At 32.6% G+C, this 72,089-nt stretch overlaps 6 protein-coding genes, 1 long non-coding RNA gene, 1 other non-coding gene and 2 pseudogenes across 14 annotated transcripts in view; 5 read left to right on the forward strand and 5 right to left on the reverse strand.

The window, feature by feature from the left end:
* The window catches only part of LOC124819431 (S-adenosyl-L-methionine-dependent methyltransferases superfamily protein), a 15,389-nt gene extending 15,362 nt beyond the window's left edge, over positions 1–27 (reverse strand). For 2 of the 3 annotated variants that reach the window (XM_088109225.1, XM_088109223.1), the window contains exon 1: positions 1–27. This exon is cut by the window's left edge and continues 197 nt beyond it. The gene's annotated coding sequence lies outside the window, so the exon portion shown is untranslated. The other variant, XM_047290952.2, reaches the window with a different exon arrangement.
* Positions 28–20,351: 20,324 nt separating this feature from the next.
* On the forward strand, positions 20,352–22,617 carry LOC124833044 (uncharacterized). Its single transcript, XM_088110369.1, has 2 exons — positions 20,352–21,798; positions 21,894–22,617. Exon 1 carries the CDS (start codon positions 20,490–20,492, stop codon positions 21,747–21,749), a length of 1,260 nt encoding a protein of 419 aa, XP_087966495.1. The 5' UTR covers positions 20,352–20,489; the 3' UTR covers positions 21,750–21,798; positions 21,894–22,617.
* On the forward strand, positions 22,259–22,337 carry LOC124833049 (small nucleolar RNA Z122). Its single transcript, XR_007028395.1, has one exon. It is a non-coding gene; the product is annotated as a small nucleolar RNA Z122 (small nucleolar RNA).
* A 3,709-nt stretch (positions 22,618–26,326) lies between the features above and the next one.
* Positions 26,327–32,189, reverse strand: LOC124833045 (SNARE-associated protein-like protein). 2 transcript variants are annotated; one of them, XM_088110924.1, is made up of 4 exons: positions 31,871–32,189; positions 27,977–28,141; positions 26,657–26,734; positions 26,327–26,567 (listed from the first exon to the last, which is right to left on the reverse strand). In XM_088110924.1, exons 1-3 carry the CDS (start codon positions 32,085–32,087, stop codon positions 26,682–26,684), a joined length of 435 nt encoding a protein of 144 aa, XP_087967050.1. In that variant the 5' UTR covers positions 32,088–32,189; the 3' UTR covers positions 26,327–26,567; positions 26,657–26,681. The 2 variants fall into 2 exon arrangements, with proteins under 2 accessions (XP_087967050.1, XP_047163372.1); XM_047307416.2 differs by lacking the exon at positions 26,657–26,734 and having other exon boundaries at positions 31,871–32,123.
* A 2,744-nt stretch (positions 32,190–34,933) lies between these two features.
* Positions 34,934–35,414, reverse strand: SMP1 (seed maturation protein). The gene has a single exon (XM_047307413.2). The coding sequence runs from the start codon at positions 35,389–35,391 to the stop codon at positions 35,122–35,124; it is 270 nt and encodes an 89-aa protein (XP_047163369.1). The 5' UTR covers positions 35,392–35,414; the 3' UTR covers positions 34,934–35,121.
* A 2,813-nt stretch (positions 35,415–38,227) lies between these two features.
* Positions 38,228–40,675, reverse strand: LOC124833046 (pentatricopeptide repeat-containing protein At1g20230 pseudogene; annotated as a pseudogene).
* Positions 40,676–42,026: 1,351 nt separating this feature from the next.
* Positions 42,027–44,324, forward strand: LOC124844970 (Pentatricopeptide repeat (PPR) superfamily protein). Its single transcript, XM_088108363.1, has one exon. It carries the CDS (start codon positions 42,299–42,301, stop codon positions 44,012–44,014), a length of 1,716 nt encoding a protein of 571 aa, XP_087964489.1. The 5' UTR covers positions 42,027–42,298; the 3' UTR covers positions 44,015–44,324.
* A 5,616-nt stretch (positions 44,325–49,940) lies between these two features.
* On the reverse strand, positions 49,941–52,202 carry LOC124844968 (uncharacterized). The gene is made up of 2 exons (XR_007029413.2): positions 51,703–52,202; positions 49,941–50,260 (listed from the first exon to the last, which is right to left on the reverse strand). It is a non-coding gene; the product is annotated as an uncharacterized LOC124844968 (long non-coding RNA).
* A 727-nt stretch (positions 52,203–52,929) lies between these two features.
* LOC148201399 (uncharacterized) lies at positions 52,930–56,325 on the forward strand (annotated as a pseudogene).
* Positions 56,326–62,642: 6,317 nt separating this feature from the next.
* Positions 62,643–71,175, forward strand: LOC124829988 (BTB/POZ domain-containing protein). Of its 4 annotated transcripts, XM_047303575.2 has the most exons (11): positions 62,643–62,884; positions 63,050–63,188; positions 63,782–64,289; positions 64,386–64,519; positions 64,600–65,042; positions 65,237–65,878; positions 66,080–66,364; positions 66,774–66,926; positions 68,385–68,917; positions 69,818–69,887; positions 70,341–71,175. In XM_047303575.2, the coding sequence occupies exons 1-9, from the start codon at positions 62,781–62,783 to the stop codon at positions 68,803–68,805; spliced, it is 2,829 nt and encodes a 942-aa protein (XP_047159531.2). In that variant the 5' UTR covers positions 62,643–62,780; the 3' UTR covers positions 68,806–68,917; positions 69,818–69,887; positions 70,341–71,175. The 4 variants fall into 4 exon arrangements, with proteins under 4 accessions (XP_047159531.2, XP_047159529.2, XP_047159530.2 ...); XM_047303573.2 differs by having other exon boundaries at positions 65,237–66,364; XM_047303574.2 differs by having other exon boundaries at positions 65,237–66,364; positions 68,385–68,912.
* The last annotated feature ends 914 nt before the right edge of the window (positions 71,176–72,089 follow it).

Genomic DNA, 72,089 nt, shown 5'->3' on the forward strand with positions numbered 1-72,089 from the left:
GCACAGTCGGATCGGATGAAATGGTATTTGAAAACAGTAACTTTATTCCACTGTAATTCACTAGTTAATTATTTTATTATTACTATTTGAACTTAATATTTTATTAACATTTTAATTTATAAACTTAATTATTTATAAGTAATTGAGTTTAAAAATAATCGTTTAAATAAGTTGCACTCAAGTTATAACAGTGGTTAAATTACTCCCGAGATTACACGTTTACATTGTGTTTATATAAAAAAATAGAATATAATTTATTTTTATGACAATTTTGAAATGTTCTATGATAAACTTCATTAACATTATTGTATGGGTATTAGTCCAAATTCTTGTTTCGATATGATACGTTGGTTATAAGGTGTGTGTGAATCATTAATACAAAAATTCAATAAAAGTACTCACAATTTAAGTGAAACGTATGGAAATACTATTTGTAGTAATTTACACAAACAAGTTAGAGAAGAACAAATGATATTTTTAAGATCTCGATATAACAAAGAGAAATATAATCCGTGTACGTCCCAATTAATTATTTTTTGTAATTAATAAATTACATTAATTTTAATTTGATTATAAGTACATTTTTAAAAAAATTGTTTCTAATAAAATTTCTAAAAACAACTGTATACTCTAAACAAAATTATAATTATGTATAACTCAGTCAACTTCCCCAATAAATATTTAATCTTAATAGATAAATAGTAAATTGACTTTATTAGTCTACCCACAATAATTTATACAGAATCAAAAAAATTAGGTTTAATTTCAAGCGAGACATCGAAAGCCTTTCAAATAAGCCACCAAAAGTCCTCCAAGCAAAGCACCACAAGCCCTCCAAGCAAGACACCATGATAGTCAATAGAAAACCAAGTTACTTCATCAAATAACCAACTAAAAGCCTTCCAGACCAGGCGAGGCATTAAGTCACTCAAACAAAATAGAAGGAGAAACACAGGTCGAGCACAAAAAACAATTCAGTGTTTAGTGACCAAGTACGGGAGCAACTTGACGTTCTAGTATATGGGTAACTTGACCGGAGTACAAGAGCATATAACAACTCGGTGTGACAATACCTAAGTACATAAGCAAGAACATATCAACATTCCAATGATAGAGTATATGAGTTGTCCACTACCCCAAGTCCAAACAGGGACTGAAGAAGGCGGCCCACCTCTTTCTCAAAGCTCTCAACATAGGTTGTTAGCTCGTTAATCATAAAGTTGGTACTCTCCTCATCTAGACCAACAATATCAGCCTCAAAACTCACAAACCTTTTTATTCAGGTAGATCACCAACACTCATCTCATCCATCTCAGCCTTTGTTATCAATGTCGTTTTCTCGTCCCTTGGTTGCTTGAAGTCCAGAGGTCAACTAAACGGCACGATTGGAACTTTGTACTAACTCTATGTCTCTATTCATTATCTCTCGACCGACCTTAATACACAAACCACCCAAGAAGTCTCACTCGGTGGTCACCTTCACTTCCTTAGATAATAAGCGAATTTGAAAGAAAACACAATAAATGTTAGGACAAGCATAGAGAGAACTCAAATAGCAATGAAGATTTCTTAAAATGAAGTATCGATAAAGAAATCCAGTATAGAAGCAAGTCAGCTCCACCAAACATGCCTTAAATCGACGACCTGCCTAAACTTAGTCACATCAAAAGTGAAAGACGTCTCAAGTCGACCACATAAAAGTGAAGCTCGTCTCAAGTCAGTAGCATCTAAGCAGAGTCTGCTTAAAGTTGACAATACTAAACAAAATCTATTTAAAGTTGACAACACCTAACAAAAACTACCCAAATTGGTAGCTTAGCATAAAACATTTCTAAAATATGCAACACAAGTTGAAAAAATTATTCTTCCGTAACTTTCAAAACAACAAGTTTGACCAGAGAGGACCAATCCATATAATGTAAAATTATTTTCCCGGATCAAAATGAAATATAATGTAAAATTAAAAGTTAAACTTAAATACTGAATTCTATATCAATTCTAGAATTAAGATTATAAAAGATAATAATAAGTCCCAAAATTACAATTTAACTTATAAATTGGAAAAAGTATTCCTTATGTGTTAGTTATGTTCACCAACATGATGATGTAGTGGATTGTCATAACCTAACTCAGGTCTATCTCTTACCTTTCATTGCATGTCCCTGAATTTTTTCATATGCGTGTTCTTTAATGAACAGTAGTCATGCCTGTCTTCAAACTCTTTCCAACTCAAACTTTTTGCCATCAACCATATCCATAAATAATAATAATTTTTTATTAAGTACAAAAGTTACTTTTTTTTTTCATTTCAAAGTACAAAAGTTAGTTCCATCAACCCACACTTGACTGGTCAACAAAAGGTTTCATCTTCTGAATGAAGCTTTTTTGATATGCAGAAATGGTGGCTAGGTCTTCGCATGCAAACTAAACATAATCATGGACCAAACCAAACAAACACATGTTTCACTATCTCTCATCGCTTCTTTACAAAACACAATCAATTACATACTTTACTAAGTTATTGATTTATATCCAGTATTGGATTTAATTATCTTAAGTAAAACGTTAAATTAAGTGTTGAGGATGAAAAAATTAAAGATATTTAACAAGTCAAATCATCATGTAACTCTGTTTAACTTAACAAAATTAGACTTGATTTTTTATGATTGAATCAAATTTAACTATCTCGTCTCAAAGTGAGTTAATCTTTTATAAATGATGTGATAGTTTACGTCACTTGAATTTGGGATTCAATTTAAGGTTGGATTATATTTGGATCAGGTTTAAAAGGAAAGTAAATTTTCTCAATACAATCTAAGATTTTTTTTATTGAATTGGATGATGGATTTTTCAAAATTCAACCTAACTCACATTTTCACTTTAAACTATATTAGAAACAGGTAATTAAGTTTTTCAACATAGTAACCATTCACAAAGTGAATGCATATTTTATATCAAATAAAAATAAATATGAATTTTGGTTATTTTCTCATTCTTTCCAATAATGCTAGCAAGAAAAAGGAAAATAATAATAATAATTTGAAAGAAAAAATAGTTTATGCATTAACTAGAGATAGATATATTATTCAATCATACGTTATATTGTAATTTTGTTAAACTTGTTAACAATTATTTAAAAATTATAGTGACCATGATTTCTAATTAGTTCTTAATTAATGTACACAAATTACAAAATGCACAGAAATTAGGGTGAGGTGAAACGATTGCGTAAATTAAATTATTCCAATAATCCATTATGCATAATCAATCATGTTATAATTAATTATAATTCAAATAGTGATTTGTTTAGATAAGTTTATTGAAAAATGGTTTCTAGATAATTAATTTAGTTAAAATATAATAAAAAGAAAATCAGTCTTTTGTATAAAAACTATCAAAAATATTATAAAGATTTGTTTTCCTAAACATGATGTTATAAACTTAATTAAAGAAAAATAGAATTTAATAATGTTGTATTTTTTCTCTGCCACTTATTATGAGTCTCGAAACATCTTTTTCTTCGTTATCTTAAACAAGTAGTATCTTTTACAATAAGTCCAACTATTACAACAGAAGACAAAATAATGCAAAGTCACAAATGCTACATCGAAAAGACTTAAGAGACTCCAAAACAACGTATTTTAAAGTCATTCAATTAACGAATTGCTTACCACTTTCAAGACTTGTCACGTTCTTCTGTTCTCCACTCTCTAATCATCCATCAGTCGTAGCTCTCTATTTTCCATTCGGATTTTAAAATCTCTCAAAGACAACCATATTCAACTTTTCTTCCATGAAGCTTTTATATATATATATATATATATATATATATATATATATATATATATATATATATATATTATCATTGTAATAAAAGTAATATGTCTAATTTAATTTTAAAAAATTAAATTTATGAAGTAAAATTTGTAATTATTTATTATAATTTAATCATATTTACTTATGGTTAGAAATTCAAGTGTGAGTCCAAGTTTAATAAAAAAAGTAAAGTATTGTATAAAGGTGAAAGATCTATTAATCCATTGTCTTAAAATTTTGAATAAGGAAAGTGATATCAATCTCTTATGTTGTTCAGATTTTATTGATGTTTCCTCATAATTCATATTAATAATATATGATACAATAGATTTAACAAACATCAAAAATAATTTTTTAATTATTTTAATATCATATTCAAGAAATAAAATTTTAAATCTAAATTAATTTCACAAAACCAATAATTTGAACTCACCGTAATGTTATCATTTAGTTTTAGTCTTAATTATAGTTGAGAAGAAATTTCAACCTATCTCTTACATTGAAAACATTAAACAAGAGAATGGCAAAATCCAATACTAAACAACATAATAAATCCTTCATTTATTTTTGTTAAAATATTATTCGGTCTACTCAACTAAAAATCAAAATCTCAAACTCTTAAATTATAATTTCATTATCGTTATATGTTTACATAAAATTAAAATAATCCATATTTAATGATTAAATATAGAATTCAATAAAAATGCTTATATATAATCGGTACATTATAATTTTCGATTATTTTTTTACTATAGTTAATGGGTTGTTAAAAGAATAAATTGATATTGAGTCACGTTAAAAAATAACTTACTCTTAAAAAACAATTGAATTGTTATTTTAGTTTAAATTTAAAAAAGTATTTGTTTCTGAATAAATTCATCTAAACTAAATCGAACTTACAGTTTATAAAAAAAAATATTTAAAATAATGTCCAATAACAATAATAATAGTTTCATAGTTGATATATATATATATATATATTTAAACTCAAATTTCAACTACAAACTCCTAAATATAACTCGAATTATTCTAATTTATTCTTCTATCTCTTTCTTTATTGGCACTGAATTAGATGACATTCCTCCATTTGCTCCCGTATAACGAATTATACGATCATCGCACATACACAAACACAAACAAGTAGGGTGAACTAACATGCAACCAATCATTTATAAAACATGCATAATTACTTTGATACACTCAACAAACCTCATATAATAATTATGTCAGACACCCTCGTACCATCATACATCAATCGCATCGCATCATAGATACTCATCCCACAATACCACAATTACTAATAGACACTCATCTCACAATACTTAATAGACATTCGTTCCACAATACTTAATAGACACTCATTCCACAATACCCAATAGACACTCATTCCACAATATCCAATAGACATTCATTCCGATGATATGTTGATGGGCGGTCACGAGAGGTTATGAACTTGTGATAACTTCTACTTCCTCTTACAAATACACTTCCAAAATACTCCATATCATCCACAAGGTTAGTCCTCAACACTATGTCCAAAACCGGCACATAGACCAGGACCTCCTGCCCCTCTCACCACATAATTCATCCTTCTCTACATGAGACTGGATGATTATTAGAGTATCAGGATAACCTCCAACTACAGGACCCTCAACATCAACATATACACACATACATTACTGAATCTCTCCACGAGACTCATACCGTGCTCATATTCCTCAACTCACATTATACCCTTAAAAAATCTCCCCATAATACTCATATAATGTCCAGATGCATAAATTCAAATCCAATATAATAAAATACAATCATCACAGAAATCATACAAAATGAATATATCACAAAATAAATTAACAATACTAAAATATCACCACAAATGTCACCAGAGAAGAATCAAATGTTTGACGAATCAAACTCACCATAAACGCCAGTACCTATGACTAGTCACAACTTACTGGATTTGACCAGGGTTGCTCTATGATCAGGGATGTACCAACTCCGATTTTTAAGATTCCTCTATCCTACCATCACAATTATAATTCATAATTTCATATCTACCACAATAACATGAATTCATCAGACATTTTCATTCCAACGAGATATATTGCACAATAATTTAACAGGTCATAATCTGTTCAACAAGATTTAAGTTAAAAACTTGTCGAGTAGACTTCCAGGAAAGAGAGGTGCGTCACAATAGACAACTTAAGTACCAAGTCTTTCCTTAGCCAAAGTGTTCCTCAACTAGTTTTAACAAATTTCTTATTTACAGATTCAAAACAACAACATATAATATTAACACAGAAATTCAATATAGATAGATATACAGTAAGCACATATGTTTTTTCATTAACAGTATTCACACAGAATTTCAAGACATGAATAGTAATAAAACAATACTAAATCATAATATAAAAACTTAGAAAGTTTAGCTCCTCTACCTCTATTTCAAACTTAATCTCTTGCTCAGACAGAAAGCTTAAATTTTTTTTTAAACAAAAAGGTAGAAAAAAGTTTGAACCCATGTTCTTGAAATCACCATAATTTTCTACCAATTAAGCTACCAAAATTTCTTATTTAGCTTTCCACATTTTATTTTTACATAAACTTATTATATTTTTCATTCACAAATAAATTTATTACTGCTAGTAATAAAATTGTTACTATTAAGGTAAATATTTTTAATAGATTTTACGTAAACTGATGTGTGAGTAAATGTAATTGCATTCATGTCTTAGTTTAGGTCATTTGCATGCATAATTGCATTCATTGAAGGATTTAGTCATGGATTATCTTTGTTTCGGATCATACATTGGCATTTTGTGTTTTTATTGTAGATTGATGATTCTAAGTGCCAAAATCACAATTTGGGAAGAATTGATGTACCAGATACCAAGATGAATCCAGAAAGTTCAACAACCAAGCTGTAAACAGTCTCACAACCTGTGGAGTTACATGTGGATGTTGCTTCTAAATGGAGTTGCAAAACAGAAAGTTCAACAACTGTGCTGTGAAAGTTCCCACAACCTGTGGAGTAATCTGTGGATTCACGTAAGAAAACAGAATTAAAGCAGAGAAGAACACAGGCAGAGTGGGGAATTTTCCATGGGCTGTGAAAGTTTCCAGGAGCAGTTATTGAGCAGTTAGTGATCTCTTTTATGACTGATTTAAAGAGATTAAATTAAAGGAAAATTGGAGGAAGTTAGGGAAAAGGAAAACCACTCTCCTAAAAAGGAGGAAATTGTGGAAATGATGGGAGAGAGGGAAAACACGTGGAAGGGGGAGACAAAAAGGATTCACGCACAACAAAGGGGCTTCTTCTTCTTCATCTTCTTCTTCTGTAGCTTTTTCAGACTTTTGCTTTAGGACTTCTCTTACATTATGCAGAACTAAATTTCCTTTTGTTAGTGGATTGATGTAGTACTTTGGATTATATTTTCTGAACCTTTTTCAATTGATGTTAAGTTCATTTTAATTATCCCAGTGTTCTATTTATGTTTTAATGTCTATTCTATGAGCAGTTTCACAGTTGGGAGATTGGGAATTGCTTGCGTTTATAAATAGAACAGATTAGATGTTGTCACAATTGGGAAATTGGGCAGGACTAGTTAGTTTGAATTGAGATATGATTGTTCTTCATGATCTTGTTGAATTTGTAATTGGCCTAAGGGATTGGGGATTCAAATTCAAGGGATATGTTTGCCTACTAAGGGATTAGGGGTAAACAAGCTCTAAATAAACTCAAGTGGATAATTATAATTTACACATTGATTGAAAGGGGAGGAAATTATATGAAAAGGTATGAAATCAATTCTCTAACATTGTTTATATCATTTGAATTTCCATCACTTGTTTATGTTCATCATTTCACTGGATAAATTTCATCACTCAAAATTAAGTAAGTTAGTAAACTGGTACTCAACTCATTCAATCCCAGAGGACGATATTTTGTTACTACAATTACGATTGGTACACTTGCCAAACGTACATCATAAACCATTAATAGTAATTTAAATTATAATATAATTCTATCCATCTCCTTGTCTAAAACTTCTGAAATTTATTTTAATTTTGTTATAACCTGCTTCAATTGGTGATTTAATTACAAGTATAACTGATTCACATGAATTGATTATTACAGTTGATTTAAAAATAAATGAACTTAATCTAATTCATTTTATGATACAAAAATTTTGTATTTATACTCGATCTACTACAGATTGATAAGTCGATCTAGGAATGTCTCATGCTTTTAAATAATTTTACATATTTATTATTGTACCATCAAAATGGATTAGCTCAACTTATTATTTTATAATAGTTTAATTAAAATTAAAATGTTCACTATTATCAAAAACTATTACAAAGATACTAATTGAGAATTAACATATCAATTTACATAACTTACAAACTATTCAAACATCATTATCCACTTACATAATTAGAAATAGTAAATAACTATAACAAATAATTTATAAAAAATATAAACAAAGAACTCTAATTATTAATAATAGATTATAAATTAATTCATTTTCAATTCAACTTAAACTTATTTTATTCACAAGTTAAATAAATCAGATCCAATCTAATCCATATTTAAAAAGTTAAATTTTTTCTAACCCAACTAACTCGAATCTATAATAAGTGGATTTGGTTTACATATTAAAACTTATATATATATATATATATATATATATATATATATATATATATATATAAAAGCTTAATCATAATTTTTTTTATTTCAATTAACCGAAAATGAGAGACTGAATTCAACTTATTACTTAGAAATTTCTTGCATAAAATAAAAATAGAATGAAAATTTTCGAAAACCATGAAATAGAAAAGTTGTAGAAGTAGGTTCTTGTTAAACCAAAGAATTAAAGAATTATAAAGTGAAAAAATGTGAGAAGAAAATGAAATAAAAAATAAAAAAGGAGCTTTAGGTATGCATAAATGTCGGAATATTGTCTTGTAAAAGTTGATTAAAAGACATCACTATTTTTTCATTATTACTGTTCCCTTTGTCGGGTTCACTTTTGCATCATTATTTTCACTTCTTGTCTCTCAAAATCACCATCATATGTTATGCAATGAATTGTGATCATCTTCATTTTCATCACAACTTTCTTAAGTCTTTAATTTATGCTCTCTCAATTGTCACTTCGTCACAACAAAAAAACTGTTTTCTATTTTTGGAGGGTGCTGGTTTATGATTTAATGTCTCCAGGTGTTAATTATATGATATTTATAAATAAAAAACTTTATGCATGCAACACAACTTTGAACGCGGAAATAGAGTTAATATGCAAACACAATTTAAAATCAATTTCTGAAAATATGACAGAAAAGTTTATTTAAAAGTTTTTAAAATTGAAGCCCAATTTTATACACACAAACCTATATCTTTCTTCCTAACTCTTTTATAAATTTTTAGGCTTAATACTAATTTTGGTCTCTAGTTTTATTAGGTATGTTCACAATGTTCGTACCTTTTTTGAGATATTCACAATTATACCATATTTTATAAAAACAGTTCAAATAGGTCATTTTTACTTATGGTGTTAAAAACGTTAACGATGTTCAAAGTTGTCTCATATTTTGAATGTTTATTTTAGTCTCTCTTTGGTTAAAATATTTGACAACTTGAACCGTTAATATTTTTAACGCCGTAAGTAAAAATGACTAATTTGAACTATTTTTTTTAAATACAAAACAACTGTGAATATTTCAAAAAATGTATGACCACTTTAAATATACTTAACAAAACTAAGTTTTGGTATTAAGCCAAATTTTTAAAACCGATTTATATATATATATATATATATATACTAAAAAATGTTAAACAAGCAACATGAGACATGTTTGAAAAACCCAAAAAATTCGTTGTAGCAACCTGAACAAAGAAACAGGATGCACCAAATTTTTGATTATTGTGTTAAGTTGGTGAGAATAAGATGAGCATGAAGATAGAATAGAGCAAAATCCATTAACTTATTTACCTGGGTGTTCTGCCATGGCTACAACCAAAGAGACATGAGACACGACACTGACATTCACTATCTTGTGTTATTTTGCTCATTCCGATAATCAGAACTGAATCATATGCCCAATTTTGCGTTGTGAATGATAAAAAACAAAGATGGGTTAAAAGTGTTTCTAACTGACAAATGAAGACAAATGCATGGTACCATCAACAACCTTTCAAACAAAACATGTATAGTCGGTGATATTCACTTGTCTAAACCATTTCTCAACCATGCTTAACAAAATCTTTGTTTTAAAATCTTCTTCTTGTGAAAAAACACGTGATGTGCTAGTTATTTTAATGCATAAGATTCTCTTAACGTTGGTTTGTAAAAAATTATTCCTATTTCGATTCCAAGTTATTAAAATAACATTATCAGAGTGAATCTCTTCATTTTAAGACATTGTCATTTTTAGTTTCTTCACCATTTTATTTTTAAAAAATATCTTAAAAAATTAACATAAAAGGAAAATTTAATTTAAATTGTAAAGGTATATATGGAACAAGTTTAAACTATTTTTTCGTTTTCTTAATAAAAAACTAAGGAAATGAAGGTTCATTTTTTATATCACTTTTCTCTTATAGTTAAAATTAATATATTATTATTATTTATAATTAAGTTTAAACTATTCTTTTTAACGAGGTTAGCTTAGTACTTGGGACTATCACAACTTTTGAAATAATAGTCATGTTGAATGGATTTTTGAATTGATTAGAAGCTAGTCCAATTGATTCATAATTATAAATTATTAATTGAGATAATTTGAGAATTACTTGGTTATTTTTTTTTTGCGAAAGAGTTTTTAGTCTTGTGAGTTTTGAATATAATTGTGATGGATGGATCACCGTGTGTTATTCTTATTTTTCTTGAGTAACTTTCTCATTTTTTGTTTATACTCTAATACTTAGCTTGCAAAATCTTGAAAAGAAAAAGACTATATTATCCCATATCTTAGGATGAAAGAAGAAGCTAATGGATTATGTTAGGAATGAGTGATGAATAAAGTTTGTGGGTGAGTACCTCACCCACAAAATAATAAAAATGGTGAAAGGAAAAAAAAGTTTCATGGAAAAAAAAGTTTCATGGAAAAAAAGAAGGTGAAAGAAAAAAAAAGAGAACAGAAAAAGTAAAAGTGAGAAACAAAATATAGAAAAAGAAGGATAATTGTTTTTTCAAAAAGTGAAGAAAGAAAATAATATATTTGTTTTCCAAAATCTTTGCTCTTTAATTCTTTCTTTTCAAATTTTTAAAGCTTCTATATCCTAAATTTTTTCTACCTTTGCCTTGGCCACATTACAACATTTGAAAGTCCACATGATCTTTGAATGCATGTTTTTTCAAAAGTATGTGAATATTAGAATCTTGATAAGTTATGATATTGTTTACATACATGAGTATTTTGAGTACAAACACAAGCCTAAACACTTAAGAGAGCATTGGTGATTGAATATGTAAGACCCATGAAAAATATTTACCTTAATTGTAACAATTTTATTATTAGTAGTAATAAATTTCTTTGTGAATGGAAAATATAATTAATAAGTTAAATATAGAAATTTTGGTAGCTTAAATGGTAGAAAATTGTGGTGATTTCAAGAACATGGGTTCAAGCTCTTTTCTACCTTTTTGTTTAAAAAAATAAAATAAAAATTAAAAAATTTATAGTTGATGAGCACTCCACGTTTGAAGGCATTATTGAGGGATCAAATAGGCCAAGTGGTGATTAAAATATTAATATAATAAGATAATATTAAAATAATAAATAATATTAAAAAATTGTTAAATAGTAATTTGGACTATAAATAGCCATGAGAGGGGAGGTTATTCTGCACAAAGAGGGGAAGAATCAAGTGAGAGCTTGAGAAATAGAGAAGATAGAGTTAGGAAGAAATTTTTAGTTGCAAGAAGAGTAGAGGTTCTTGAGGGTTTTCGGGGAAACAAATTCGGAGCAAGAGAAGTCTGGAATAGAGGTAGGGGAGCTAACCTTTCTAAGCTTTTATATTATGATTTAGTATTGTTTTATTACTATTCATGTCTTGAAATTCTGTGTGAATACTGTTAATACTTACTGTATATCTATATTGAATTTCTGTGTTAATATTATATGCTGTTGTTTTGAATCTGTAAATAAGAAATTTGTTAAAACTAGTTGAGGAACACTTTGGCTAAGGAAAGACTTGGTACTTAAGTTGTCCATTGTGACACACCTCTCTTTCCTGGAAGTCTACTCGACAAGTTTTTAACTTAAATCTTGTTGAACAGATTATGTACTGTTAAACTATTGTGCAATATATCTCGTTGGAATGAAAATGTCTGATGAATTCATGTTATTGTGGTAGATATGAAATTATGAATTATAATTGTGATGGTAGGATAGAGAAATCTTAAAAACCGGAGTTGGTACATCCCTGATCATAGAGCACCCCTGGTCAAATCCAGTAAGTTGTGACTAGTCATATGTACTGGCGTTTATGGTGAGTTTGATTCGTCAAACATTTGATTATTCTCCGGTGACCATTTATAGTGATATTTTAGTATTGTTAATTTATTTATATATTCATTTTGAATGATTTTTGTGATGATTGTATTTATTATATTGCATTTGAATTTATGCATCCGAACATGATATGAGTATTATGGGGAGATTTTGTAATGATATAATGTGAGTTGAGGAATATGAGCATGGTATGAGTCTCGTGGAGAGATTCAGTAATGATATGGTATTTGTGTATATGTTGATGTTGAGGGTCCTGTAGTTAGAGGTTATCCTGATACTCTAATAATCATCCAGTCTCAAGTAGAGAAGGATGAATTATGTTGTGAGAGGAGCAGGAGGTCCTGGTCTATGTGCCGATTTTGGACATAGTGTTGAGGACTAACCTTGTGGATGGTATGTAGTATTTTGGAAGTGTATTTGTAAGGAGAAGTAGAAGTCATCACAAGTTCATAACCTCCCGTGACCGCTCATCAACGTATCATCGGGATGAGTGTCTATTGTGGTATTGTGGGATGAGTATCTATGATGCGATTGTTGTATGATGGTATGAGGGTTTCTGACATAATTATATGAGGTTTGTTGCGTGTATCAAAGTAATTATGCATGTTTTATAAATGATTGATTGCATGTTAGCTCACCCTACTTGTTTGTGTTTGTGTATGTGCGATGATCGTATAATTTATTATACGGGAGCAGATGAAGGAATGTCGTCTGATTCAGTGCCAATGAAGAGAGAGATAGAAGAATAAAGTAGAAGAATAAAGTAGAAGAATTCAAGTTATATTTATGATTTTGTAGTTGAAATCTGAGTTTAAAACATGTATAGATATATATCAACTATGAATTTTAAATTACGAGATTACGGGATGTTACAGAATATACCTTTTAACTTGAGTGATCTCTTTCATACTTGATTTCCTGATAAATTCAAAAGATTAACTCATGTGTTTAAAATAGAGTTCTCCCATTCGCATGATTCATGGCAACTTGATTTAGAAATTTGATTAGTTTTTAGTGAAGTTATTTTCCTTTGGTTTAAAGTTGATATGAATATTGATCCGGAATAAAGTTTTGAAATTACTAAGTTTTGCCCAGGAGTGCAAAAGGATAAGTGTGAAAGTGTGATGAGTGCATATTCATGCCCTCATTTAGCCTTTAACATTGGATTCTTAATTGGTTTTTGTACTTTAATAGAATATTTTAATTAGGATTTGTTATAAATGAGTTTATTTAGCATGAGATACAAAAACATGTTACAAATAGTTTTTTAATTGCATAAATGTTCTTTAGATATTTTGAGGTGTGTTAGTGTAGTTGCAGCTAAGTTGAGCTCATCGAGGTGTGAAAAAAAATTGGGTAAAGTGTCATGACACCTTAAAGATAAATTCAAGAATATCAAATAATGAAGACCACAAGAAGTCAATCCAAGTATATCATGAAAAAGTGAAGAAATTTGGCTAAGACAAGAAGAGGGAATAAGCAACAAAAATTGGATCTTGCGATTTTCTCTGTTTTTTTTTCTACCTTGCCTTGATAATTGATAAATGTTTATGATTAAAGACAATTTGGGAAAAATATATCTTAAGATATTTTATTTAATATTATTAAATAATTAACTAATTTAACTATATCAATAAATATCAAAAGATAATATTTACCAAATCTTTTTTTAATCTAGCATATATCTTCTCAAATATTTTTAGATTTTCCAAAAATCAAATATATTTTGAAGATATTGCATTATTTAGAAGATAATTGGAGGAGATTACATTATCATAAAGAATATTACAGTAACAGAAAAGCCTGAAACAAAACCCAATCCAATTTCTATACAAGAGACTTGGGGAAACACATTAGGAAGTTTAGGAACCCTTTGGCAGGTTCTATTATTCTATTTTCATGTTATTTCAAAATTTCATGAATGTTAAGCCTTTTAAAGTTGATTGTGCTATAATTTCTTAAATGGATCGAATTTTGCTAATAATTGATAATGTACTTTGATTAGAGGTAAAATTTTTAACAATAATTAATCAAGAATGTACTTTGATTAATTAGTTTTTTAGTTGATATAAGAGGTAAAATAATAGACATGATTAACAATAGTAATATTTAATTGAGAATGTACTTTGCTTAAATTTACAATGATTAATATACAAAGTTCTTGCTTTTAATTGAGAATGTACTTTGGTTAAGAGTGACAACAAATTAATCAAGAATTTATATTGACTAATTTGAAAATCTAATATAATAATTAATTGAACAATAATCTTTAGATAAACAATGATGAATCCTATTTTGAAAATCAACCTTTTTTTCTTTATCATTGTTTTTTTTTATCTGTTTAAATCTCTTTATAAATTTCTTTCTTTCTATCTTTTGTTACTTCGCTCTTTAATCTTTCCTTTATCTTCTTTATTATTTTACTAACCCTTTTGTATAGTTTAGTAGTATTAAATGAGATCGCAACCATGCTGTGAAAAAATTATTGAAAAGTGTTTGAATTCTTATGTTTTTCTTCAAAATACAACTTTGGCTCTTTAAATTCATTTATTTATGCAAAACAAGTAAAATTGGGGTAGTTATCATGGATTTTACATAATTAAAGCAAGATAAGCATTAATTTATTAATGAAATCTACTAAATTATCATCTCCTTCTCATGTAACTCCAATTATTCAATCAACTCACTAAAATCGATTTTTTATTGTGTTGCACCACGAAAGCTACACCACGGCTCGTGGAGTAATTCAATGGTGATTCTTACTCCATTTCTTCCACAATTGTATAAAAAAATCACTCGAACCAAAACAAAAGATGTATATAGTTAGACAAGCTCAAAAATCCAAGACCAAACAAGCACCAATATAGCACCCTCAAAGTGTTTGGGGTTATTCACACATTGTTGGCTGCAAAACCAACGGTAAGTGCACCGGTCGCAGCGTAGGAAGTGATAAATATCGTTCTCTCCCAAGGGACTTGTGCAACACATGACAATTCTTTCTTTTATAACTCAATTAGACATCAAAGTGTACAAAAAAACACAAGAAACTCTTTTTGGTATTTTATCAAACAGTTGGTGTGCAAGGAATTTAACATAGAATATTTACAATTTGTTAAGACTAGAATTCATCATTTCATTCTCATGCATTCACAAACATCTTAACTCCATCCAATAGCTGTTCAATTTCAGTTCTAGGTTCAATTCATATTTCTCAATACATCAAGAACCAAAATTCATGCATGGGTGATCAATCCAAAGCAAGCATTAAGCATAGAAATTGAATACTAACATGAATTGGAACAACATATATCATTAACATCACAAAATACATAAGAATTTCATGTTTTACAACTAATCTCAACAAATAGGAAAAACCCTCCATGGTGGAGAACTTAGGGTTCTACAAAATTAAAGAGATAAGGAAGAAATTGAAACCATAGAAGTGTGCATAGTCTTTCCCAAGGTTCTTTGCAGCTGCTCCATGCTCCAATTGCGCTTCCTCTTCGCATCTCCATCTCCAATTCGTGACCCATTTTCTTCCTCAACCCAAAAGGGGCAAAATCACCATTGATGAAGCTTAAAGACCCAAGGAGGAGTGGGAGAGCTTCCCAGCACGCCAAACACCCTCCAAGGGCCTCTCCCAATCTCTCTAGGTGAAGAATGAAGTATAGGAGGAAAATTCTCCCTCAAAATCGCGAGACCCATGTTTAAATAACCCACTTTGACACATCAACACCGTCCGCGCTTAGCCCCCTTCCTGGGGCGCCCGGGCGCGACCGGTGCGCAGAAACTGGCGCCCGGCTCGAGCACACCAGAAATCAGCTTCTGTGCAGGTGGCGCTCAGCCCCCCTGAACCAGGGGGCCCGGCCTGATTTTTCAGCACTGCATCGTTTTTACTTTTTCTGCATATCTACTTGCTCCAAAGGCGTCCAACATGGGTATTTGCTTCAAATTGATCTTTTATTGTCCCAAAACATGTTCCCTTGATTTATTGCTTGTCTTCCTCCACTAGAATTGCTTCCTATTCATTTATTTCACACACTCAAACAAAAATATTAGAGGTAAAAACAAACATATACTAAATAAAACATAAGAAACTAGAAAACGCACTAAAATTAAAGATAACAAGGTAAAAACTATGAAGGGGTTGATTTATTCATAAAATATATACACAAAAACATATAAAATCAACCGTTATCACACATGCACAAAGGCTAGGCTGTCACTTATGCTCTTCTAAAAGAGTGTAAACTTTTCCAGGTCCTAATATTTCAAGAGAAAGCAACACAAAGGATTGATGCCACAAAAAAACACACTAAGACAGTAAAGAAAAGAAAACATTCAAATGACAAAACTAGGAAATATAATGACATGCAAGAAAATAACTAAAACAATAAAGGTTAAAATGTAAAACATATTATTACTATTTGCATCTTAAACCACTAAAACTTTTAGTATTAGTATTTATCATACGGCTTAATTACCTATTTAGTCCCCATGTTCGGAGGTAATTTGCTGTTTAGTACCCGGTTTTAAAAATGTAGGCATTTGATACCTATGTTTTGAAATTTGTATCAATTGAATCCTACCCACTTAACGCCGTTATAAATCTAACGTTTTTCTGACTGTGTATGTGATTTGTGGACGAGCGTTTGTGGACGAGCGACGAGGACGCTCGTCCAGCGAAGAGGACGCTCGTCCAGCGAGGCAGAAGAGGACGCTCGTCCAGCGAGGCAGAAGAGGACGCTCGTCCAGCGAAGCGAACGCCCAGTCAGGCAGAAGAGGACGCTCGTCCAGCGAAGCGAACGCCCAGTCAGGCAGAAGAGGACGCTCGTCCAACGAAGCGAACGCTCGTCCATAACCGCTCGTCCACAAATCACATACACAGTCAGAAAAAAGTTAGATTTATAACGGCGTTAAGTGGGTAGGATTCAATTGATACAAATTTCAAAACATAGGTATCAAATGCCTACATTTTTAAAACCGGATACTAAACAACAAATTACCTCTGAACATGGAGACTAAGTAGGTAATTAAGCCTTATCATACCAACAACATCTTTTTTTTTAACTAGCTGAGTGATCTCAAAATTAAGGATAACAATTGGCTAGAGGGGATATGTTTCATTATTCTATCTTTATCCTAAAAAGTAAAATTGAATACTTATCCCCATTCTCATACTTAATATATATACTTTTTTTGTCTGATTCCAATAATCATTTATATCCATATTCAGTATCAATTAATTATTTTTTTTAGAAAAATTAAAAATCACTTAAAAGGAAACATTATATTATCAAAAAGTTAAATATCAAAAGAACATATTTAGTGTCAAATATTTTTAAAAAAATAATGGTATAAATTTTAAATCAAAATACCAAATAAAAATTGGATAAAAGTGAAAGAATTATATAAAATAAAACACAATTATACAAATCAAATTTCATGGCAACCAAAACATCCATTAATTTTGAAAATGTTAAAAAAAATATCAATAAGGTTAAAAAATAATTTTTTAAAATTAAAAAGAGAAAATAAATATTCAAGTTTAAAAATATTTCAAGTATCTGTTTACTTTCTTTCTCTAAATTATAATGAAGTATCTTTTTTATACATTAATAACGATTATAATACACAAATGAAATTACACATAAAAGCAATAACTGATTATAATACAATACTTGTATGAAAAGCAAAGATTAAACTAATAATAATTCAAACTTAGACATAGTTTTTTTATATTTTAAATTTCATGACAAAGACATTAAATTATTATACTATAGTTAATGAAATATCTTTATACAATTGTGGTGATAGGATTACATTTATGAAAATGAGTAGAAAAATAGATATAATTATATAAAAAATCACTAAAATAATGTTCTACATGATAAAAAAAATAAATTAAAATATTAAAAAGAAGTAAAAATAATAAAAAAAATGTTTCTTAGAAACGATTTTTTATATCACTAAACGAAATTGCACAAAGTAAATAATACATAAGTAAGGATATGATTAGAAATAAAACATCTTGAGAGATTTGATAAAACTTTTCAAATATAGAACTAGTCAAACTATTGAAATCTAAGAAAAATTGTTTGAGCGAAACAAAAAATTATGAAACAAAAATTAAAATAAAAAAGTAAAAAAGATAAGTTTGTTTTATACAATTTAGTAAATGAAAGGTTTACACCATTAAACTCTTGAACTTCAAAGAGTAAAAGATTCTCATGTAAAAGAAATAAATAATAAAGAAAATTACTAAAGAAGAATGAAAATAATCTAATGTGAGACTTAAAATTGATGATACCTCATCATGTAATCAAGATTATGATAAGAGAGAAAATACTTTGAAAATATGAATGAATTTTATAAATATAGAACAATTCAAATAATTAAATGTGAATATTATGATAAGAGGACCCATAACTAAGTAATGAGATTCTCCATCAAAGCAAACACTAATTTGAGAAATATCTACAGAAATGATTTTGTTTACTATATATCCTTATTCAAAAGCTACACTAATATAGTAAAAACTTTTTATGATGATCAAAATAGACTTTTTAGACGCTTATACAGAAAACATAAAAACTCTGAATATTTTATAACAAATAAAAAAACTTATTCTAACAACATAGCAGTTCAATGCATCTACATCTAAGTGAAATTTTGTAACCTAACTTGAAAATTAATTTTCTCCATTTTATCGTCATTAAAATAATATATTGCAGGATGTCAAATTAAAGGCCTGGATCGTATATTTCCAATGCTACTGGAATGTCCAAAATCATCAATCCACAATTCTAGATATCGACAAAATAATATAGATAGATAGATAATTAGGCTTAAAATTAGACATCAGTTATAACTAAAGTCCAAATAAACTTGATGTAGACCTTAGTTTGTTATAATATTAATATATACATACATACATACATATATATATATATATATATATATATATATATATATATATATATATATATATTAAAAAATTATATTAAAATACAAGTAATTAATATTATTAACGTAACTTTAAATTAATGATGATATATCTATTTTGTATAATAAATATTATATCTAGTTATCAATAATAAATTACATTTAATTATAACAATATATTTATAATGTTATACCATATTTATCCATATATTTATAATACTATTTATAAATTTAATATACATTGAATATTTTTAAATACTATTTCTCTAATTAATACTAGATTTATAATTTTATTAAAAATAATAAAGTTTTTTTTAATAATAATAGTTAATCACACATTTTTTTCAATTAATAATAATTAAATTATTATTTTTAACATACCATAATAATAACAGTATTAAATTCGATATTAATAATCCATATTGAAAATAATTTATATTCACCCTAAATATTATTGTTCATTATTTTGTTATAGTTATGCTACGATCATGTTGAAATAATTATTATTATTATTATTGGTCATAAATATATATGCTGTAACATTTATAATAATACTAAAAAGTTGAAATTAAATATTAATCAAAACCTTTAGTATCTTAAATATTTGAATTAATTTTAAATTAACATGACTTCTAGATAATTGTAAATTATTAATATTATTTATACATGTTTTTCTAATTATAAAAAAATATATTAGATATAAGTTTGAATATTATATTGTATGAATTGATTAGATAAAAAAAAAAAAGCGACAGAATAACAATTTTTACATACAACATGCAGTACAAAAGTAAAATAATGATAAAAAAATAAACTTTTATATTTGTCAAGAAAAGAATAGAATAAAAAGTAAAAAAAAAAAACTAATTAAATACAAAAAAATAATGTGTGTCTAATATATTTAAAAAAAAAAAAATGGGCTTAAGAGGATAAGAGCAATGGGACAGGGTTTGGAAATGAAAATTGACTCATGAAAAAAAACATGAGATAAGCTTGAACCTCGACATAATTTCTACAAATAAATAATAAAAAAATAGGTTTATTTATGCATTGAATTTCATATAATATTGTAATAATATAAAAGGACAGACTTTAGTATTAATGATGAAGTGAATATTTTAATTTTGTGGAGAAAGGGGAGAGAGAGAAAAGAGGGAGACACGTGGCCCTAGTTTCCATGTAGGCTGAGAGAACTGTTATATATGCGTCTCCTTCTGCCACCCACCATTGTTAACGTTAACCTTAACCTCTTCATCTTCTTCTTCGCTTCTTTCTTCATTCATTCTGCAACTTCTCACAAAACAAACACACTGTTGCATGATCCTCTCACAATGGCTTCTGCTTGCGTCAACAACATCGCAATCTCGCCGGAAACAACCTTCCTCGACCTCCCTCCCTGGCTCTCACCTCGCGGATCCGAACCCGAACCGGACTTCGAGTTCCCCCTCGATTCCCCCGCCACCATGCTCCCCGCCGACCAGCTCTTCTCCGACGGCAAACTTGTCCCTCTCCACCTCAAAACCCCAACCATCACAACAACCACCACAACCACCACCTTCCAAACCCTAACCCTAACCAACGCCGCAACGGCAACAATCTCCCCTCAAACTCCCAAATCCCCTTCAGCCACTGCTGCCACTACGGCTACCGACCCATATGTCTTCTCCCCCAAAGCTCCACGCTGTTCCTCCCGCTGGAAAGACCTCCTCGGCCTAAAAAAACTCTACCACACCACCACCCCTACCAAACCCTCCCCTTCCACCACCTCCAAATCCCTAAAAAACCTCCTACACCGCAAAACGGTGTCGTCTTCTACCAGCTCCGAAAACGCCCCACTTCTCACTAACTCCTGTGACGCCGAATCCCTATCGATCTCCTCTCGTCTATCTCTCTCATCCTCCTCGTCCAGCCACGACCACGACGACCTCCCTCGCCTCTCGCTCGATTCTGAAAAATCAAACCCTAACACCAATATGACCTCAAACGTAAACCCTAACCTCAGCCAGATCTCGATCCACCGAAACCCTAACCCTAGAATCCGATTAGTCAAACCTCGCGCTGGGTCCTTTGACTCGAACAAAACCGTTTTGGATCAGCCTTCCCGCCCTGGGAGGAGTCCGATCCGAAGAGAATCGGAAACGGTTGGGTGCAGGGGCGTTTCTGTGGACAGCCCTAGAATGAACTCTTCGGGCAAAATCGTGTTCCAGAGCTTGGAACGAAGCTCGAGTTCTCCCAGCACGTTCAACGGTGGGCCCCGCTTCAAGCACCGTGGCATGGAACGTTCTTATTCCGCTAACGTCAGAGTCACGCCCGTTCTCAACGTCCCCGTTTGCTCCCTCCGCGGCGCGTCCAAATCCGGTTCTGTTTTTGGGTTCGGGCAACTGTTTTCTTCGCCGCAGAAGAAAGAAACGACGGGGAGTAACAGGGGGCATCACCAAAGTGGTAGGACTAATCGGAATTGACGTAAATACCCTTCTTTAGAGGAAGAAAAAGGGTAACATTATTGACTAGGTTGTTTTTTGGTCTTTTTTTCATCTTTTTGCCACTTGATCAATCCATCTCTCTCTGTTTTGTTTTTATCTAATCCCTAAATGGAAATATTGCAGGAAGAGGACGGTGTTGATTTGGGGGTTTGGTTGGTTGGTTCATTTAATTTGATTTTGTTAAAGTTTTAGGATGATTAATGTAAATACGCGAGGTGGGGTTCGATGGATTTTTAGATGCCCTTTGTTGTTTTCTCAGCAAGATGATAATTGATAAAAGATCCCGTTACTGTGTTTGAAACAGTGAGCTCTTTGGTTTTTTACGGCGCTGTTATTTTTTTTAAATTGATAGTGGGAAAGTAAAAAGTGATTTTTTTTATTAGTATTAATTAAAATGTTTCGAGATCTGTGGGGGTAACATGTTGAGTTTATCTCGTGTCTGTTTGTGGTTTTTGTTTTGTGGTTTTTTTTTCTATGTTGTGAAGGGTTTTGGGAAATGATGCCAAAAATTCAAACAGAGGCGCCAGCTCTGCTGAATTATTATTTGCACGTCAGTCTGATCCCAAACCTATTACAATGAAGTTTTAATTAAATCTAAGTGATCAATTATGGTCTATTTTTAAATCTATGATGTGTGGTGTACGGATATATTGTGTTTTATTTTCTTGGGTGGAATTAGTTTGGGGGTGGTCCACACCTGAAGCTGAGTGTGTGACCTTTATGGAAGATTCAATAGGGTGGGGGCAGTGTTGTTCTCACTCTCTTTTTTTAATTCTTTTAATCAAGATGTGTGTACTTTGATCTTGGAGATGAAATGAGTTTCCCAGAAGGGATTATGATGGTTGAACGAATAATCTAACATGATTTCACTATAAATTTGCCCTTTGTGTGTGTCCGAGATATTGATGGAGGGGTGGAACAGAACACCCTCAAATTGGGTGATCTATGTTTGTTGTCCGTCAGGGTTTTATGGTTTGTTGGATGAAGTTTTTTGGTCACTTGATGATTGATCTCCATTGGATGAAAAGATCTGAGTCATGGATGTGATGGGGTCCGTTGGTAATTAGATATGGTAGGACCATTTCCTGTTTGCTAGAAGCAATTTGATATTTGGTATAAGCAAAGTGCATAATTGAGGGAAGGGATATGTTGAAAAGTTGAATGGCTTTGGACCCCTTCGCCTTTTCCATCCATCCTTTATGGTGATAGTAAATGGTTCTAGTTCCGTGGTACTATCACGGGTCTTAGTCACATTCAAATTATATTCTTGGGGATTAAACTCCTAATTAGATTGGACCCTCTGTCGGTTTAGTTGCCTCGGTTCATGATCCATTTATTCACATTTCCGAATCCCAAACTTCATCCATATTTATATATATTATATATCTGTATCTTTACACACGCATCTTGTACTCCACTAGTACCAAGCTGCGATCAAACAAACAACACTTCAGCAACGGCAACGAAAAAGGCACCAACCAAGGAGATATAAAATAATGGTTCTTCCATTTTTGTTTAGTTTTTTTAGTAGTTAGGAATAGTCTATAATCACGTGGCCAACATGTTGTCATACTCTCAGGCTATATTAGCCACCATAAAAGCCAAAACCCATGTGAAGAGAGCGTGGTCATTTTTAATTCTCTAAATAAATAAGTAAAATCAATCTTGTATCGTCTGCATCACTGTCTTTTATTTGTTAAACTCGATATACAACTTCTTTTGTCCTTTTAACGAAATAATACCGAGACCTCTTACGTTCAACTAGGAATGAGTAAAGCGATGAAGGAAACAAAAGATGGGTGAGAGTTAGATGTTTTCCTTTCAAAATTGAAAGAAAAAGAATTGATGATGTCATAATTCGTAATTGGGTAAACGATAGACTTGAGTTGGTTTTTTCACAAAAATTCAGTTGTGGTTGTTGTGGAAGTGGTGTTCCATCTTTTACATGAGCGCATGGTCTGGGGTTTGGAGTTCTGCATACTGTGAACTATTTATTCGACACTTTCCCATTCAAGCCGTTGCAGATCATGCTATATCTATTCCACCCCTTATAACACAGTGCTCCGAGAATATTCTTCGTCCATATCCATATAAATAATTAATTCTCATAAACAAATAAATGAAACAAAAATGAAGTATGATAATATATGTATACTGCTATTTTTAATATTCTCAGTGGTTATAACTTATAAGGTCTGATACTAAATATTGCTTTTGATGTTCATGAAAATAAATATCTTTATTTATCGATAATTATTAAAAAAATTAAAATCTAATTTTGAAGGTAATGATAAAAATGGTATATGAGAAAGTTGAGACATAAAAGTAATGTGACAAGTAGAGGGTGCATGGCATGAAATACTGGACACTGGAGCAATTTATTGCACCCGATAGTGTGTAGAAATGAAGAAAAGCGTGAAAACCTGAAAACCCTACCTAGGCAGTATTGCAGGCATGATGAGCCGTCTTGCTCACCTTTTCTTTTTCTTTTTATATATTTATAGGCTTTTTCGTCCATACTCGGATTTTGATGCATCTGATATGATATGATATGGGTGAGCTGTGTTGACCAGTCCTAAGGGAGTAGTCCCCATTATAATACCACATTTGTTCCCATTAGAGTTTGGGCTTTGTGACAACGTGAAAATGGATGCACCTACCAACACTTCTTTTTATAGTCATGCTGCCGGTGTCTGTTTACTGTGTCCCAATGCAGCATCGCAAGGCTACTTGTGTCTTTTCTCATGTGGAGGAGGAAAGTGCATGTGGTTGTAATTTTTTTAGTAGTATTCCCTAAAGCCAAATAACCCCTAGATTCTTGCCATATTTTGCTAGTTTATTCGTATTCTTAATTAATTTCATCACGAAAGCCAGCAAGCCAGCCAGCGAGGTCAGGATTGTGTGACGTGACTTATAATAGTTTGGTTGTTTTGTTAGTGAGCTCAACTTTGTCATTACTTTCGCTCTTTTGCTTTATATGGAGATGAGGATGGATAGGTGCAATGATTTCTATCTTGCGAGCTAAATCAGCTGAAAAGCAACCTCTGGTTAATTAATGAAAGCCCTCCCATTAAATAAATTAATTAAATACTACTAGACCTAGTAGTATTATTTAATAGGAGGGAGGGAGGGAGGGAGTGTATTTAAAGCATGATCTCCTTGCTCTGATTTTCTGTGTCTCATAAAGAAAACAATATGTTTGTTGAATAATAAGGGAGCCTGCAAAAGGCTGATGGGAGAGTTTTGGGGCATCAAAGAGAGAACGTGCTTATGTACAGTTGGGTCTCTGCACAGATTCCCCCTCATCCAATCCCTTTTACCCTATCATATGCTTCACTGCCAACCCCAACCCCCTCCCCCGTCCCTCCCCTCTCTCTTGCATAGGGAGTGGGTCACTGGGTCAGTGCACAAAAGGGATGAGAAAAGGAGGGTGCTGTTGCTAAAATGCTAACGGCTAAAAAGGGTGAGAATCTAAAGATGAGGAGGGCAGACAGACACAAATAACAAATAATTTCTGTATAGTGAAAGATAAAACAGTTAAAAAAGAGGGAAGATATGATTAAATTAATCACTCCATTCATCACTTCATTTCAATTATTAGTCCTTCTACTTTTTGACATGAAAGAAATTTGAAGGAAGAGATGACTGACTTGGGAACATATCTCTGTCCTCATCTTCATCAACATTGCAGGTCCCCCTTGTAAGATTGAAGAGCAGGTGAGAGGATGGATGTTTTAGAAATAGAATAATGCTACCACCACCTGTGAAGTCCGTACTACAGTGTGGGGGCATGTGAACTACTGGAGTTACATCACAGTATCTTCATGAGCTGGACTGTCAAGGATAATTTGTTGTTGTTATGTTAGCGCATGTCATAAAAACTGCAATGGGCTTGGGTCCCTTTGGAATTTAGTACTGCATGCATTGGACAACTTTTTACGGTTTTACTGTACCTCAATCAGAAGAACCTTTGGTTGGAGCTGAGATGTTATGTTATTTCCTTTCTTTCCTTTTCTTCTTCACTCAGTGGTGCAGCAAAACGACAACAGCAAACAAAGGCATGATTCTGGCCACTTACTTCGGGAAATAAGATCTGGTAATGCTAGGCAAATTTTGCATGTGTCACCATATCGTTCCAATCTTCAGTATTTATATATAAACAATGCACGTCATGAATATATTACGACTATATATCACTTTCTAGGCATCTAGATGGTCTAGAAGGTACCAATAGTTCAATGGAATTGGGTTGCATTTGCAGACTCTGTCTCACACGTTCAATGAATCAAACGGCCCGATTTATTACCAACAAACAACGTATGCTAATTTAGATGAGGAACCTGTTAAGTAGCCCCACCATGCTATGGCTTCCTGCTTTCCTCATTTTCCCCCCATTTCCTTAAAGCAGGGAATGGGATAGGTATAGAGAAGCATAAAATTGAAATAGAATGACTACTTGTAAATACTATCGAAGGTAATAGAATTTTCCAATTCTTATATTTGTTAATATAAAATTTATCATTTAAGACAGGTTTTCAGTTTAAAATAAGAATTCCTTAATGAATGAAATGAATTTTTACTTGAGACTTTGAACACGAAGTGTCAAAAGTAACCCAAATACAGCTTGTTACTGGATTCCTATTCTAAAATCCTTACTCCTTAACTGGCACTAAGCTGGTATGTGCTTGACAATAAGAATTCAATTGAAGGATACATTACATATTAAGTACATGAGGGAAGAATGGAAGCTGCTTATTCTGTCGACATTTCACCTATAACTTCATTGGTTGTTTTTCTCTGCAAAATTGCACACAAAATAAGTTGGTATAAGAAAAGGGATTCAAAGAAGGTTGAAGTATGCATATTATTAATTAAGTCAAGGCTACCTAATGGAGTACAAATCATTCATCCTCATTTTAGTCTTCGAAGTTCTTTGACAAAACTATTTATCCAAGAACTAGTCACTGTAAATAAAAAAAAAAATCACTATCTTGTCTGCTTGTTGCGAAAAATCTTATGCAAAATGCAAGCTCGACCTTCCTGTCAACTAAAAAGGCACAGCGTTCACTTTGGCAAGTTATCAATTCAGATTGTCACATGCTAGGACTTCTGGTCATTTGTCTAGTAGTCAATCCTAATCAGCTCAAGCTACAGTAGATATCATCACTAATAGGGTTGTCAAAATCTTCAGTGGCCCTAGAAGCAGATTTAAGCATACAGTGGATACTGACCACTTTCCTTATCAGGCCAGAACAGCCGTGATCCTTGTGGTCTACCCGATAAGATAACTATCACAATGACTCCATGATTGATCTGGAAAATGCCAGCTAGAGTGATTGATTCCAGTTCTCTCATGGCAAGTGTATGTTGATTCAACAGTTCCTCTTAAAGCCTAAAGGATAAAACTCGATTGTAAAGTAAAGAAAAAGTTGTCAGGGAGCTTTCTCCAACTAAGAGGAAACCAGGTCAGAGCTATGAGCTAGGCTAAGAAGAGGAATCCTTAAGTCGTACACAGTGATGTAAACTGATGTAGTTCAGCTTATAACTTGTTTGCATGAAAGTGGTGAAAGACACGAACTATTAACTTCAAATATATATAGCACAAAGTATTAGTTTTCGATGGTGTTTACGTGGAAGAGAGCTTTTACTAATTCATTTAATAGAGGAAAAATTTGCAGCCAAGGTTTAAATATAGCCGAGAAGATTACACTTTGACAGTTGACAAGCTGAACCTGGACTCTCGGACAACTTAACACAAGCACAGAAGCACAAGCTATTTGAGATGATAAAAGCAAATATAACAATTATATTAATCACAATAATAAGGAAATTTAAATAAAGCAAAACAAAATTCCTACCGTACAATAGCACATATTTGAAATCATTTGACCAGAGTCACTTGCCCCTACTAAGGAAGAAAATTATAATCTCACATGCTTCAATTTTTTATTTTGTCATGATGAAATATGTAACAATGACTGGTAAATTCATCTAGAACCTTTCGGGTATAGTTTGTTGACAAAAATGGTCAAAAAGTTTGAGTGCAAATTTTATCTAAACTTTGCACAGAGAGATAAAACTGTAAACTGACTAAAGGGAGAGCATACACAGGGGCGGAGACCAGCAAAAGCAAAAAAAATCCAATACTCAGTTAGTAATTATTAGAAAACAACCATGAAATAAAGTCTCTGGAGACATGTCTATACCATGAGCAGTACCAAAAGATATCATGCGATCTATATTATCAATCCGCCCTTGTATGGACTTTAGAAGTGAATTCAGGGATGAAACTCTTTTCCTAACACTAGAAATCTTGGCAGCATGCTGCATTATGAATGGCAAAGGTGCATCTTCAAGCAACTGATCAAGTTCTGCCAAAGAAAAAGATGAATTTCAGGTCAGCAAACTGGACACCTAGAGTAATAAGAAATTAAGACATCTTAAAGTAATAGGAGAATCTTTAGTAGAGGCATTGAGATTAAGCATGACTGAAGGACTGAACAGAAATCACAGCATGTTAGCAAAGGAAAAACTAGTATACCATAGCCAAAAGTTTGACATGCTAATGAAGACAACATGGAGGGAGACTACAAGAGCACTAAAATTTTGCCATAATGCAGACAAGTATATAGGTTAGTTATCTTAGGAGGAGTGTAATTTATTTTACATTTTAAAGTCAGTGGAATATCTAATTGGCTTTATACACATAACTTTCACGCTCTGTTTTCAACACTTGACAGTAAAACACTCTTTTATGGAGGTTAAGCAAAGCATCTTTCAAAAAATATGCTACACTATACCATAGATGTTTTCACTGACATGGAATGAAGTCTTCTCTAGAGTTTTAAAATAAATGTTCAAACCAAGGCATTAATTCAAATAGATATTAACTTTTCTGAGTAAAATGTTCCCCACCGGCAGGCTATGAAATCAACCCTCTACAGAATTTTGCCCATATGGACCACATAGTTCATTGGCATAACTGTTTCCAACATAAGAATTTTATAAGAGGGTTAAACCAAAGGTATCAAACCCGATTAACAACAGAATTGTCAGTTGCAAACAGTAATTTAAGAAAGAAAAAACCGGAAACAATTAGCCCATCAGGAGCATATAACTTTCCGGCTTAACTTGCTTATTTCAGTATATGCGTCATGCTAAATTAATAACAGAATCGTAATGCAAACATTATTCGAGAGTGTCCAATAATTGTATCTAGCAGCGCCATCAGATAAATTCTTCTTCCAATAGCAACTAAAGCAAGCAAATGCATAAAATTAGACTATAACTACTGTGCAACTTTAGATACTATGTGACGAACAAAAACTAAGTCGAACCACAGAAATCAAAATCCCGTGCACCTCCAGTACACTAGACAATGCATCTTCATGAATTGCACATTTTTCCATCTTCCAGTATACTTAAATAACAAGCAATACTTTCTTCTCTTCAAGGCTTTTCCAAGTTTCCAAAATATAAAGGTTAGAGAGATTGGGGCTAAAAGTTATGATCAAGTATTAAAGGTGCCTACTTTTCTCGCTCAAGACTCAGTTTAAGTTGTTTCCAACGTTTCCAAAGCATTTGGAGAGACAAACCTAAGAACCACAAGAAAAATTGTGTGATTAACTGTTCTCTCTCTTGACCGTATAGCAAAGTAGTAGTCAGTAGTTCACTACAGTGGCCATGGAGCAGCCTTGGTCACTACAGAATTAAAATAGTGGAGCAGTTCACCGTAGTGGCTGTAAGAGCTGAAACTGATGACAGAATTGCATTATTTCACTGTGCGTCAGGGATGGTATTCAGAAACCTTGTTCAAAGCTTCATTCATGCAGCATGAATTGCTTTCTTGCCTGTTTTGACACAAACCAACAAGTGCTTGCCGGATTTAGTGGGGTCATTCATGGTTTGGTTTTTAGACAAAAAATTATTTGAACCAAACATAAAAGTATATAGGGTTCAATATGGTTCGATTTGAAGGCAGTTTTGAATCCATACTAAAACAAACCGATCTCTTGCTGTTCAAATAGGTACAAATTGACTTTTGAAATATCTTCAATATAACAACTAACAAATTAGTGTGGAATCTGATAACTAATTGAATCATGATTAACCCTTGAACATTTTATTTACATAACCATAAGTAATAGAGAAGTAGAAGGCAACATATGATAATAATTGCTTCACAAACCTATTCTTAAAAGTGGACTTTAAGCTTAATTCAACTTCTCAAAATTGTTTGAAAGGTGAGATTTGCACCTCACTTGTATATTATAATTTGACCATATTTCCGGACAATGTAAGATCCCCAACACCCATTATAAAAATAAAGAAGTATGTAATGAACCATTCACAATCAATTAGTCATATATAGTCAATGTTATTCTCCAACCCACATAGAATCACATATTATCATTCATAATTTCAAAATACCATTACATAATGCTACAAATAATATAAGCACATTATTGGAGTGGTTTGGTTTGGTTTAGTTTTAACAGCAAGTGAAAAAACCAATCTAAACCACAATAAAAGTTGTTCTTTTTACGGTTTTGGTTTGATCAAGTTCTAACTTTTTTTTGGTTCAGTTTTGATGTTTAAAATCTGTTTGGCTCCAATTTTTACATCCCTAATTTCAGGCCAAGCATTTTTCAGCACAGCCTAGGCTTACCCACTTTTCTGTTTTGTACATACTCTGTTTCATCAATTGCGTGCACTTCCTTTATTGCTTTCATTTCTCACAAAAGTCTTAAGGTTCTTGCCCTTCCCAGCTTCTGTTCTGTCACTCAACCCTGTTTATTTTTTCTCTCGTGTCCTCCTCCTAAGTACTCCTTAGTCTAATGATCACCCCTTCTGTTCTATCTGTGTTTTGTGCCTAATTATTCTGTTTTTTAAAACTTCAATTTCACCCTGAGGCAATCATAGTATCATCTGCTTAGAAAATCACACTTAATTTCTTGATTTTTGTTCTGATTGACTAATGTGCTTAGCTTAAGAATGTGATTTTCGATTATTAAATATAAATATCTTTTAATTTTTAATCTTTTGGTTTTTAGTATTAATATATGTGTGGTATAAATTATTTACCTTGTATTGATATTGGGATCCTGCAATCCACTATTTCATTTTAGTGTTTGTGAGGATGGTTGCTATGTGCTGCTATTTGATATCGATAACAATGATAAAAACCTCACCTGTGTTTGTTGTACATCCACAAAAGTGTATATTCCGGTATTAGTTCCATCCATACAATAATGAGCTTCTTTGGGACACAACACAATAGTGTTATAGTTTAGTACTAGAGTTACTACTTCACAATTTCATATAGTAAGTAGAACACAAGGAATTTCTTCGCATGATCAATTCACATTATCAGCTCACTCACAATATACATGCAATTTGACATGGAGCTCAAATCCCCAAGTAAGCTGACTTAACGTTTGCATTAAATTAGCTTATTTTATGGTCTGCCTGAACCCTAAAGAACCTGTTACCAAACATGCTCTAGGCCTATGTCCACAACCCCAAACAAAGTTTGTTAAATTTCCAAAAGCCATAACAGAACTCACTCTCAAACTAATATCGTTAACCGTCAAAAGACAGTAAAAAAAAATAATAATCAGAAAAGCAATAGCAATATCATAAAAGTATTATGAATTGAAAAGATAAAGAAAACTACAATTACACAGAAGAGCCTTATATGATAATTTTGTTTGGGTGAACCAGGGTATCCTCGTGCAGGGGGCTAAGGACTAATCTCTGGAAAAACTGAGATCACTTTAAGAGGTTGACCATTTTGTATAACAAATATATTTCAAATGTGCATACCATACCTTACGTCTTTAAGGGACAAGGCTATTTGCCAACAACGTAAGATTCTGTTGGTACACAAGAGCCTCATATTCAACTAACTAACCAACCATAGAACTAAATCCAATTTTCAACCAATTCAACACATAACTATAGCAATAATAACATAAAGGGAAAAAATAACATAAAAACTACTTGCAATGCACTGCTTGTAAATTGAATCGCTGACAAAGACAAATAGCAACGGAAAACCTGGCACAATGTTGTAAAAAAAAGAAGAAACAAAGATAAACCTCGCGTGAGACGATCGAGGACGGAAGAGAGGTGGTCCTGGCTTCGGAGAGTTTGGTTAGCTCTGCAATCGAAATCGGTAATCACCGAAGAGAGCATGGAAGACAAGCCTCTCGCCAACACTTCGGAGCTCTGACAGAGGGGATCGTCGCCGTCGGGAGCGTGGGAAGTGGAAGGCTCCGCCTCGACGACGACGCTGTCGTTTTCCTGGGTTTCCATAATGGTTCGATTGAGTTGGGTTCACGGAGGTAAGTGATGGTGTGACGGAGAGGGAGGAGTGAGAAAAACCTGTATCTGATTATTCTCCTTTTTCATGTCTTGGGGTGTGCATTAATTAAAGAGAAAATAAAGAAGGTTTTGGAGTAAACCAAAATAAATTTATATATTTATTATCTATAATATATATTTATCAACAAAAATTATTGATTTATTAATAGTTTTATTTTATTTTTGTTTTTTTATTCACTGATTTTTTTATTACTATAAAATTTTTATTATCTTATCTTTATATATTTTTATGGCTTAATATCCCATTTTGTCCCCAATTTCGCTCGAAAATGTTAAATTAGTCCATCCTTTAAAAAATGCGTCAATTACGTCCTCACTTGCATCAATGAAATCTCTCCCGTTAAATCCGTACAAACTACGTTACTTAATAAGAGAGAAAAATAATTAACGCCTACGGATTTAACGGAAGGATTTCATTGATGCAAATTTTATTAAGTGAGGACGTAATTGACGCATTTTTTAAAGGATGGACTAATTTGACATTTTCGAACGAAACTTGGGACAAAATAGGGTATTAAGCCTATTTTTATAAATTCAAGTTTATTATCTATAACAAAAAAACTATAATAAAATTATAATAATTATTTACTTTAGATCTCATTTTTTAATAATTGTGACAAAAATCAATTTTTATTATTATAATAAAAGAAATATACAGTTGCCGTGGTAAGTCGTATTACATAAATTTGGAACCATAGTCCATCTGTACCCACTCAACTAACTCCAATCAACACACTATTCTTCCTTGTTTCTCTTTCTATTTTTGCAAAGCCAGTGTTACGCATTATTTTTTCACCATTTAATAGTCTATCTCGATTTTGTATCTCTAGTATTTTATTCTTGATAATTTTGTAGAGAATATATATTTACATTCTCTGTTATGGAAAGCGAGATTTGGGTAAACATATAAGAAGGTTATTTCAAATAAGATTTGATTCATCTGTATATTTCTTTTTTATTTTTATTTTTTAAAATGAATTCATGTGGTTTTTTGTATGATACATGTGTAGAGATACTTCTTTACCATCTAAATGAATTTGTAAAGAAAGATGTATCTTTTATTTGGGGGTGAAAAACAACTTTTAAGACATTGAAAACTATATTTGGGGTGAAAAACTTTATCTTTTATTAAGATTTTGAAAACTAAGTTAACTTATACACCTAACTAAGTTAACTATTTTAGTTTCTTCCAAAGATTTGAACTACAGTGTGATGCATCCTGTAGCATACTTTAGCAAAAATCATACACCTATTTTAGTTTTGTCTGATTTTTCCAAAGATTTAAACTAGCAAACCTACCTTGAACTATCTACTTATAATAATGAATTAGTTATAACAATGAATTATATGTTCTCATTAGCTTTTACTAGTACAAAAATCGTTTACAACATCGAATATTTTGGACTTTTAACGGTAAATTCACAAACAACGTCATATTATAAGACATTAAATTGACGTTGAATTTAAAAAATTTAACCTTAAACTAACGTCGAATTTTGTCAATATATAATTAACTTAACGTCGAATTTTTTCAAATATATTGTCGAATTTTGTTAATATATACCTTTTTTTATTTTTATAATTAATTGTGATTCTTTTTTACAACTCTACGAGACCTGAAAAGTAGAAAAACAAGCTTGTGATATTTTATAAAACAATAACTACGAGCGTAGTATCAACAATAATCAACAACAAACAAATTCAACCAAACAACAACAACAAACAAATTCAACCAAACAAGTTCAACAAATAAGTTCTTCAAATCAAAAACTAATCTTCAAAAGGTAGGTTCGTTAGAATAAAGTGTCGTCATCAGTGATCATAAAGAAAGCAGAATACATCTATAAAAGACAAAGCGCGAAATAATCGGTCAAAACAAACAAAAATCATACATAAAATACATTTGTATTAAATGAAAAAAAATTTATATGTGATGGTAGTCAAATTTTGTTTTCAATCTATATTTTTTATTGAATTTACAATCATTGGGACATTTTACGTTTTATATACTGAAATAAAATTCTAAACGTTCAATAATTATATTTGATCATTTTTAACGTTATTCATTTGTTAGGTGGAATATCTGGAACAGTTTGCTTTGATGATATAATGAAATTATGTTTGCTTTGATATAATTATATGAAAATGATGAAATATTTACATCGATATATTACTTTTGAAGGATTCTATTTTTTTTTAACAAAGGAAGACTTTGCATTATTAAAAGATTCATTAGAAAACTTCTTATTCTAAAAGAAAGTTATGCCACGTATGAAAATTATGATGCATATAGTAGCTAGTACCCTTGGGAGACTAAAGAGCATTACTTATGGAAAGATTTCCATTCAATAGGAATCCTAAACAACTTTGAACTATCACACATCAGCTTTTGAAACCCAAAAGAAAATTCAAAGAACAAAAAATACCAAGATAAATTACACGTGGTCGTCTTACAGTGATGTTAAAGTCAAAATAATAAAATTTAAAGAATATTGATAAACTCCATAAATATTACGAAAAATGTTAATTAAGCCAATACTTTTAAGTGATTATTTATTTAAAAATTTTAATTATTGTAAAAAATATTATTTTTAATTAGTATTGGTAGAGTGTAGAAACATTGAGAGAGGTATATGTAAAAAATTTCTTTTTAATTACTCCATCCCTTAAATTCACCATATATGTGATGTGATGACTTTTCATCTTCCTTGAATATTTAGAAACCTATCAAACAAGCATGCCAAAACATCATATGAAAAGAAAAAAATGGAATAGTCTGAACAAAACCTCTAATTTATTAGAAAAACATAGGAATTAGTGATCACATTCTTTGTTGATAACATGCCATGCACGTCACAGGGAAAAATAAAAACAAAAAAGAAACAAAACAAAGGTTCAAGAAAGACTACAAAACCACACACGCATAAAGTTTTAAGGTTGTTGTGTCGTTGATGGCGTTCAGAGTTTATCCATCCCCGGTGAATTCTGCAGAAGAAGCTTCTTCTGGTCTGTGACTTTTCTGCATCTGAGATTGATTATTATCGGCGTTTGAATCTTTTGGTGCAGCATTGTTTGCAACATTGCGTGCACTTTCAAACATATCAACTGGTTGAGAATGAGATATCATTCCCCCTTCAAGGGGAGTGCCATTGACATACGCCACTCTTACTGCTTCATCTTCTGAAAGTCTTGCCTGTGCTGTTCCATACTTTATGTCATCTTTGCTCTTCGCCATGATTGCTTTACTCAACTCTGCTGTTATTCAGTTGAAGATTTGCATGATGAGAGATGATGGGTGGCTTTATTGCCCTAATTGCTGTGATACGTGGCTTGCTCTTTGCATGGTTATGCGACAAGTGTGTGTGACAAAGGTTGAGGATGTAGTGAATGGTGACATGTGGTGGATGAAGGACAGAACTAGAATGTAACTGAGTTTTTTCTCGAACTAGAGGTTAACCTTGTTTAGGAAAACTTTAGCTGAGGTAAAATTATTATGACAAACAACTATTTAATATTAATTTACTTTATTATTTATATTTATTTTACTATTTTAAAAGTTGATTTTTAACTTACTTTTTTATTTATTAGTTTTAACTTTAAGCTAATTTGTCTTTGAAATGAAAATTTATTTTTATAATTTTTTATTCTTAATTTTATCATTTTTTAAGTTTTAATTGCTTGATTATTTAATAAAATTACATTTAAAAATATATTTACAAATACAAATTAAATTAAATTTAAAGTTATATTCTAAAATAATATTATTTAAAAACTAATATATATTTATTAATAATAAAAATTTAAACACTCACATAAAAATTTGTCTTTATCTAATAAATTATTATTTTAGTCTTAAATAACAGTATTAATTTAAAATCTTCAACTTTAATTTCGAATTAATTATGTTTAAAGTTAAAATTATATTACTAATTAATTTAATTTATGATGTGTATCTCTAAAAATTATTTTAAATTTAAATTGATTTTTAAAATTAATAAATAATGACTTTTTTACGGGCTCTGCATTCAGTGGTCATTAAAAATCTTTTTTAACATGTTTTTAATATATTTATTATTAAAAAATAATTTATATTTAAAGTATTAATTATTTTTATACTATTTGTTTCATTCTTAACTTTATCTTTTTATACTTTTTAATGACTTAATCATTTAATAAATTACTAAATAATAATTTATATTTAAAGTACTAATCCTCTTATACTATTATTTTATCCTTTTATATTTATAATTACCTGCTCATTTAATAAAATCAAATTTAAAAGAATATATTTAACTTTTTTCCTTTTGAAATAATATATATTTAGTAATATTACAAATTATTATTTAATATCTAATAAATTATTATTACAAATGTTTATTTAATATATAATAAATTATTATTACAAATGTTTATTTAATATATAATAAATTATTATTCTAGTTATTAAATAACACTATTAGTTTCTTAAATTTAAAATCTGTATATCAATCTCTAAATTATCAATTATGTTTAAAATTAAAATTCTTTTATTAATCAATTTGATCGATAATAGACATTCCTAATATTTATTTTAAAAATTAGCTGATTTTTAAAATAAATAAATAATTACTTCTTTCAAATGTCTCATTAAATACATTTTAAAAATTATTAAAAAAGAATTTCTAATATAGTTTGAATATATTTATTATTAAAGAATAACTTATATTTAAAGCATTAAATTTTTTTTCTATATTATTTTTCTCATTCCTAATTTTATCTTTTTATAATTTTTAATTATTTGGTTATTTAATAAATTATTAAAAATAAATTATATTTAAAGTATTATTTTTATACTATTTTTTTCATTTTTAATTTTATCCTTTCATGATTTCTAACTACTTAATCATTTAAAAAATTAAATTTAAAAAAATATACTTTACTTTTATGTGTTAAAATAATATTATTTCAAAACATAATATATTTTTTTTGTCTTACACAGCTAAATAAAAAAGTTATCATGCAATAATTTTATTCTAAAAATTTCAATAAAATATTATATTTAATTATTAATAAATAATTTTATTGCTGAATTTTCTTCATAGTTCTGTCTATACACTAATTAAACGAGTCTATAAATAAACATTAAATGAATGTGTTTATGGTAAGATTTAGGAAAATAAGAGTTTTAAAAATAAAGTAATGTTGAAACTTTGAGTTTTTTTTTTTTGTGGAAATTAGGGTTCTTGAGTGTATATTTTTGTTAGAACATAATTGTTTTGTTATTTCTTTATTTTTATATTTTTGACTAGGGGTAAAATAATCTTTTACCTTTATTTAATTGGTGTAGAAATTAATTAAGGAGTTGTTTGGTGTTTAGAGAGGAGATTGACATTTTGAGAGAAGAAGAGAGAAAACGACGAAAAACTTTTAATGCAGATGAAGATTGGTGGTGTTTTATGGTTGAAGATAAATCCTTATGATTGATCAAGGTACGAAAAACTCTTAATGCAGAGGAAGATTGGTGGTGTTTTATGGTTGTAAATAAATCCTTATGATTGATCAAGGTATGAGAAAACTTACCTTTGTTTGTTTATGGTTGTATGTTATATGTGTTCTTGATTATCTTGATTAGTAATCCTTGTTTTGATACATGTGTATATGATTATGATTATTTGTGGTTATTATTGGGTAAGAGTTTGTGTATAAATGGACATAGAGTTTATGTAATATTTGTGATGAATTTTCCCTATGAATGTATTATGTATGTTTTGTTGGGTTATCTCAACAAAGAGTTTGATGCTAAGGTAGAATAAAGTTATGATCCTTAAGAGTTTCCATGTAAGTATATGTTGTAAGTGTTGAGTTATTGGACTCCTTTCCTATGTGGAGAATAAGCCAAATAATGTAAACCATTATGTGTCACTTTGTTTTGTTTTAATGGAGATGAGTAAGATTAGTAGGACATACTAGACTCATTTGAAGACTGAGAAAAGTTAAGTGAGAGAGAAAGGAAGAGAACTCATTGCATGCCATCCATCCATAGAGGCAACTCTAAGGTGGCTTTCAATGAAGTGGAAGTTCAGGCACAGAACTTGTTTCAACAAGTAATCAACTTATATTCATTCAGTCTATTCGATTCTATCCATATATAACTGAAGCATATTTTATCACAAAATACGTAGAATAATCAGAAAAAGGTCCTCCGATATTGTTTTAACTGCATGATGAATGCACGGTGCAAGCAACCTCATCGAAGCATTTTCTTGAGAGGAATTTGATTTTTTGCTAAGAATCTGACATGGGCATAATGGCTGACCTAACCGCTGTTGAACCTAAAAGAATTTAAAGATCATATCCAACAAGTTCTTAGAAGAACAACAGCCTGATTCAAATAATCACCACAAGTCTTGACAAGAACAATTTCCATTTCTGAAATGATGAAACCTCAAGGAGTCTCTAACGATGATTGTCACGCCAACAATTTTAGAAATGTACTTAATGACATTGTGACAGTCACCACAAATTCTCAAATTCTTGAAAACCCGTAGAGATGACTGTCCATTCAAATTAAGAATCCCAAATGCAACAGCGAGCCTCTCACTATGGCTACAAAGACTAGCAGCTTTTTCCTCTTGGTCAACATCTTGCAGAACATAATCAGTGTCAGGCTTATATCCGGCCAATTTCATTTTCTCATCTAACTCATTCAAAAAGTCATAGATTTTATCACTCTCCATGTTATTTTTGTCTCCAACAACAAAAGTGTAAACTCTATTTCCCACTTGAAGCCAACTACAGCCTGGAGTTTTTGTAACTCCTCTCTCTTTCATCAATATTCTCGCTTTTGAAGCTTCACTCCACAATTTGGCTGTGACAAGGATGTTGAATAATAAAACATAATTTCCAGGGTTGTTGGGTTCAATCTCAAATAATTTATTGGCTGAAATTTTTGCCAATTCCACATTCTTATAAACTCTACAAGCACCAAGAAGTGCTCCCCAAGCACTGGCAGTTGGCTCCATAGGCATTCCCTGTATGAACTCGTACGCCTCACCAAGCCGACCAGCACGGCTGAAGACATCAACCATGCATGCATAGTGATTAGCATCAGGTTCGACTTGATGATCCCTACCCATTGAATTAAAGATCTGGAGTCCTTCCTCTACCAACCTTGAGTGGCTACAACCAGACAGAACACCAGTAAAAGTAACAGAATTGGGCTTCATCCCTGACTGAAGCATGCTCTCGAACAGCATAAGTACTTCTTTTCCATTTCCATGCATTGTATTAGCAATTATCATCGTGTTCCAAGCAACAACATCTTTTCTGTGCATCATATCAAACACATTCCTTGAAAGATTCAAGTCACCACATTTAGCATACATGTATACCACCGCAGTCATGGTTGTCAAGTCCCAAATTAACCAATGCCTAACGACATAGCAATGTACCTCCCTGCCCATCCTCAAGCTTTCTAAAAAAGAGCAAGCCGGTAAAAAACTACTAATTGTAATTTGATTAGGTTTAAATCCCATGTTTTGCATCTTCCTAAGCATCTCCACTGCCTCCTCTATTTTCCCGTTTTCCATGCAACCCCCAATAACAGCATTCCATGTAGCTTCATCTGCTTTGACTCCTTTGCTCCTCATTTGGGAAAACAGGGCAAGACCCTTCTCATATTCTTTGTTTGTGAAGTATGCCGATAAAAGTCCATTCCAAGACACAACATCTCGATGAGGCATCAAATCAAAAACTAGTCTAGCCGGTTTAACACTCAAACATCTAGCATACATGCTCACAAGAGCACTGCAGACATACACATTTTCCATCATCCCATGTCTCATTGCATATCCATGAATAGCCCTTCCAGACTTCAGATCTTTCAATTCCGAGCACGCAGGCAAAATGCTAGACACTGTCACTGAATTAGGCTTCACCCCATTCCGTCCCATCTCGCGAAAAACAGCTAGGCCTTGTCCGGGCAATCCACAATTGACATAGCATGAAGACATGGAGGTCCAAGAAACCACATCTTTCACAACCAAATCATCAAAAACCCGTCTTGCACCTTCAGTGCATCTACACTTCCCATAGGCATGAATCAATGCATTTCCTAAGAAAACATCAGAAATCATCCCACATCGAATGGAATCATCATGAATCTCCTTGACTCTCAAGAGATCACCAGAGGCACCAGAGGCCTTGGCAACAGCCAGAAACACAGAGTTCTGGGGTTTGATCTTACGTTCCCGAAGCGAAGCATAGAGCCTTAAAGCCTCATGTGGAAATCCATAAGTAGTGAGAGCTGAAATTAATGTATAACAAGTGGTGGGGTCTGGTTGAGGAATATTATCAAACAGTTGTTGGGCACGCCTTAAATCACCGACATTCAAAGCTGCCTTGACAAGACTGTGACCCAAGTGAGATGGGAGGTTAGTGCTCACAGAGGGAGCCACCTTTGTTGAAGGTGGCTGCTTCCGCAAGGAAGGATTAAGTTTTATGAAAGCGAGAACTGACAAAGGTAGCAAAACAGAGCCAAAGACTACAACTACTCACAATCTTCATTTCATTCATTTGGATCCATTTTTTGTATTCGGATTCAGCTCTATCGGGTCGGGTAAATTTTAATGGTTTCTAATATTCTTCAATTTTAAGCTCCCTTTTTTTCTTTTGAAAAGGTAAATTGCCTTTTTATTAAAAGAATTTCTAGAGAAAAAAAATTAAGAGGACGATTATTTTTAAAATGAATAAAAAAAGATACACCTCTTACACCATTAGTAAATAATATGTTGATTTCTGTTAAAAATAATTATACAAGTTTCGAAGCCTATTTAACTTGCTTTAAATTATTAAAATTGTTTTTCTAAATCAACATATAAATAAAAAAGAGAATGAATTTTAATTAAAAATTAACTTAACATAATCTAAAAGAAGATTTAAAAGTTTATATCTACTAATCAGTCTTTGAAAAAATTTATATTCAATGGATATAACAAATATTAAAAGAACTAATTATTTAAACAAATACTTGTCAAATATTACATTGGCTACTAATCATCATTTCAAGTAACCTTAATCCAACTAAATTAACTCTAGTAAACTAATAATTTACTGCATTTTTTTAATTTAAAAGCCTAATCACTAGTCAAAATAATTCAGTGACTTAGAGACTAATTTATTCTATATATGTATTTTTCCTAAACTCGTGTTTAATTAGAAAATATACAATGTGAGATGAGACCAACAAATTGAAATACTCCATTTTCTTTTTAGGTTCTCCAATCTTAACATTTAAATATTGGTTTTGTAAATAAAATATATGTTTAATATATTTATATATTTTAAACTTTACAAAATTAGTCTATAAAATAAAGTTTGTATCCACTCGTATATTCTAAATAGGTCTTATCTTTAATTTATGTTAGATTTCTAACTATCGTGAAAAAAATATGAGTAACTACTAAAGAACTATGTATTTTCTCTGTGAGTAACTATCAAATAACTATATTTTAGTAAATATTTTTTTTTATTTGTTCTAGTTTCATATAATCCATTTATTTTTTTTCTTATGGTTATGATAAAAAATGGTGAGTATTTTTTTTACACCATCTCACATTTTTTTTGTATGTATTTTAAAAAATTATACACCTTATTTTATTTTTAATGAATTTTAAAATTTATTGAAAAAAAATTAAAATTAGCTGAAAATTTTTTCTTTAACGAATTTTTAAATATATTAAAATATTGTTTTTAACTAATTTCGAAATTCTTTAAAAAATTTCAAAGTTTCAGAGAATTTTTTGAGTTGGAATACAGTGAAAATAAAGAAACCATTTTTATCTCAAAAAAAAAACACAACTATTTGTGTCAGGAGGATAACACGATAAAACGTAGGTGTGGTGGGAACGTAGCGGACGCTGTTGAATGAAAATCTTCAGTTGTTGGTACCTTTCTCTCTTTCTCTTTCACACTCACTTTCTCACTTGTTAATTCTCGCGAGGAATCAATCTTCGCACATCACTGTGTATCCACTGTAACTAGTTTCAACATACCTGTTGCAAGCAGAACCTGTCCACAATGTTTCTTAGTTTTTGTTCTATCTGCAAAACTTGATCAACTGGGACTCATTCACCATCGTTATACATCATTTTCCTACTTCAATCATGGCTTCACTTCTGAATACTGTGTCACCAGCTGCAAATTTATCCCCCAAAACCAAACGACCCACTTGTGGCGGTTTCTTGCACTCCCAGGTTCCGAATCTTCACACTTTTTCCATGAACAAGGGTTTTTCTAGGGTTTCGGCTTCGACCCAGATTGCCATTACCCCAAAAGATGCGGTTTTTAATCTCCCCAATTGGAGAGGTGGGAGGAATGACCCTAGGGACAAAGAGTTAAGGGTCTATGATGCATTTCTCCATTTAGAGTATTTGGTGGGTAAGGGCCAAAAGCCAGAGGTGACTCAAGCAACTCAGCTTTTGTATGATCTTTGCAAGTTTAACAAAGCTAGAAAGGCTGTTAAGGTGATGGATATGATGGTTGATTCAGGTATTATACCTGATGCAGCCTCTTATACATACTTGGTCAATTTTCTATGCAGGAGAGGCAATGTTGGGTATGCTCTTCAGTTGGTTGAGAAGATGGAGGGGCATGGTCTTCCAACTAATACTGTTACCTATAACACTCTTGTTAAAGGCCTTTGCATGCATGGTAACTTGAAGCAGAGCTTGCAGCTTTTGGATAAGTTGAGAAAGAAGGGCTTGGTTCCAAATGCATTCACATTTTCTTTCCTTCTCCAAGCGGCGTACAAGGAAAGGGGAGTGGATGAGGCCATGAAGCTTCTTGATGAGATAATTGCCCAGGGTGGAGAGCCTAATTTGGTTAGTTACAATGTGCTGTTAACTGGGTTGTGCAAGGAAGAGAGAACTGAAGAAGCTATCAGGCTTTTCAGGGAATTGCCTGCAAAAGGGTTCAGTCCTAGTGTTGTGAGTTACAACATTTTGCTGAGGAGCTTGTGCTATGAAGGGCGGTGGGAGGAAGCTAACGAACTTCTTGCAGAGATGGATAAAAGGGACCAGTCTCCCTCGGTGGTCACTTACAACATATTGATTACTTCACTTTCATTTCACGGAAGAACAGAACAAGCTTTTCAGGTTTTGGATGAAATGACAAGGAGTGGATTCAAGGTGAGTGCTACTAGCTATAATCCGATTGTTGCACGACTCTGCAAGGAAGGGAAAGTGGATCTTGTTGTTCAATGCATAGACCAAATGATTCACCGGCGTTGTAATCCTAATGATGGAACGTACTGTGCTGTTGCAATGCTGTGTGAGCAAGGTAAAGTACAGGAGGCTTTCTTTATAATCCAAAACTTGAGTAATAAACAAAGCAACCCCATGCATGATTTTTACAAAAACGTGATTGCAAGCCTGTGTAGGAAAGGGAACACATATGCAGCCTTTCAGATGTTATACGAAATGACAAAGTATGGATTTACTCCAGATTCCTTTACTTATTCATCTATGATAAGAGGAATGTGTAGGGAGGGAATGCTAGATGAGGCTCTTAAGGTATTCAGGATTTTGGAAGAAAATGACCACGTTCCTAATATTGATAACTACAACGCACTTATACTTGGATTTTGCAAAGCTCGGAGAACAGACATATCAATAGAGATATTTCTGATGATGGTTAACAAAGGATGTGTGCCTAATGAGAATACCTATACCATTATTGTGGAAGGACTTGCTTTTGAAGAGAAGACAGATATAGCTGCAGACCTGTTGAAAGAGTTGTGTGGGAAGGAGGTTCTGAGCCAAAGTACTGTTGAAAGGCTTTGTATGCAATTCGACTTCAAGGAATTAATAGCAGCAGAATAGTGACATATACCCCTAACAGAAAGTAGGTAGGCCTATGACTGCCTTCAGATATGAATGGAGTTTTCTCAGCTTGTTTTGTCCTTTTAGATTGTTAATTAGGTAAGTAAAACAAGTTACCAAATGCTTGCAATTTTGATTGAACATAGTGTCTAGAGATGAATAATGAAAAGGCTCAAGCAGATAATATAATGCTGATTGCATTCTCTCCCTTGCTTTAGATTTAACATATTTTGGCAATTTGAATTCTTCGAATGATCTGTATTATCCATTTGTAGGTTTGTTTTTTGGTAATAAATTATTTTCCATGCCATTTTTATTGCCTAATGAATATATGCTTACCCCGGTTCCTGCTGGAGTTTTTGTTACGAGCATTAAAAATACACATATATTAAAATTCTTTAATATATCTTATAAAACATCAAAATTAGTGTTCATCACTATATTTTGAAGAAATAGTTGAGAAACAACACATAAAAACTAATCCAAATTCTTACCCTCTTCATTGAAAGTATTTCATTTATTTCAAACTATGAATTCTAAAAGCAAAATTTGTTGTTCGAATATATCAAATTTATGCTTACTATTTCTACTTCCGAAGCCAAATGTATCTTGTAAAGATGATCTTTATGGACTTCCTTAATCTTCTATATATCAAGTGGGTTTCCTTCTGCCCTTTTCTTAGTGCTCGTTCTCCGTGGATGGATGGTGGTGTATCTACAAAAGACACTCTGATGTCCAAGTTAGTAGAGTACGTCACATAACAATTATGGGTTTATGGGTCGTTACTTATATGGCTTGGGTGGGCCATGATCCATTTACCTGATGAGTCAATTGTCTATTAAGACAAGATCGTCTAACACTATATGTTAAGACAGGATCGTCTAAGCAAACATTGCTTTGAAGTTTAAAAAAACGTCTAAACGAAATAGTGTTTAACAATGTAAACCGTTTAGGATAAAATCGCAAAGCGCTAAACATTATACATAAAACTTATCCTAAATGTTATGTGTTACTCAAACAGATAGTGCATAAATGTTTATTCTCATATAATGCCTAGACACTTAATCGTCTGACGCTTTAATGTATGTATGTAGTAGTACTATTTTTCATGTTGTATTGTGTTCTCTATTTTCTGTGTAGATCATCTCAGTATAATACCTTTATCCAAAAGTCTACATCAGAATCAAAAGAACATTTAGAGATAAGAAGATATTCTAGGAATGTTTCTTTCATACCTTCTATTTGTCTCCTCAGTACATACAACATAGTTGTCTTTGCAAGACGCAACACATCTTTAGCTTCTGACTTCATACGAAAGGCTATATCCCTATGCAAAAGTCGAGATGTTTCAAGCCATCTTAAGCAATGATATTATCAGTCCTTTTGGACAGAGATGTGCCAGTCCACTTGATGACTTGGGCCTAAGCCCAAACTCTATTCAAGGGCCCATTACTAGAAGCATTTCGTGATTCTGTTGTGAGCTGGCTGTGTGTTTAATATGTACACACCATATGAGCTATGACAAATTAATTGAAAGCTCGGGTGCAAGATAAGTGGCATCAGTCTGGCATTCAAAGTGTTGCTGAGTTGTGCAATCTGTTTTGGCAATTTAAAGCTGTTTACAACTTTCAAATTTGTTTTGAGATTCAATTGAGTTAGTAACAAGTACATACCACATAAGCCATCAAATGCCTAAGCATAGCTTGGTTGTAATTGTGAACACAATAGCAAATTCTGATTTAGCAGTTGGCCGCGAGCTGCATCTTCTTTGCTTGAGTCATTTTTTTGAATTTTCAAATCTGTTGTTTAGCATTAGTCCATTGCTGAACTCCTAGTATTTCTATTCTTGAGTCATTGTAAACCTTTTCTTCACATTCCAAATTGCAGAATTAACTTGTTTAGACTTTTGTTACTTTGCATAAAAGTCATAAACGAATTTTAGCCATCTGGTTTGATCAATGTGAAAAAGGCATGTTGAAAAAAGAAACTGCATATGTGATTTTGAGAAAAAGCCAATTAAATGTTGTAATCTGACTTTGAGTAGTTGTAACAAGTGTATTTAAACTTGTTCTATCACTAGTGTAACAATTAAATATGGCTTCCTCGCTAGTGCTCTCTCACTTGTAGTGGCCTCTCCCTTTCTATCACTAGTGAGCATATGCGTAGTTTTTCTCTTTCTTTCTTCACATAATATCATTGACCTACGGTGGTGCGAATTGTACTTACAGAATCAATGTATCATATGAAGATGATTTTTATGGACTTCTTCAATCTTCTATGCATCAAGTGGGTTTCTTTCCACTCTCTCATTGGTGCTTGTCTTCCATAGATGGATGGTAGTGTGTGCCTGCAAATGACACTTTGACGCCTAAATTATTATGGTGCATCAGATAGCAATCGATGTTGTAAAAAACAAACGTGAATTATCTACCTTGATAGGTATATTATTTATAAAATAATTATGGATTTATAAATCCTCACTTATACGGGGCTGGGTGGACCATGACCCATTTTCTCATCAGTCAATTGTCCGACTTAGAATATGTTAAATTAAAAAATAGCTCAGTGTTATTTCCCCCCCTTTTATGTTTAAAGTCCTTACTTTACTTCTTATGCAGTTGCATTAAATTGTATATATTTCATTTGAACTTCCTGGGAGCATTTTAATAGAACAGTAGAGCAAGTTGCTGGATCAATCTCAAGGTTAGGAGAATTCTGGTGGTGCAGAGAAAAGAAACTAAGAAGAGCCAAGGTAAGCGACGCTAAACATTGTGAAATATGGTGTTATGATTATATAATTGGTGAATGATTCTTTCTAATATGATGAATGCAAATTAACATGTACTTTGATTAGAATAAGGTTTTAGTTATGTTTAGCAATATTTGTATGTGACGTTGTGAAATTGGTCCGAATAGGGGTTTCAAGCAGAATAGGAATTTAGATAGGTTCTCTAGGAACATTGGATTAATTGATTGATTAAGGTGCAATGTTGTATGATTGCTGGAGAATTTCACCTGATATAGTTTATAATCCAGAAAACCACACCATTAACTGAGATTTTGGTTAAGAAATGAATATTTAGTAACCAAGGTAAGTAGTTCAATGCGCTTGGAATTGGATAGGTGCAGATTTGTTTAACGTGATAGGAGATATTGCGGTGTTACCTCTGGTTGCAAGTTTAATATATAAGTTGGTAGTGGTAGAAACCAGTCCTTTGATCTTCATTAGTACATAAGAAGTCTGGTGCCAAATATGTGAAGATTGATAGGTACTGAAACTAATTGGTTATGGTGTTACTGCTTTGATTTTTTAGTTCAGAAAGTTGGGTTGGCAAACTAAAACTAAAGCTGGTTTGGGCAAACTGAAACTAAAGCTGGTTTTAGGTTTAAAGTGGTTTATTTATTTTTTTTTAAATTTGATCTTTTTATACAAAAACCTCTAAATAGTTAATGTCCATATCAACAAATATTGAATGAGGTGTTAGATTTTCATTTACCTTTACTTGACAAATAAAATAAAATAAATATGACGTGAAAACATGGTAAATGAAAGTGGTTTCTATGAAAGAAAATTGATTTTGCAATTTGGCCTTTGAACTCGCATTGGAACACACGTTTTTGGGTTATTTCATTATAGGTCTTTGGATTTTCTATTCTCTACAATTTAGATTTCTTTTTTTTACAAGATGTTCTGATTGCTCGAGAGATTTGGGGCTTTCTATGTTTTTGGAATTCAGGTTTTCTTTTTTTTGTATGATATTCTAGTTACTCGAGAGATTTGAAACTTTCTGGTTTTTTATTTGCAATTGTAATGAAGCTCGTGGATTGCAACAAAAGGTTTCTCGATCTCGCTTCTAGACTCGCGATGGTGGCTTGAGATTGATGATGGTGGTTGTTGGTTCGTCACGGTAGTGCAAAGATGAAAGACTGTGAATGGTGCTTGGGTTGCTTGGGTTCAACAGAGGATTCCGCGATGGTGTTGCTCGCGATGGTGAGAGGCTGCTGATGAATAGCGATGCAAGCTCACAGTGGTTCATTGGGGCTTCGAAGTTGGTGAATTTCATAAAGATTCACAATGGTCTGACAACGGGAATGGTGTTCGTTGTGGCTTCAAACCTGTAGTAGTTGTCATATAAATTAACTTTTATTGATGTCATATTAACTTTGTTTTCAGTCAAACTTGTAAATGCTTTGGATCTTCATTTTAACAAACACAAAGCCTTAGTTTAAATTAGGGATAAATGTTAACCCTAGAGTAGAAAAGGAGATTCATAGTTTTACAAACATTATGAACATGGACAAATAGAGACAAGTGAATCTAATAAAAAATGGAAGGAACAATTAAGTTTTTGTTGGTCATGACCTAACCTGACCCATCCAAAGCAACATTGATTAATAGAAAATAAAGCTTCTTTTGGCTGCTCAATAATACTCCAACTTCACTACATGTAGGGAAAAGAATTAAACACCTCATTTCAAGTAGAATTGTAAAAATGAGTCACACGATCGAGCCGGCTCGACCCATCACAAGTTGACGACTTAGTGAGTCAACCTAACTTGGTTCACTTGTATCTAGGTTGGTGAGTTAAACAGATCGCCTCACTAGCTCACTTAATTATGAATTCTTTTTCTATCAAAAAGTAACAAAAATGTTCTAATTCAAATCTAAATAAAAGGGAAAGATCGTAAATTAGATTGAAATAGTACTTGACAAAATGAATTGAATTGCACATTCATTTAACCAAAACATAAGTCATCTTAACTGAACTAAAAAGTAGTTCAAACGAACTGAACTGCACTATTTTTTATCCTATCAAATTGCACGAATTGAACTATAATATAAATTGAACTACTATTTGTATTAATTTTAACTCATAAAATTTAAATTTTCCATCACAAATCAAAACAGGACAGATAACGTAAAAAAAATTAAGTGCCCTAATCAAGAAATTCATCATCTGCTAGTGGTTCTACTCAATCCTTTTAAAGTCTTCCTTTTAAGTACATTACACGTAAGTCATACAAACAAGTGAAGAGGTGCGAGTAGATCATATAGCTCATTGCCTAAACGAACGAACAAGCTTAAGTACAGTATTTTAGAAGACAAAATCATTTCAAGATTCAAAAGAAACTAAATATTAGAATTCAAATTACCTTTCAACGTACCAATATTCAAGAAACAAATAAAAGGGTGCTAACACGAACAAGATGGAATACACACACATGCTTTCACTCTAATATAATGATGTAACCATAGTTGACAAGTTAGTAAGATAATCAAATAAAAGTATTACACAGACAACAGAAAACGTCATGAACAAAAAAAAGAAAGAGGAAAAAATATGTGAAAAATAAATCTATGGTTCACACAGTTTTTAACTGAACTGTAAAATAGTTTAATTAGTTTTTAGTCAAAATCCAGTTTAATTATTTTTAAAGTATAATATAATATAGTTAACTGTAGTTTTAGTACAGATTGCTAAATTATGTAGTCCTAGGAGTAGTCCAAAGCAACCCTGACCATGTATACTCTTCTATTAAATAAAAGTTTAAGAAATTTCAAAATAATAAATAAATTAAAACTAAAAAACGACCACCTTTTAAGTAACCTATAAATACGAGACATGTGTGAAAAATTAGCAGGTGTAAAGCATATAGTGTTGGAACCAGCTACAAAATTTTGGCATTTTAGTCCAAAATTAAATCATATTATTAAAATTAATTTTAACTTTAAATACGATAATTCGATATATAAATAAATATGAAATAGCAATACATCAATACATGTAAAGAAAGCTACTTCTTACTTTTAAAAATATAAACCAGAAAAAAAAAACCTGGTAATAAAATAAAAGCTAAAAATTATAGGTAAATTATGTTGCCTGGACAGCCAACTCTATTTTAACATCGCTATAAAATGATCAAATTTCAGGAAACTCTTACGATATATAAGCTATTCGGATAAACCAAGAAGTATACAAAATCAGTACATAATTAGATACGATAAAACACTTATCATAACAACTTAACCCACTCAATAGTCTTAATGCAGTAATGCTAACTGAGTCGTGAGATATGCCTCCCCTCCCAACTAGACCTCAAGATCATTCGAGCCATAAAACCCAAAATGCCATGAACTAGGTATAGGAAGGAAAGCTCATCTGACTCCTGCTCAAGCACCTACTTAGATCTCTGTCTCATCTTTCGGCGCTTCCTCTTCAACCTCCTCATACGCTTCTTCTTCCACTGATACATAGCAACATTATGTTAGTCTGATACAAATGGGCAAAACAGAAATTTGTTGCAACAGCCATGGTAGGTGAAGTACATATATCTCAAGTGCAGAATGATAGGGAACAATTTTTTACAGTACATATGAAGCAATGTCTATAGGCCTTTACCCAACATAAACGCAGTACCCCCTTCAGGATTTATAACTCCTCTGCAGTCACAGAATCAACTTAAAATAGGTGATGATTTCACACAATTTAGAAGAGCTAAATTCCTTCCTCTATCACTCACAAAAATGACAAATCACTTTTCCGTGAAGTGAAAATGGAGAGTAGGAGACTATTAGTTTTACATGGTTTGGCTTAAAATGTTGTAGATGGAAGAAGAAAAAAAGGGCTAGAATTGGCGGATACTCCCCGCTACCTCCGGCTGGATAAATATCCAGCTCCATACATGTTTCCAATCCGTGCATGCATCCGCAGATATTTACAAAAAATATTTAACAAGATATTTTAACCATAAAAATTTTCTTTTTATCATATTTTTTTGACATCCTAGCTAGAATCCCTCCACATCTGTATTTATGGGGAAAAAAAGAAAGATCTACACATTACATGACTGTGTTCACAAAATTTGTTGACAAAACTATCAGTCTCCCCTTCGTTAACAGGAATTACTGTATTACAGTATATACTATTATTTTCTTTCCCCTCCCTTTGCTAACTAAAATGATACCTTCTCTAACCCTCCCTTACCCTGCTTTGAAATTTGAAGCAAACATGTAAAACAATCGGGTGCTTTTGACAGCAAATGCATAAAACAAAATTCACTAGTTAATTCAGAGAATGGGATTCAAGAACCATTGCTTAACCTAAATGTGTTCCTCATGAAATTAACACAACTTCATCGGCCTCTTAACGACTCACTACACAAAATTCCTGTTATTTGAGCAATTAGACAAGCATTCCGAGGTTGTAACACAAGGGAACACAGGAAACAATACCCATGTATCGAAAAACACCAAGTCCAATCGAATCAAAATTCAAAACTAATCTAATCAGTTTCAAATGAGATACTTGACGCAATTCACTTTATATCCAACATGGCACTTGCGAAAACCAAAACCAACAAACAATATCCTCTTTTCAATTTCGAAAATCAAGCAGTGCATCGAATTCCTTCAAATCGTATACAACAACAACAAACTGCATATATCATATTAGTCCATTTACAAGGAATACATCAGCAATTTAGAAAGGAAAAAAAGAAAGTCCAAGCAAAATCAATATCGAACAAAAAAACACATCAAACATCAGATAATCGATTGAAACATCCTAATTCCTGTGAACAAAGACAAATTCATGATTATACTCGGATCCTAAAACGCTCAGTGCACGTAAATTATAAATAAAATAACCATTACATAGACATGAATAATGAAAGGAAATGCATTTAACCTTAGCTCTCATCCTGAACAACAGAAACTCTCACGCTTTTCTATCAACAATGTCGATTTTTTCCACAAGATGATCCCTGAATGTAAACCTGTGGCGATAAAAACCCTTGTTTTGGTATTTATAGCGAAAAGCGTGAAACCCTAACTCTCTTTAGGCTAAGGTCGGGTTATGTGAGGGCCTAATTGTAATAATAAAAATATATTCAACAAAGTGAAGAAAAGAAGATATTGGATGAGATGAGTTGAGAATTTCCTCTCTCACTTTTTCCTTATGATAGAAATAACGTTTGGTGAAACCTACGGAAGTTAAAATAGAAAATCCTTTCACGAATAACAAAAAGTAAATAATTGTAACTCGTTTTTACTATCATTGTATTACACAATTCATAAACAGAAAAGGATTACATTAAATGTTAAACAAATAATAAATTAAGAATAAATCATTCTTGGGTCAAATAAAATAAGAAATAACAAAGAATGTCAAGAAGTACGGACAAAGTCGATAAGTATCATTATTGTCGAGAAGTATCAGAGAAGACTGAAAAGTATAATATAGAGAAATGTAGGCAAGATCCATAAATATCAATCTTGCCAAAAAGTGTCATGCAAGATCAAGAAGTACTAGTCTTATTTAAAAGTAAAAAACAAGGACCAAAAGGTCTAGGTAAGGATAAAAACATCTCAATGTAATCATTCAATGCTTACATAACTAATCAAACGATATAAAACAAATAATCATTACTAAACAACTACTAGATTAAGATTAAGAATGATATGGTTCCATTTCCAAACCCATTTAAATAAAGATCCATTCATAATAATGTAAATGACATATGAGAGCGTTTAGACATATAAATCTTATAGAACGATTTTGTCTTAACAGAGTCACTAGAATTCGAGAAATTTGTTGGCCACTTACCCCTAGTCTTTTGGAAGACGGGTTTATTTATACATATAGAGTATGCATGAGATTAGTAGGCCCACTACATGAGAACGATGTATTGTATGATAAAATGATTAAGTTGATATGGATGAGCATGTGGAAATTATTAATATTGGAAGTCTCATATCGACTAGAGATAAGGTCAATTCATAGTTTATAAGTGGGTGCAAACCTCACCTTACAAGCCGGTTTTATGGGATTGAGTTAGGCTTAAAGTCCACTTCTAACATGGTATCCAAAGCCTAACGATCTTCTTCCCCATCACTCATCTTTGCTTCTGTTGCCATGGGTGATGAAATTGATCCCTCTTTTAATGTCCACCATTTTTTATATCTTCATCCCAATGAAAACCCTGTCATGTCCTTAGTTTCCCCTTTACTTGATTCCACAAATTATCATTCCTGGAGCAGATCTATGATCACTGCTCTCAGTGCCCCCAAAGCCATTAGTGTCTGATCATCTTTCTGGAGCTTGGAAGCGCTGCAATAACATGGTGGTTTCTTGGCTCGTTCATTTTGTTTCTTTATCTATCCGACAGAGCATTCTTTGGATGTATTGTGCAAAAGAAATTTGGTGCGATCTCAAATCTCGTTACTTGCAGGGTGATCTACTTCGCATTTCAGCTCTACAGCTTGAAGCATCCTCACTAAAACAAGGTGATTCACTGTCACCGATTATTTTAAACAGCTTCGTGTTATTTGGGATGAACTAGAAAATTTTCGACCAGATCCTGTTTGCGTTTGTGGCGTGCAATGTATTTGCAAATTATCTTCAATCCTTGCTCAACGAAAATTGGAAGATCAAGCTATGCAGTTTCTTCGTGGTTTAAATGACCAGTAAAGACAATATTCTATTCTTGACATGTTTCATGCAGAGACAAAACCACCTTCAATAAATGATGTTCATACTCTTGCCATCACTGCCTCTGCTGGTACATTTTGTGGGCGATCTTGTCACACTGAGAGTACTTGTTATCGTAAACACGATTTTCCCACTAATTTTGATTCTAAGAACAGCAAAGGTGCCTCCACTCGTAGCAAAATTTGTTCCTATTGTGGAAAGACAGGTCATACCATTGAGGTTTGCTATAAGAAGCATGGCTATCCTCTTGGTCATCGTTTCTTTAATACCAAACCTCTTCTATTAACAGTGTTTCAATCACTAAAGTAACAACTGTTGAAAGGAACAATATACTGGTTCAGAGAGTTCAGAAATTCGGTTTACTCCTCAACAATATCAAGCTTTATTGGCCTTGATTCAGAAACCATCTAATACTGCTTCAGCATCAAATTATGCACATGTTAATCACATTGGTTTGGTTTCCTCTTCTATACACACACCACCTCCTCCTTCAAGTAGTATCCCTTCAATCATTTGCACGACACACACATTTAACACAACTCCCTGGATCCTTGATTCAGGAGCCACAGACCATGTTTCAAATTCCTTACAATTTTTTACTTCATATCATACCATTGCTCCTATTACTGTTAACCTTCCCAATGGAAATCGTGTTACAGCCACTCATGCTGGCACAATTCATTTCACCTCCACATTTTATCTCATTGATGTTTTATATATTCCATCTTTCACATTCAATCTTATTTTTCTGTCCAAGTTGGTTTTGAATACATCTTATTACATTCTTTTCACAGCTAACTCTTGTCTCATACAGGATGCAAAGACCAAGATGAAGATTGGTTCAGTTGATGTGAAGAATGGTTTATACCAACTTGTTCCTCAGACTTTTACTCCTCATCATATTCATTCATTTGTTGTTTATCCTGATTGTAATGTTTTACCTATTGATCTTTGGCATTTTCGCCTTGGACATTTATCAAACACTCGTTTACACACTATGTAGAAGATATATCCTTGTTTGACCATAAATGAAAATTTTCTTTGCAATTCTTGTCATTATGGAAAGCAACGCAAGTTTCCCTTTCCAACAAGTCATTCACATGCTCAAAACCCTTTTTCTCTCTTACATATGGATATATGGGGACCTTACTCCACCCCCTCCATGCATGGTCACAGATTTTTTCTTACAATCATGGATGATAATACACGTTTTACATGGATTTTTCTCATGAACACCAAAGCTGAGACTCGACAACTCATTGTTAACTTCATTGTTTTTGTTGAAAATCAATTTAACTCTCATGTTCAAATCATTCGCACAGATAATGGTGTTGAGTTCTCTATGCATGACTTTTTTACATCTAAAGAATAATACATCAAACATCATGCATAGAAACTCCACAACAAAATGGAATTGTGGAGCGCAAACACTAACACTTACTTAATGTTACTCGTGCTCTACTTTTTCATTCCAATTTACCTGTATGTTTTTGGAATTATGCAGTTTTACATGCCACTTATTTGATAAATCTTATTCCAACACCGTTTCTAAATAATGACACTTCTTTTCAAAAACTTTATGGTCATCCATGTGATATATCAACACTGAAAGTGTTTGGATGTTTGTGCTACATTTCTACATCTATTGCACATTGTAAGAAATTAGATCCACGAGCTCATCCTTGTGTTTTCCTTGGTATTCCACCTAATACAAAAGGGTACATTGTCTATGATCTTCATAATCATAACATGGTCATCTCACGTAATGTACACTTTTATGAGAATCATTTTCCATTTCTTCGTCTTTCATCCACTAATTTTAGTACTCCTACTGTCTTACAAACTCCCTCCATTCATAAATCCTTTTCTCATGAATTTATTCCTTCTCCACCTAACTCACTAGAACCTGATCCCTCTCCCAATCCTACTCAGACACCTTCCCATCCACATCCATTAAGGCGATCCAGTCGTGTTCATCATCCTCCCTCTTATCTCCAAGATTACCATCACTCTTTCACATCAACTTCTACCAATCTTCATCCAGGTATGCGCTATCCCATTCAAGATCATCTATCTTATTCACACCTCTATAACAATTTTCAATCATTTATTTCTTCTATTTCCACAATCACGGAACCACACTCCTATGCTGAAGCTGTAAAATATGATTGCTGGAAAGAGGCCATGCAAGCTGAATTAGAGGCTTTAAACTTGAATCATACTTGGACTCCCACATCTCTACCACCCCATAAACATGTCATAGGTTGTCGTTGGGTTTATAAAATCAAATATCATGCTGATGGGAGCATTGAACGCTACAAAGCACGTCTTGCAGCCAAGGGATACACTCAAATGGAAGGCTTGGATTATATTGCAACTTTCTCTCCTGTTGCAAAACTCACTATAGTTAGATTACTTTTGGCCTTAGCTGCAATCTTCAATTGGCACCTCAAACAGCTGGATGTGAATAACGCCTTTCTTCATGGTGAATTAGATAAAGAAGTTTACATGACTCTACCTCCCGGCATTACTTCTGCTTTTCTCAACCAAGTGTGAGAGCTTCAGAGGTCACTTTATGGCTTGAAACAAGCCAACCGACAATGGTTTGCGAAGCTCTCTTCCTTTCTCCTTCAACATGGGTATCAACAATCTGCTTCTGATCATTCTCTGTTTTTGAAGATTTCTGAATCCTCCACTACAACACTCCTTGTGTATGTAGATGATATTGTTCTTGCCGGAAATGACATTGCTGAAATTGAAACTATCACAAGTCTCCTTGATCATGCTTTTAAAATCAAGAATCTTGGTAATCTTCGATAGTTTTTGGGTATGGAAGTTGCCTGCAACAACACTGGAATTCATCTCTCTCAACGCAAATATACTCTTGATATTTTGACAAATTGTGGTATGTTGGCATCTCGCCCTGTTGCCACGCCGATGGATTATACTGCCCGTCTTTCCACCTCATCTGGCACACCGCTTCCTGATTCTTCCTCTTATCGTCGGCTAATTGGAAGATTAATATATTTAACCACTACTCGCCCCGATATTTCCTATGTTGTGCATCATCTTAGCCAATTTATGTCAGCTCCTACCACTGCACCTTCTCAAGCAACATTTCGCATCTTACGTTATCTCAAGCAGGGTCCTGGCTTAGGACTCTTTTTCGCATCTACAAGTTCTCTTCAACTGAAGGCGTTTAGCGACTCTGACTGGACGGGTTTCCTTGACACTCATCGTTCCATTACAGGTTTCTCAGTTTATATTGGAGATTCACTTATTTCATGGCGCTCTAAAAAGCACCCTACTGTTTCTCGCAGTTCCTCCGAAGCTGAATATTGTGCACTTGCCACCACCACCTATGAATTTCAATGGCTAACTTACTTGCTGACTGACTTACACATTCCCTTCAAGCAACCAGCTCTTCTATACTGTGATAATCAATCTGCCCTCCAGATTGTTGTCAATCAAGTCTTCCATGAGGGCACCAAACATATAGATATTGACTGCCATATGGTTCGTGAAAAGGTCCGCTCTGGTTTGGTCAAGTTGCTTCCTGCGTCTTCTTTTTAGCAGCTCGCCGACATCTTCACCAAATCCTTATCTCCTTCTTTGTTTTCCACTTTTACCAAGCTGGGAATGTTCAATCTTTATTCCCAGCTTGAGGGGGGGTCTTAAGCATAATTAGTTTTTTGTTTCACGTTTATTATCGTTCGGTAGTGTGATGCTATTATTATCGTTCGGTACTATAGTGTTGTTATTATCGTTCGATGGTATAATGTTGTTATTACCGTTCGGTAGTGCGGTGCTGCTATTATCGATCGATGATGTTGTTATTATCGTTCGGTAAGTGTAATGTTGTTATTACCGTTTGGTGGTGTGGTGTTGTTGTTGTCGTTCAGTAGTGTAGTGTTGTTACTTCCATTCGGTGTTGTTATTACCGTTCGGTAGTGCGGTGCTGCTATTACCGATCGGTGGTACTGTTATTATCGATCGATTATTTTGTTTCTCTCTCTTCCCCCACTGTATATATATATATATATATATATATATATATATATATATATATATATATATATATATATATATATATATATATAGACACACACACACGTTGCTTCTTTAATAAAGTTTGTTACAAGCAGCATGATTCATGCTTGCGATGCGTATCCCGTTAGCACATTCTCTCTTATATTTGTCACGGTATCAGAGCCAGGTTAGAGGCTATCATAGTGATATTTGTTGTTTGCTAGATATATTGTTTCACCCGCTATCAGGCCGCTATCGGATCACCCATTAAAAATGTCTAATCCCACGCTCGAGATGTATATACCTCGGCGTGAGGGGGGTGTATTGGAAGTCCCACATCGACTAGAGATAAGGCCAATTCATAGTTTATAAGTGGGTGCAAACCTCACCCTACAAGCCGGTTTTGTGGGGTTGAATTTGGCTTAAAGTCCACTTCTAACAATTAATTGAATAACTTTTGTGTATTGACGTGGTAATGAATGTATATGTTTTATCCATAGTTAGCCTACCCTTTCACTTTGTGGATGTGTGGTTTTCCACCTGCCATGACCATGTCTATATGCATGCAAGCATATGGTTCAATAGGTGCAATGAATGCTTCCCAGTAAATCTTGGTGACAGGTACTCTAATAGTATAGGCAAATTGTGTATACATGTTCATTCCTCAAACTCCTTTTAATGTAATTTGAACAAATTGATATGTTATCTTTGGAAGTTTAATGAATGAAGAATAACTATTTTAAAATGTATACTTAATTTCCTACATTTTTCATGACTTATAATTGATTTATAATTCACTAAGTTGGATTTCATTAGACTTGTTCGGTGGGATATGAGCTTAATAAATAATGCAATTATTCATGCACTGTTATGCTTATAACTTATTTACAATACACTTCGTTGGACCTCATTAGACTCGTTCGATAAGATATGAGCTCAATAGACAATGCAATTGTTCGTGCACCAATAGTGTGATGACTAGGGTGATGTGATGTTGTCTCATAGGTATTCCAAAATGTGTCAACTTAGCTGTCAGAACCAGTAAAATCCAAACATGTGTCGTTAGTGGAATTCACGTGTCAAGAGGAAGGCTCGACACTCAGGTGAAGAACGTCAGGTGTCAAGCAAAGGAGACCCGGGAAATCAGTTAGTGGAAAGCAGGTGTCGACTGAAGAGGGGACGTTCGTTGTGACGTGTGCAGCAAAACTTGGATTTTCAGAAAATCTGCTGCACTCTCTGCAGGCACCCTCTTTTCACGTTTCTGAAGAACCTCATTTTCTCCTCCTTCTCTCTACCTCCTCTTCATCTTCTCCCTGAGTAAACACTCACTTTCTCTTCTCCGATCTCCATTCAGACACCGTAGGAGCACTTCCGGCGTCCCAAGCTTTAGTTTGATCCGATTGGTTTCAAATTCTGAACGGGTAAGTTTTCCTTGTCTTTAACCGTTCATTCTTCAAAACATGCAAACCAAGTTCTGGTTGCATGGGTCCTTAGTTTCATTTTGAACGAGTTTGGACTGTTGTTTTATTTTGGTTCGAAGAGTTGTTGAGCGTTGAGGGTAGAAAGAATCGTAGTTCGGCGAACTGAGTCTCAGTCTGTAGGACGTACGTTCACGCTCAGAGATTAGGGAAGCTTATCTAATTTAATTGTATGTTGTTGTACGTTCATTGATAATGAATGCTTGTTGATGAATGGTTGAATGTATGTATCAAGTATGAATACTGATATGGTGGTTGATGTGGAATATGATTTCTTGGTATGATATGGATTGTATGAAGTAATCAAATTGATTATGATTAGAGTTTTATAAAGTTATGAAACTATGTATTGAGAAATGAATTGAATATAAATAAAATCTGAATATGTATTCCCCATGATAGTGTACGTTCGTAACTGAACGGTCTTTGACCGTTCGGTTCTTTTGGTAAATATAGTTAAAATGATATTCTTTCATTTGGAGAGATTCCTAGTTGAGGACGAGCGTCCTCGTGTGGTAATACTATGCTTGAATGTTCGGCCAAGCACAGTTGTATCTGGGTATCCTGTAATAAACTAAATTTCTATATGTAACGGTATATTTTGTTGTTCGTAAACACTGCTTCGATAGTATCTTATTATATTTATTAAGCCTTTTATTATAAGTTCATCAGTGCTCGGTCTTACACCAAGCGTTGGTACTGAGTAGTGCTTGGTCTTACACCAAGCGCTCGTTCTCGTTTCTTATATAATTTATTTTGATGCAAAGTAGCGTTCGTCTAAATAAAATCTTCTCCTTCACTGTGCTCGGTCATTGACTGGCATTCGGAATTCTTGATGTAAATTTAAATAAGCTAAAGATGAAATTTTTGTACGTTCGGTATCGAGTATCCGTAAGAATTTTTGAACAAAGATGAAATTTAACTTATTGGTAATGAAAGATGAATTTGAGAAAAATGATAATGAAAGATGAAATTGAGAATGATTATGAATGAAATAGGAAGAGAATGTGATATGAATGAAATGATGTGGATTTGAACGAGCGTTCCAGGGAGGAACGACTCATGGATGAATATTGGAATTGGTAAAGTATGACTGTGGGCATGCTAATGCTGGCAGTTCATCCTGATGTTCCGTGAGTACTCGTCCTCACGTAGAGGAGGGTAGGTCATGTGTGGGAACGGCAGGAGGTCCTAGTCCTTAGGGGTACTTTGGACGGAACGGACTAACCTCGGGTGGCAGCTGATGAGAGTATTCCAGTTACTACATCACCCGGGTGCACGAACGCCTGTAGCTACGCAGATTTCATACAGTCCGGACAGTCAGTCTAGTGATAGGCTTGTGTAATAAGTACGTTGTAATTTTATTTGGTGTTGAATTATTTGAAATGTATGTTTATGCATGAATTAAATTACATAAGCTTACCCTGCGTTTCCTGTCGTGTCTGGTTTTGTACGTCCGTCCTTGTCATTGCAATGATCATCCGTGTGGATGTGAGCAGAAGGAGTCGAGCTGCTGGATAAGGCGCTGGAAGAAGAAAATTTGGAAGAAATCGAAGTCAAGACCGGAGAGTAGGACGTTCGGGCAATAGTCTAGTTATAATAAGGTGGACGTCCGCTCACCTTTCCTTTTGTTTAAGTATGAACGATCGGTATTGTTATTTTGTAAACCGGTCGCATAGTTTGGGTAGTGAGGTACGACTTTAATTTGTAACTCTTTCTGTAAGGCCGTTCGGCCATGAGCGTACGCTCGTCTCTAGTGTAAGACTAATCTGAATTATTATTAATGTAATTATTCTATCATATAGTTTATTGCTGTATTTTTGGGATGTTACATTAGCCATTATACATAAATATGACAAGACCTACAACTTAATTTGTATTATAACCTTTTAGAATTTAGAATAAGATGAGAATATTTTCCAAAATAAAATGAGGTTATCTCTACTAAGATTCCTCTTGCATCTCGTGATCTTGTTAAGAATTTTATAATTTTTTGTGACCATCATCCTTAAACTTATTTTGGTTGATAATACCTTCCTTTATTCATATTTTCCTATTTTAGTTGATTTCAATTCCTAATTTATTGTATCAATTCTATTTGAAATTGTATTATTAAAGAAATATAAATTAAAATGAATAATAACGATTTTTTATAAACTATCTTCTATACAAAATCAACTTATATAGTAGAAAATATGAATTAAAATGGATAATAATGTAAATTTTATTATAAACTATTTCCCATACAAAATCAACTTGTATCAGAGCACTTTGAGAAATGAAAGCAACAAAAGAAGTCATAAACAAAATGCATTAGAGTGAATAGTGGTTCGAGTATATGAGAGATTTCTTTTGAGTGTATTAGCTTTAGTCGTAGTAAAAGAGAGTTTTTGATGTAAACAATGTTGTTTCAGTTTTTACGTAATTTTTAACAAATTGATGTTTACATATACGAGGATTTTTATTGTTTTTACGATTTAGTAGTATAGTTTATTTACGTGGAATAGAGTTGGCCATACGCTATGTAGAGAAATTCGGGTATTACCTAAGATAAAAAATTAATTTTAGTATTACTTCTTGTGAAGTATAAATTTGCAGGAATCATTTCAAAAATCTTTTAACTATTATTTATTTATTTTCATTTTAATTACTTACTTTATTTATTTCAAAATTTTCTGTTTTTTAACTAGAAAAAAATAAACATTAATATTACATATTTTATACGTTAATTACAGTTTGAGAGCTACCGAATTTATTTAATTATTTATAAAATAAATAAATTAATTTTAAGAACACAAAACCAAATAATCAGTTGTCTAAATATTATTTTTTTAACAAAATATCCATCAAAATACATTTTTCTCTTAAATTTATTTTAAAAACATATTTTTTTCTCCAACAATTTTTTTAAAAATATATATTACGTTTTCAAACCTTTATTTTTCTAAAATAATATATTTTTTAAAGGGTTAATTATTTCTTAAAATAATTAGTTTTCTGAATGATTAGTTTTTAAAACAATGAATTACTTCTAAAAAATAATTAATTTTCTAAAAATTTCCTTTTAAAATGTTTTTAAGTATTTTTTTAAAAGTTTACAAATTTCACTCTCTTTATTTAAATATAATAGTTTAGAAGGGTTTTGTGACAACCTTTTAGGGTCAACTTCTAGATTTTACATACTTAAATACTATATTGTTTTGATTTATACAGTGATATAAACAATGATCATGCAGATTTGTTTATTATTGTTAGTCTATTATAGATTTATTCATTACATCAAATTCAAATTATTTTATTTTAAAATATTTTAACCTTTTATTATTTCTAATATGATTGCAATGATTACAATTAGTTCACACAAGCAACTGTTTTCAAGATGTATTCATCATGATCTACTAATTCAGTGAACATGATGGTGAGTAAAAAACCAACTTTCTGAAAGTTATCATTTTCTAAAAATATTTACTTTTCATTTCCATTTATATGCTTTTCATTTTTTATTTATTTAGAAGGCATTTGATATATTTTACGAAAATGATACTCATTCTACATTGATATTTTTGGATTTTATTTATTTATTTTTCTCAATCTTTCTAGTTTGAAACAGAGTTTGTAACGAAGGTGAGTTTGTGGCGGTGTACAAACTTCAGAGCTGAACTTACACTTTCTTTCTGCAACACATACAACACAATTCAATTTCTTCTTTCACTTTGATCATCGTTTTCTCTCTATTTTTTCCGAATTCTCTCGTAATAGGAAGAGACCATGAAATCCGGCAGAGACAAAGAGAAAGAGAACGATCGCTGCATCAGTTCGCATATGCAGACCCTCCATCGCCGTCTTATCCACGCCCTAAACCTTGGCACCAGGTCTTAACTCGCACCCCACTTGCCTCTAATTTTTTATTCCGTCATTTTTTTCATTAAATTTTCTATCTTTTTGGTTTTTGACGAAGTGGGCCCAAAGTGATTGAATTGTATTTTTCATGTTGGGGGTTGTTGTTCTGGTTGTGATTTTATTCTTTGTGAATACAGACATTTTGATGAGAAGACAAATAGGTGGAGATGGCAGTGCGCCAACATTGAAGTGCAGAAAAATGTACTACGATCAATTGGTGCCTTTCTTGATTCCTTATCGGGCGATGCACGTGCAGCACGTCATGCTGTTGTTAAGGTGTATAGTTTGCTTCCTTTTGTTTTTGGGATTTTAAGTCTTGTAAGTAGCACCTATGAACCTGAATTAGGAGTTTCTGTGCTTGTTCATCAGACTTTCTAAATGAAATGTGCATATCTGTGAAGATTGTGGAATTTGTAGATCGTTTTATGAATTTACTTGAGCCAATTTCACTCAGCATACTTACGAAGTTAGGATTATATGTACGTCGGTGAATTAATTACAATGAATTATTACTAGCATAAACAAATATATTAATCGAAGAAAGGATTTCACCGGGGCAGTTTGGTCTGAGAAAAACAGAATTCTGTTTCATATTTATTTTAACTTTTCCGATCTTTATACAAGGAAAGGCGAAAACAACAAAAAATAATTTAAAAAGTTGTTTTTACGTATCCTGCACTTTGAAAACAGTAGACACAGTGAAAAGAGATAATGTTTTCACAAGCCAAACTGATACCTTTTGGAAATAGTTACTAATGTAAACTCCTACTTGTAAATTTGAGTAGAATGATTTGACATAAATAAATTGGTCTGGTATTTTCATTCAATAACAATTAAATGTGCTTTCCTGCATTGCTTTACTTCTTCAGGAATCTGTTCCTGATATTTTAGGAGCATTATTATGGATTCTTCAATGCAAAAATGAGGCTTTATTAAGCATGGCATCAAATGTTGCAGTGAAGTTGGTTAGTGTTCTGCCTAATCCATTATTGCAATCACATATGTTGGATCTTGTTTATTGTCTATCATCCTTGCTATCTTCACATCAAGTAGAAGTTGCTATACCCTGTGCTACCACTTTGAATTTTGTAATCTCAAATTTGAGTGCTACAAATGAGAAGGAAGTTATGGAAGCACTGAAAGAAACAGAGGCTTCCCTTTGGATTGTTGGAAATATAAAGGATTTTGCTGAAGGTGTAAAGAAAATTGAGTATTTCGAAGAGATGACTTTACTTTTGAGCACTATACTATGGCGCTGGCCACCGTCTAGGTTCTCTGTTTGTAATGATGTAATACTTATGAAAGGTCTAGCAAACATCCATACAAAGACAGATAGTTCTATTAAACTCGCACTTCTAAAGTTGTACACGTCAATAGGTATTAAAATACCACTCTATTGTCCATTACAACCAAAACACTTTTCCTTGTTATCATCTATTCTCTGGACCAACTAATTTCTATTTTTGTTACCAGCTTTGTGTGATTCTGCAGCAAGAAGACTTATAGAGGATGAAGAAATATTTCCACAAATGTTTGTGCAGGCAATGGGAAAATCAAACCCTCATGCTATTCGGATAGAGGGGTTTAGGCTTGCTCAGTGCCTATTGGTAACATTTTATTGTTCTACAAGATGACCACTGTAATATAAAGTATTGCTCCTAACAAAGATTGGTTTTTATCTGTCCAGAGATCCCAAGATAATTGTTTAAAAGTGGTTGGTTTGTGTGGTGATGCTCTTGTTGAGGCCATCATTTGTGGAATGACAGAACCTAGGGTGACTTCTAAAAAGTTTGGAAACAACCACGGGTCTTTGTCAGTGGAAGCATGCCAGTTGGCTCTAATTACTCGCTGGGCAGGTGATCATCATACCAACTTTTGGAAACAAGGAATTGATAGAGTCCTTCTTAGTCTTCTGATTGAAAATATTGAAGACCAATTGTTTGAACCCGTCTTGGCTTTGGAAAAACAAATATATATGGCAAAAGAGGGATTAAAAGCCAATTATCATCTTGGTCTTAGGAGTTATCTGTGGGACATTCTTGGGTGGCTTACAATTCATTGGGGAGAAAATTTAAACCCTTATACTCGTGGTAGTGAGCTCTGCATCAAGTTACTAATTACATGTGCATGGTAAATTGTATTCCTTCCATTATCATTTCTTGATGGATTTAACATGTTTATAAACATTAATATAATAACATATCCTATGTCTCAGCTTCTTGTTATTTCTGTTGATTATATTTCTGAAAATTTTCAGCTGACCTTTTATTTCACCGGTTGATGTGCTCCAAATTCACTAATTCTAATTTTCACTTTCTCTATAGCTTGAGTTTTGTGGATACACTTGAAAAATGGTGCAGAATTTGTCAAAAGGATATTGATGATCATTTTCAAAGTGAACCTGTATCAAGGGCCGTTCTAATGATGATTCATTCTCCATGTAATTCCATCTCCTCACACACTAAATTCTTATTATCAGATGTACTGAAGGTGAAAGGCATGTCATGCTTGAAAAGCTTATTACATACTCTAGATTATACATCATCCCTAGAAAGCTATGGTTCATTTGATAAACTTCAACTGGTTATTAATTTAATTGGGTTTACTTGTCTTTCAAGTTTACCACAATACCAAAGATGTATCATTGAGAGCAAAGGGATAAAGGTGATTGTTCTTCTTCTGAAACGATGCTTAAATAATGACATTCATATCGAAAGGCAAAGCTTTACTCCTCATTTGCATACACATGAAAGGTCTTGGTGCTGTTTTGATAAAGAAGATTGGGAAGGCTCCAACATTCTCTTATTTTATAGTTTGTTGGCCTTAACAGAAATTCTTCATCAGTGTGACCTTTTACAAGAGAATCCTCAGCAATTTTCTGGAGAGGTGACAAACATTACACCACAGTTCGTTAGCAAACTTCAAGAGATCTGTAAAAGCAACTCTTTCAGTCCTGGTGTGAGATGGTATGTTTCTTATATTCTAACTTATTTTGGATATTATGGCTTCCCAACTGAATTAGCCAAAAGGATTGGAGAATCTCTCAATAAGGAAGAATACTCAGATGTGAAGCTTGTCTTAGCAAATGGGGAATCTCTGAGTGTTCATGTTGCTATTCTTGCTGTTCGATGTCCATCACTAGTGCCTCCTCAATTGTTACCTTGTAGGAAGAGTTCTAAAGAGATAGCAGATGAGTTTGTCAGAGAGACCGTGAGAGAAGTTCGATTATCTTCTCATGTTGGTTATGAAACATTGGTGTTGTTGTTGGAATATGTATACTTGGGATGCTTACGTGCCAGTGAAGAAGCAGCAAAGAAGCTAAAAGTTCTTGCTAAGCGCTGCAATCTACAGCCTTTGTTCCAAATGCTTCACAGACAGCATCCGAAATGGGGCTTACCTTTCCCCAGCTTTAATCTTACGTCAGCTTTTGGTTTAGCTGGAAGTTGTTTTTCGTATGGTTTGCTTCTTGATAAACTTCTTATAAATATCTTGAAATTGCACATGATTGTTGTAATCTTGCATTCTCACAAAATTCTGTGCTTTAATTCACATATACTTATATAGCAGCCTTTCAATTTAATAGTTTGTTAGGTTCATTCAATGCTTTTTAAAGTGAGTTACTTTTCCAAAAACTGTTGAAGTTGGATACAGTTGCGAAATGCAATTGTATTATCAAATATAGTGAGGCAATTAAATTTACTAATTGGAGATTTCTTATTGATTAATATTTGTGGACTTTGTGATTTTAGGGTAATTGAAATGTTTATACTTTCTATACAATGAGGAATAGTAACAGTGAGATTGCCAACATTTGTTTTCAAAGTTTGGGAGAGGAATTCTGATTTTTCAATCTATTTTCAGGGATATCGTATTGGGAGCTAAATCAAATGAGCTTGCTGGGTGGACATGCGATATTTGTTCTGACACAGTACCCCATATGCATGTTCACAAAGTTATATTGCAGTCTGGTTGTGATTATCTACAAGGTTTGTTCCGGTCAGGAATGCAAGAAAGGTAATTATTGATCAAGATATTGATAATTGATCTTACAGTTTTTCTGATTTATGTTATGAATGATGAAAAACTTTACTATTTATTCAAACTTTAGCTCATGAAAATTGAACATGTACATGGTATAAACTCAAAAAGCAGACATGCATGGTTGTCTATTACTTTCTTTGTTGACCAACATCTATGTAACCTGTTCTAGGTTAAACTCTGATCAAGGCTGATATAACACTTCACCATAATGTAGGTGAAGTATAGAGCGGAATAGAAGTGTGCTGAGGTGGCAATTTCTGTTCAGGGAGTGTAGGATGGGAATATAGGAGAGTGTGGGATGGTGGGACTCAGTTACACTTTTGGGTGATTGTGTTGGGAGAGAAGACTCTTCTTCTCTCAGGAGCTTACACTTTGGTCTTGCTGTAAGGAGCTTAGGCTCTGTTTTTCATTAAATAATATTCCCTTTTCATTATATTTTGTAAGAAGTTCTATTAATTGGTCCAACCTACTGGATTCAATTTCCCATTGCCCCCAAAAGTGACAAAGTTGAGTTTTTGGAGGCTTAGGTAAACTCTAGAGAATTCACTGAAAACATCAATTAAGGATTTTAGAAAGTCTTTACTCACTAAAATGGGAAAGTTGTGGTGAGAAGTTTCACCCCTTACACCAGTGGCCTAAGAGGCAATTTCATTTAATTTTGGGAGATGACGAGAGGTCACATATACATCAAAAATTTTGGCTATTGAGGGGAATGATCATGAAGGAGAGAAAGATTTTGAGTGTAGAACTTTGAATTAATGTGGGTTGTTTCATGGTATCCTTGATGATGTAACAATTATGTGGATCGAAGGAATATTGAAGGGAATCATAGTAATGATGATGGTGGATGGGGGGCATTGCATAACTTCATTTCTCCATAAATAACGATTTTTCTGAAGATCCTTGTTGTTTCAACTCATGCAATGGGAATTTGGTTGGGTGATAGTCACAGGGTTACTACTAAAGGTATTTGTTTCAATCTTAGCATTCAATTGCAAGGAATTGACATCACTATAAAGGCTTAGTGCTAGATTTGGATGTGACCATAGTCCACTTTGAAATTGGGGGAAAATGACTTTGAAATTTGAGCACCATGAAAGTTTGAAGAATTAAAATAGACTGATATGTTTCTCTTCACAAGCATATTCTAACTTTACTTTGGAAACTCACTAATGGTGTTCTTGATCCCTTGGTTGGAAGTAACGTGGAATCATGTCTGTTGTCATGATGGTTTGCCTTGTTATGTTCTTCTATGTTAACTTCATTTCAATTCTCAAGTTAGTCTAGGATATACTTGCAAATCAGGTATGAGAATTTTTCATTTCTAATGGGACACTTTGCAAGCCTCTTTGCTTTAATTTTTGTTTCCTTCTACACTTGGATTCTGCCTCTTATGGGTCTCTCTTAAATGTTATTTATTCATTGTTGCAGTCATTCACAAGTAATAAAAGTTGATATTAGCTGGCAAGCATTGATTAAACTAGTGCAGTGGTTTTATTCTGATGAGCTGCCTGGTCCTCCATCTGGATGCTTGTGGGATAATATGGATGATCAAGAAAAGCTATTTAATCTACAACCATATGTGGAGCTTTATTGGCTTGCTGAGTTCTGGATTTTAGAAAATATTCAGGAAGCTTGCTTTAATGTTATTATGTCTTGTCTTGATTCTTCCTGGCGGTTGTCCATTAGAATAATCAAAATGGCTTATAATCTCTCTTTGTGGAAGTTAGTTGATATTGCTGCAAATCTCATGGCTCCTTCATATCGTCAATTACGAGATTCTGGTGAACTAGAAGAATTTGATGATGCACTAGTGCACTTGATTTATTCTGCTTCTATCCAACTTAACTAAGAAAGCAAAAATTGTTTTTGGTGAATCAATACTCCTCAAGATGGTTCATAGTGCAAGAGATTCTGAAGGCATATACTAACTTTTTTAGGAGCTACAAACTTTGTCAAGTATGGTATGCTGATCTTTCTGTCACATTACTTTTAATTTTCAAGGTTTTAAAATTACTTCTAGAATTTTGATATGAATCCTTTAACTTTTTGTTTTCTGCATTTTATTAAAATCTGAAAGGAAAATTCTGCTTAATTAGGGACATTAAAAATTTTCTATACCATGTGCTATTCTTTCTTCCTTTTCCTTGAAAATATTTATTTTTCCTTTTGCTCTTGTTAATTGGTTTTTCTGAGCTGACAGGTCTATACCCTCTTTATTAAAACGATTGAAAGAAAAGCAATTCAAGTGCTCCCATTTTATGTAACTTCTTGATTACTTTATTCAAAGATTTTCTAACTTCTGTAATTCATCAACCTCATTATAATCTAAGGCATTTTCCTAATCTCAATTTTCTTATTTGATAACATTTTTGGATAATAAAAACTGATAGAAAGGAAGAAGATACATCTGGTCTGGGGTTTTCCTCGTCAAAAGAAAAAAAAAAGGAAAAAGAGAAAACAGTGACCTGAAGTAGCTCAAACAGGGCATAAAATTGATTAATCTCTTTACACATCACTGATGGGAAAGTCCTAGTAGCAATCATGAACAGAAGCATAATTATAGTATTATCACATTGCAAGTGAAAGGAACCAGTAAATTATCTGGGTGAGTAGATAAGAAAAAACAAAGTAGGGAGGTGGGAGGTTGAAGAGAGGGTGTGGGGATTCATTTGCATAGTCACTAAGTGCATCGGTTTTAGTACCTTAATTATTAGGGAAAATTTGCATTGTTTTCAAATGATGTTTTAGTAGGATTTTATTTATATGGTATTTTAAATTCTAAAATAAGCTATATTGGAAGAAATGTTTATGACCAGGTGATTTGTTAATACCTGTTGGTCTCTTCTATATATTGATTGCAGGCATCAGAAGAACCTGGGATGTGGCTTGCTCCATGATTCTAAGCGAGTAAAACAATTTGTTGTGGTGGAGGTTAGAGAAAACTTGTTACTCGTGAAAAAAATCTAATGTTTGGTCAGTTTAGAATGCTCGTATCACTTACATTTTGTTCACTTAAATGGATTTGGAGGAGAGTGATTGAATGAATTTGAGAGGAATTGAATGTAAAGTTTTTGTTATTTATTTGAATGGATTTGGAGATAAGTGAGAGTGGGTTTGGAAGTAAATTTTTTTAATCTGTCACATCAATCAAATCTTACGCTAATGCTTACAAACTTTACTTCCCAATCCACTCTCACTTACCTCCAAATCCACTTAAATAAATAACAAAAAATTTATCTTCAAATCCATTCGATCAATCTCCCCCAAATTCATTCAAGTGAACAAAGTTTTAGTAGTTCCTTAAAAATAATTCATAATAGTCAATTTGTATTTGTTCCCTCCTTTTTGCTCTTATTGAGGTGCTTTCTTGGATTTAAATTGCAGTTGAAGATGCCATGCCATGCATGCCCTTTGATACAGTCAATGATGACCGAAACAAATAGTTTCTTTTCCTAGGCAGTAAAAACAACAATTTTGGGACCTGTCTTTAGCTGCTGCTTCTGCCATTAAAGCTCTTGACACTTTCGAAGAGTTTTTGGGACAAAAAGGTACATTCTTGGCTTTTCCAGTTGGCTGCATTCTTGGCAGCAGCCATGTAACTAATATTCCTACTCAACATTTTCCTCTCAGCTTTTCTCTGAAATGTGATTTCTTGCATATGTGCCAAACTTTGAGCTTCTCTCATGGTTCTTGGCTTGAACAAACAGACTAAGCATCAACGGGGTATTCTTAAAATGAGCAAAGTTCACAGAAAATAGCATCAAATTCATCATCATTAAATTCTGCCAAGGTGCCACGTTGTAGTAGACACATCAAAACTTGAAAGTGATCTTCTTGGTGGCATGTATGATGGAGCCCCACTCTGACGTCCAAGATTGCTGGAGGCATTGTCTCCTTTGCGTATTAGTTGCTCAAGCTTCTATGATAGTGTATCCCAACACCATAGCTTCAGGGATTCTTTGTATTTCAGCGTTGTACCAGTAGTAGGTTATTTTCATTTTTCGTGGTTCCGAGTTAATCATTGTCGAATTTGTGTGTAGGGGTTCTTGAACTTCTGATATATCCTCTTATTTTATCGATTTGCAGTTGAAATATTTTTCATAATTTTCGAGATGCTATTTAACTTCCCCTTTTGTTGCTTTAGATTATATCAAGTATGTATTGGATTGGATTGCTTCTAGAGATTATTTTTCTAATTGATTATACATCATATTATCAATTGTCTTGTTTCCAAGTGAAAGAGGAACTGTGTCCCATGTATCACTACATTCAAGAGCCTATCTTTCATCAATCATGGTTTGTCGCATTGGACGAATCATCAGAGTGAGGTGACAAAGAAAGGAGTTTCTTCAGAAAAAAAGGTGACACTTGCATATATGTAATATATCTTTTAGCATAAGGTTAATGACATTGATACCCTTTTTAAAAACTAGAACATCCTAAAAAACACATTTGATAGCTCAAACCGAAAGTTTATCCAAACTTAAAATATATGATGTGCAAAACACACAGTCAAATACTCAAGAAAGAATGTGAAACAAAGGTTTATTTGGAAATACAATGAAATATGAACCCTTATTATCTAAAGACAAAAAAGACGTTCTATTAATAAGATAACACCCAAAAAGAATGACACCAAATAATAAGGTACAAGCAATTTTAACTAAATGTTTACTTTTTTGTTTTGCTATATCATTTACTTATATGAAGACATATTGAATAATGTAAAATGCCATGAGTTTAAAAGAGTGGAAAAACTAGAAAAAAAAGTATTCTTTTATATTAACACTCCTTAATATCTTTATTACTTATTATATTGATTCTTAATTTGATTAAGGAATGACATAAAGATGTTTAAAAGTTCAAATCTTTCCTTAAGTAAACTAAGTAATTGAAAATACTCATCAATAAAAATAACAAAATAACAAACCAAAAAATGAAAATCTATATCCCAAAATTAGAATAAATTATAAAGAAGAGAGAGTTACACCTTGATTTGGATTTTTTTTGTTTAAAAAGACAATTTAGGATAATAAAAAACATGTTTTAGGTTGAAAGATGGAGAAAGTAAGTAAATTTAGAATGAGAATAAAATAAAGTAATAGCTTAAGGAATTTTAGAATAAGAATGGAA

This window comes from Vigna umbellata, chromosome 3, assembly GCF_029865625.1.
Source record: "Vigna umbellata cultivar VRB3 chromosome 3, Vumbellata_1.0, whole genome shotgun sequence".
NCBI lineage: Eukaryota > Viridiplantae > Streptophyta > Magnoliopsida > Fabales > Fabaceae > Vigna > Vigna umbellata.

Bases quoted from the DNA above. Each gene is read 5' to 3' on its own strand.
- LOC124833044 (XM_088110369.1), top strand. From the start codon at position 20,490: ATGCGTCTCCTTCTGCCACCCACCATTGTTAACGTTAACCTTAACCTC.
- LOC124844970 (XM_088108363.1), top strand. From the start codon at position 42,299: ATGGCTTCACTTCTGAATACTGTGTCACCAGCTGCAAATTTATCCCCC.
- LOC124833045 (XM_088110924.1), bottom strand. From the start codon at position 32,087: ATGGAAACCCAGGAAAACGACAGCGTCGTCGTCGAGGCGGAGCCTTCC. The intron at 28,142-31,870 runs GTTTATCTTTGT...TTTCTTTGGCAG, and splicing joins CCTCGATCGTCTCACGCGAG to AACTTGATCAGTTGCTTGAA. The intron at 26,735-27,976 runs GTATAGACATGT...TTTTATTTACAG, and splicing joins ATCTTTTGGTACTGCTCATG to TGACTAGTTCTTGGATAAAT.
- LOC124829988 (XM_047303573.2), top strand. From the start codon at position 62,781: ATGAAATCCGGCAGAGACAAAGAGAAAGAGAACGATCGCTGCATCAGT. The intron at 65,043-65,236 runs GTAAATTGTATT...CTTTCTCTATAG, and splicing joins TTACTAATTACATGTGCATG to CTTGAGTTTTGTGGATACAC. The intron at 66,365-66,773 runs GTATGGTTTGCT...ATCTATTTTCAG, and splicing joins TTAGCTGGAAGTTGTTTTTC to GGATATCGTATTGGGAGCTA.
- SMP1 (XM_047307413.2), bottom strand. From the start codon at position 35,391: ATGGCGAAGAGCAAAGATGACATAAAGTATGGAACAGCACAGGCAAGA.